Here is a 72,089-nt window from a genome sequence, read left to right as displayed (position 1 = left end):
ACCATTAACTCATGATTGTTAATTGGAACTATAGTCCAATTTATATAAACAATTATACCAAAGCACCCCTTCCTCCATGCAAGTTTAGATCCTAAAAGCAAGTAAATATGAAACTTATATTTTACAGTTTCATAAGAATGAAGATAAACAGATTTTAAAAAACCAAGAACAGCTGAAAATACTCAGCAGGCCACGTAGCATTTGTAGAGAAAGATAAAGCAATAATTCAGGTTGTTATAATTCACAAGGTCAGTAAGATAATGGCCCAAGTGGCAGTGTGATCATAGGACCATCGCAGCAGGAGGAGGAGCTAGGGGCTCGGGAGAGCGCAGAGTACTGGAAAGCAGCTGAGGAGCTGAGGTGAGTGTGCTTTAAAAGAAGCGCGGAGGGCAACTGAAGGGTTAAACAGAGTGTTGATTAGTTGATTAGAGGGAGTGAGTACGAGATAATTGGCAGGGACATATGAAAGGAGGGGTAACTGAAGAGGAGCGGCCAGTGTGTGAGTGGCTCAGGGTAGGAGTGGAGCTTTGAGGCTTTGGCGAGCAGAGGCTGAGGACGAGCTTGCTCCCAGTGAGGTAAGGCCGGTAAGTTCCTTTAAATTAATTTAATTAACTTGAGTAGGTCATGGAGGCATCAGTATGGGCAGTTGAGTGCTCCGTATGCAGTATGTGGGAAGTCAGGGCGAGTACAGTTGTCCCTGATGACTACACCTGTAAAAGGTGCATCCAGCTGCAGCTCCTGACAAACTGAGTTAGGGAACTGGAGCTGGAGCTGGATGAACTTCGGATCATTCGTGAGGCAGAGGCAGAAATAGGCAGGAGTTTCAGGGAGACAGTCACCCCTAAAAGTCAGGAGGCAGGTAGCTGGGTGACTGTCAGGAGAGGAAAGGGGAATAGACAGAAAGAGCAGAGCACCCCTGTGGCCGATCCCATCAACAATAAGTATATCATTTTGGATACCGTTGGTGGGGACGACCTACCAGGGACAAGTTGTAGTGGACGCGTCTCTGGCACCAAGGCTGGACCCTCAGCTCAGAAGGGAAGGAGGGAAAAGAGGAGAGCAGTAGTGATAGGGGATTCGATAGTTAGGGGGACAGATAAGAGGTTCTGTGGAAGAGATCAAGAACCCCGGATGGTCTGTTGCCTCCCTGCTGCAAGGGTCCGCGATATCTCAGATCGAGTTCTCAGTATTCTCAGGAGGGAGGGTGAGCAGCCAGATGTCGTGGTCCATGTAGGGACCAATGACATGGATAGGAAGGAGGAGGAGGTCCTGCAAAGAGAGTATAGGGAGTTAGGTGCAAAGTTGAAGGACAGGGCCCCTAGGGTTGCTAGTGAGGCTACAAATAGGAAGAAAATGCAGCTAAATACGTGGCTAAGGAGATGGTGCAGGAGGGAGGGCTTCATGTTCTGGACAATTGGACTTTGTTCCAGGGAAGGTGGGACCTGTTCCGACCGGACGGGTTGCACCTGAACTGGAGGGGGACTAACATCCTTGCGGGTAGATTTGCTAGTGCTGCTCCAGGGGGTTTAAACTAGATTTGCGGGGGGGGGGAACCAGAGTGTTAGAGCAGATAGTGAGGTGGAGGAGGATAAAGGTCATGCGAGGACTGCATGTGTAGGCAGAAATCAAAGGTTTGTCCATGATAGAAATGTTCTCAGGTGCATCTATTTCAATGCAAGGAGTATTGTAGGTGAGTTTAGGGTGTGGATTAGTATGTGGGGCTATGACATTATTGCTATTAGTGAGACTTGGTTGCAGGAGGGGCAGGACTGGCAGCTTAATGTTCCAGGGTTCCCTGTTTCAGACGTGACAGAGGGGGAGGGATGAAAGGGGGAGGAGTGGCATTGCTAGTCAGGGAAAATATCACAGCTGTGTGTAGACAGGACAGCCTGGAGGACTTGTCTACAGAGGCTATATGGGTGGAGCTGAGGAACGGGAAAGGTGTGGCCACACTAAAAGGGTTGTATTGTAGACTGCCCAATAGTCAGAGAGAATTGGAGGAGCAAATCCGTAAAGAGATAGCAGACCAATGTAAGAAACAGAAAGTTGTAAAAGTAGGGGATTTTAACTTTGCACATATTGACTGGGACTCCCACACTGTGAGAGGGCTAGATGGCTTGGAGTCTGTCAAATGTGTTCAGGAAAGTTTTCTAAATCAATATATGGAGGTACCTACGAGAAGAGATGCAATACTAGATCTCCTTTTAGGGAACCAGACAGTTCAGGTGACAGAAGTATGTGTAGGCGAACATTTTGGGTCCAGTGACCATAATGTCATTAGTTTCAAGTTAATTATGGATAAGGATAGGTCTGGTCCTTGAGTTGAGCTTCTGAATTGGAGAAGGGCCAATTTTATGGAAATGAGAAAGGATCTAGGAAGACTGGATTGGGATAAGTTGTTTTCTGGCAATGATGTGTTCAGTATGTGGAAGGCCTCCAAAGATGAAATTTTGAGAGTACAGAGTTTGCGTGTTCCTGCCAGGATTAAAGGCAAAGTTAACAGGCTAGGGAACCTTGGTTTTCAGGGGATATTGGTGATCTGGTTAAGAAAAAGAGAAAGTTGTATAGCAGGTACAGGCAGCAAAGAACAAATGAGGTACTTGAAGAGTAAAGAAAATGTAAGAAAATACTAAAGAAGGAAATCAGGAAGGCAAAAGGAAGACATGAGGTTGCTTTTGCAGATAATGGGAGGGTAAACCCAAAGGGTTTCTACAAGTATATTAAGAGTAAAAGGATAGTAAGGGACAAAATTGGTCCCCTAGAAGATCAGAGTGGTCGTCTATGTGTGGAGCCTCACAAAGTGGGGGAGATCTTAAACAGTTTTTTTGCATACCCCGTAACTGGGTTGCCAAACCAGCAGAAATGGATCACTCAGTTGGAGTCTGGATTACTAGAACTAAGAAAGTTTTATTAAAGAAACAAGCAACACAGTAATCGAAAGGATAATAAATGCAACAGTTCAGCAATGATAAACACACATGTGCACAGAATTAAGATAACAGCATCAATCAAGCTCTATCGTTGTCTAGGGGTAAGTGACCAATTTCAAAGTGACACAAAGCGCAGTCCAATTTAGTTCAGTTTGCAGTAATCGTTGCCATGGCGATGGACGTGGGGGGAGGGAGAGAGAGAGAACGTGAACGACTGATCATTCAGAACGGCTTCCACTCACAGACCGGCGATATGGCTCACAAGCAGCTTTCCGGCAGGTCCTTTGTGATGTCACCTGAGGTCACCGACTGTGACCCCTCCTCCAGATGCGGTCGATCCTCTGCAGTGAACCCAGCACCCAAGCGAGGGTGGACACACACCGGGTTCCCACTGATCGTACCTTTCCACCCTGTGCGTTTATGGCCCGGTACTTCCCACCGACTTGTGAGAGGCGCACCGCTTCCAGGGTCTCGTTACCTCGGATGTCGTGTGTGTGATTCCTTAGCGAGCCTGTCCCTTTTTATCCCCCTGCTGGGGTATCACCTGTCCATCACTTCAAACAGTTCAGGGTTCAAAGGGGAGAGCAGCTCTAGACAGCTCTCTCTCCCGTCCCTTCATTACACATCTCCAGATCGCCTGTCCATCACTTCATTGTTCCTTATCTCTCCCTCCCCTGAGGACAGGTGGCAGACCAACTGCTGATGCCACTGTTGCTAGCCCAGGCCAGCAAACATCTTAATTTATGTGTATTCTCGTCACACAGTATTTACTAAGGAAACTGGCATAGCGTATATGGAAGGAAGGGGAACAAGCAGTAGTGTCATGGAACATATAGAGATTAAAGAGGAGGAGGTGCTTGCTGCCTTACAGCGAATAAAGGTAGATAAATCCCCCGGGCCTGACATGACATTTCCGCGGACCTTGAGAGAGACTAGTGTAGAAATTGCAGGGGCCCTGGCAGAAATATTTTAAATGGTCTTAGCCACGGGTGTGGTGCTGGAGGATTGAAGGGTAGCTCATGTTGTTCCGTTGTTTAAAAAAGTAAACCAGGTAACTACAGGCCAGTGAGCCTGATATCAGTAGTATGTAAATTATTGTAAGGAGTTATGAGAGATCGGATATACAAGTATTTAGACAGCCAAGGGCTGATTAAGGATAGTCAGCATGGCTTTGTGTGTTCTAGATCATGTTTAACGAATCTTGTAAAGTTTTTCGAGGAGGTTACCAAGGAAGTAGATGAAGGAAAGGCTGTGAATGTTGTCTACATGGACTTTAGTAAGGCCTTTGACAAGATCCCACATGGGAGGTTAGTTCAGAAGGTTCAGACACTTGGTATCCATGGAGAAGTTGTAAACGGGATTCGAAATTGGCTGTGTGGGAGAAGACAGAGAGCGGTAGTGGATGGTTGCTTCTCAGACTGGAGCTGTGACTAGTGGTGTGCCTCAGGGATCTGTGCTGGGACCCATTGTTGTTTGTTGTCTATATCAATGACCTAGATGAAAATGTGGTAAATTGGATCTGGCAAGTTTGCTGATGACACTAAGATTGGAGACGTTGTGGACCACGAGGAAGGCTTTCCAGATCCCTTTTGCAGAGGGATCTGGACCAACTGGAAAAATGGGCGAGAAAATGGCAGATGGAATTTAATACAGACAAGTGTAAGGTGTTGCATTTTGGAAGGACAAATCAAGGTAGGATATACGCAGTAAATGGGAGGGCACTGAGGAGTGCAGAGGAACAAGGGGATCTGGGAGTTCAGATACATAACTTCCTGAAAGTGGTGTCACAGATAGACAGGGTTGTAAAGAAGGTTTTTGGCATCCTGGCGTTCATAAATCAAAGTATTGAGTATAGGAGTTCGGATGTTATGGTGAGGTTGTATAAGACATTGGTGAGGCCAAATTTGGAGTATTGTGTGCAGTTCTGGTCACCTAGCTATAGGAAGGATATCGGTAAGATCGAAAGAGTGCAGAGAAGATTTACTAGGATGTCGCCAGGTCTTCAGGAGTTGAGTTAGAGGGAAAGATTGAACAGTTTAGAACTTTATTCCTTGGACCGTAGAAGAATGAGGGGGCAAACAACAGGAATTCTGCAGATGCTGGAAATTCAAGCAACACACATCAAAGTTGCTGGTGAACACAGCAGGTCAGGCAGCATCTCTAGGAAGAGGTACAGTTGACATTTCGGGCCGAGACCCTTCGTCAGGACTAACTGAAAGAAGAGAAAGTAAGAGATTTGAAAGTAGGAGGGGGAGGGGGAGATCCAAAATGATAGGAGAAGACAGGAGGGGGAGGGATGGAGCTGAGAGCTGGAAAGTTGATTGGCAAAAGGGATACAAGGCTGGAGAAGGGAGAGGATCATGGGATGGGAGGCCAAGGAAGAAAGAAAGGGGGAGGGGAGCACCAGAGAATGGGCAAGGAGTTATAGTGAGAAGGACAGAGGAAGAAAAAAGAGAGAGAAAAAAAAATAAATAAGGGATGGGGTACGAAGGGGAGGTGGGGCATTAACAGAAGTTAGAGAAGTCAATGTTCATACCATCAGGTTGGAGGCTACCCAGACAGAATATAAGGTGTTGTTCCTCCAACCTGAGTGTGGCTTCATCTTGACAGTAGAGGCCGTGGATAGACATATCAGAATGGGAATGGGCTGTGGAATTAAAATGTATAGCCACATGCTTTCTCTGGCAGACAGAGCGTAATAAGCCAGGTGGCAGTAATTGAGCAGGTCAAGCAATATTTGTGGGGGCAATAACAAGTAATAGTTCAGGTGGACAACGTTTCGTTAAGAACTTCTGCCCTTTCTGCTTTTTGATACATTCACATGGAGTGGATGGGCAAGAAAGTAACATTGAAGGTATCAGTTTCTGCACTGACCTCAGTTACACTTTTTTTCTTCAGATTTAAAGCTACAAAACAGGCAAGATAGGTCTTTCAGGGCAGATGTAGTTAGGTCAATAGATATTTTAAAAATCAGTTTTGAAACATTAGCTTTCTTTTAGGCATAACATGAAAATACGATTAGTACTATCTCTCCAGAGTGCAACACCACCAATCTGTTTTAGTCCCAAGGCGCGTACGATAAACTTCGACCCACCACACCCTAGCCTCTCCAACACTCCCCGTGCCTACCTTTTCATTCCATTTGTGCAATTGGCTGTACCTCATTTTGCAGAGAAGAGATCCCTCCAGGTGAATACCGCTTTTGACAAGGTCCCACACAGGAGATTAGTGTGCAAACTTAAAGCACACGGTATTGGGGGTAAGGTATTGGTGTGGGTGGAGAGTTGGTTAGCAGACAGGAAGCAAAGAGTGGGAATAAATGGGACCTTTTCAGAATGGCAGGCGGTGACTAGTGGGGTACCGCAAGGCTCAGTGCTGGGACCCCAGTTGTTTACAATATATATTAATGACTTGGATAAGGGAATTAAATGCAGCATCTCCAAGTTTGCGGATGACACGAAGCTGGGTGGCAGTGTTAGCTGTGAGGAGGATGCTAAGAGGATGCAGGGTGACTTGGATAGGTTGGGTGAGTGGGCAAATTCATGGCAGATGCAATTTAATGTGGATAAATGTGAAGTTATCCACTTTGGTGGCAAAAATAGGAAAACAGATTATTATCTGAATGGTGGCCGATTAGGAAAAGGGGAGGTGCAACGAGACCTGGGTGTCATTATACACCAGTCATTGAAAGTGGGCATGCAGGTACAGCAGGCGGTGAAAAAGGCAAATGGTATGCTGGCATTTATAGCGAGAGGATTCGAGTACAGAAGCAGGGAGATACTACTGCAGTTGTACAAGGCCTTGGTGAGACCACACCTGGAGTATTGTGTGCAGTTTTGGTCCCCTAATCTGAGGAAAGACATCCTTGCCATAGAGGGAGTACAAAGAAGGTTCACCAGATTGATTCCTGGGATGGCAGGACTTTCATATGAAGAAAGACTGGATGAACTGGGCTTGTACTCGTTGGAATTTAGAAGATTGAGGGGGGATCTGATTGAAACGTATAAGATCCTAAAGGGATTGGACAGGCTAGATGCAGGAAGATTGTTCCCGATGTTGGGGAAGTCCAGAACGAGGGGCCACAGTTTGAGGATAGAGGGGAAGCCTTTTAGGACCGAGATTAGGAAAAACTTCTTCACACAGAGAGTGGTGAATCTGTGGAATTCTCTGCCACAGGAAACAGTTGAGGCCAGTTCATTGGCTATATTTAAGAGGGAGTTAGATATGGCCCTTGTGGCTACGGGGGTCAGGGGGTATGGAGGGAAGGTTGGGGCGGGGTTCTGAGTTGGATGATCAGCCATGATCATAATAAATGGCGGTGCAGGCTCGAAGGGCCGAATGGCCTACTCCTGCACCTATTTTCTATGTTTCTATGTTTCTATGTATACCTGGCACACATCAAGGGAAAACGGCAGAACTTCCGTAAAGTGATTCAAGAAATGAGTACCGCGTGTGTTTATTGGTTTCGGTGGAAAGAAAGCCTCCTTTACCACGTAGCTTGCTCCCAGAAAGTCGTAGCTTTCCTCTGTGTCTCCGATAGTGAACTGCACCTCTGCTCAAACCGGAGAGACGAGCGCCAAATGTTCGGTGAACGAAGCAAGGCTCAAGGGGGCGGAGATTTCTGGGATGGTGTAATTCATCTCCGCAAATACCACAGCTTCTTCAGATACCGTGCTGAGGTTTCCTTTCCTTATGCAAGATGGTCTTTCACAACGGTAGAGACTTCCCTCCCTCTCGCAGCCCTTGCCCTGAGGTCTAATAGTTGTCACCGTTCCCCAGGACAATGCAGACTAAGGCAAGAGGTTACTAACAAGATATAAGACACCTAACAGAGGTCTCCTCCCTCAGTCCTGGAGTGCTGCAGCAGTGTGCTTGAGTCATCAAAATTGTTCGATGCAAAAATTAAATATGTTACTCTATGGTTGGGCGGAAGAAGGAGGAGCCACCAGGAGGCAGAGAAGCTCCAAGTCCCACACCACCAGGCAATATCTCATAATCCCCATAGATGGTTCTTGACTGCACATATGCAGCCAAGGTTGTTTTCAGCACCTTAAGAGGAATCCTTGGGGTCGGCAGGTTCACTGATGGCTCTAGTTGGTTCCAGCCAACACTGTATCGCTTGATGTTGCTTCACTCATTGGCAGCAACCTCCTTCCTTGGTCACATTTGGGTACATTTCAAGCAGAGTTTGATAGCTTCCTGATTAGTAAGGGTGTCAAAGGTTACAGGGAGAAGGCAGATGAATGCGATTGAGAGCAATGATAAATCAACCACAATTGAATAGTGGAGCAGACTAATTTGGCTGAATGGCCTAATTTTGCTCCTATATTTATGGTCCTAAAGGAGAGGAGCCTGTTTTTTATTTGGTATCTTGTAACTTTGTAGACATCTAGCAGTCTCCTCTCAGCCTCCTCTGCTCAAAGGGAAACAACCCCAGTCCATCTAATCTCTCTTAGCATACAAGATTCTACAGATGCTGGAAGTTCAGAGTAATACACGCAAAATGCTGGACAAACTCAGCAGATCAGGGAGCATCTGTGGAAAAGAATAACGAGTCAACATTTTGGGCTGAAAGCCCTCATCAGGTCGCAGTGCAGATGACAATGTAGCTGATGTACGCTATGGGGCTATTTTTAAAAATACCACACCTTCTTAAAAACACATACTTTACACCTTTACAATATGGTCAAATTCACCCTGAAATTTTAGAAGGAGAAGCTAAAGACAGATGTGTCAGTATTACAGTGGAGTAAAGGGAACTACAGAGCCATGAGAGAGGATTTAAACGGAAACAACAGGAATTCTGCCGATGCTGGAAATTCAAGCAACACGCATAAAAGTTGCTGGTGAACGCAGCAGGCCAGGCAGCATCTCTTGGAAGAGGTGCAGTCGACGTTTCAGGCCGAGACCCTTCGTCAGGACTAACTCTTCCGAGACGAAGGGTCTCGGCCTGAAACGTCGACTGCACCTCTTCCAAGAGATGCTGCCTGGCCTGCTGCGTTCACCAGCACCTTTTATGTGTGTTGCCATGAGAGAGAAGTTGGTCAGAATTGAATGGAAAAAAACATTGGCAGGGATGGCGTCTGAGTAGCAACAGCTGGAATTTCTGGAAGCAATTCAGAAAGCACAGGATATATACATCTCAAAGAGGAAGTATTCAGAAGGAAAGATGACACAACCATGATTAACAGGAGAAGACAAAGTCAGCATAAAAACTAAAGAGAGGGCATATAATTGAGCAAAGATTAGTGGGAAGTTAGAAGATTGGGAAGCTTTTAAAAACCAATAGAAGGCAACTAAAAAAGTCATCAAGATGGTAAAGGTGGAATATGAAAGTAAGCTAGCAAATAATATTAAACAGGATACTGAAAGTTTCTTCAGATACATAAAGTGTAAAAGAGAGGTAAGAGTGGGTATCAGACCGCTGGAAATAGTGGAGGGAGGAGAAAATGGCAGCGCAACGCAGCGTGTGCGGCCGTTCTGAATGAATATCGTATGTGTTAGCTAGGGGGGCAGTGCACAATCCGGATTTGATGGAGACAGCCATGAGAAGCACGGAGGAACATCTGGAGTAACTTCTGAAATACCTGCTTCGCTGCCACTGCTACTGTGCGATCGAGAATCTCCGGAGGGGAAGGCCCTAAATCCTCGGCTTTGCCTATTGCCTGTTGCCGGGGCCGGGGTCAAAGCGCTCAGCAGAGATGGTGCTCGGTGTCGGAGAGCTGGTCGGAGGCTCGGAGTTTCCGGATGGACTCAGAGTCGGACTGTGGTCGGATGCTTCCGGGATGCTGTATCGGCAAGTTTGCAGCGCTGGAGGTTCACCGTCTGCGTGAGATGATGGGACTTTCGAGAGACTTTGAGACTTTTACTGTGCCATGGTCTGTTCTTATCAAATTATGGTATTGCTTTGCACTGTTGTAACTTTATGTTATAATTATGTGGTTTTTGTTAGTTTTTAAGTTGGTTTGTCATGTGTTTCTGTGATATCATTCTGCAAAAAAACATTGTATCATTTCTTAATGCATGCATTACTAAATGACAATAAAAGAGGACTGCGTGTCCTCATAATCTAAGAGGTAGTAATAGGGGACAGTGAAACAGTGGATGGATGCTGATTTCCTGCGACAGTGCTCCTTGTAGATCTGCTCATTTGCAGGCGGAGCTTTACCTGTGATGGATGGGGCTTTTCTGTTCAAGGGCATTGGTGTTTCCATATCAGGAGGAGATAAAGATGAAGCTCGAGGATGCTGATAAAGGAGAACTACCTTTCAGATGAAGCATTAAGTGGATATACCTTCTGCTCTCTCTGGAAGATGTCTTAGATGCCATGGGGCTATTTTGAAGAAGGTGTAGATAAGTTAAGTGAGTGGGCAATAATGTGGATATTAAGCAGGTGGTGTAAAATGTGGGAAGATGCAAAATTATCCAATTTGGAAGGGAGAATTAGGATGCAAATGTTTGCAAATTTCTCCAGTTGTACTGTGGAGAGCATTCTGACCAGTTGTATCTCTCCTCTGTTATGGAGGGGCCAACGCACAGGACTGGAAAATGTGCAGAGAATGGTAAACTCAGCCAGCTCCATGGTGGACACTAGCCACCCCACCATGGGGAACGGCTTCAAAAGCCAATGCCTCAAGAAGCTGGCATCCATCATTAGGGACCCTCACCAACCAGGACATGTCCTCTGCTCATTACTACTATCAGGGAGGAGGTACAAGTACAGGAGCCCAAAGACACACACTCGATGTTTCAGAAACCACCTCTTGCCCTGCGCCATCAGATTTCTGAATGGACAGAAAACCAATGGTCAATACTTCACTGGTTTCTCTCTTTTTCTACTATGTACTTTTTTGTTGTTTATTGTAACTTAGAGTATTTTATGTATTGTGCTGTACTGCTGCCATAAAACGTATATACACACAAAATAATTAAGTAAGTATTGCAAAAAAGAAGTAGAGAGGTTGTGTCCATGGGTTCAATGTTCATTCAGAAACCTCATGGCAGAGGGAAGAAGCTGCTCCTGAATCGCTGAGTGTGTGCCTTCAGGTTCCTGTACCTCCTTCCTGATGGGTAACAGTGAGAAGAGGGCATGTCCTGGGTAATGGGAGTCCTTAATAATAGGTGCTACCTTTTTGAGGGAAAAATCTTTGAAGATGTCCTGGGTGCTCTGGGGCTCACTGTCATATTTGGCGCTGGCGGATTTTAAAATTTAAATATTCTGTACTCATGCATGTTGTGTTTTGGAATGTAACACGTGAATTTAGGAGATCTGTGTGCAAAGATTTTATAAAAATCTTGTTTCTGTTTCTCTGCCGCTGGGTTTGAAGTCTTGTTTTCACTTTACTCGGTTGACTTCAACGCCGCCCCATGGGCTTTCTGCTGAGTAACGCCACAAAGTTGCTTTGAAGAAATTACCAGTAGGCTCGACAAGGGAGATGCAGTGGATGTTGTGTATTTGGATTTTCAGAAGGCCTTTGACAAGGTGCCACACATGAGGCTATTTAACAAGATAAGAGCCCACGGAATTACGGGAAAGTTACATACATGGATAGAGCGTTGGCTGATTGGCAGGAAACAGAGAGTGGGAATAAAGGGATCCTATTCTGGTTGTCTGCCGGTTACCAGTGGTGTTCCACAGGGGTCCGTGTTGGGGCCGCTTCTTTTTACATTGTACATCAATGATTTGGATTATGGAACAGATGGCTTTGTGGCTAAGTTTGCTGACAATGGGAAGGTAGGTGGAGGGGCCGGTAGTGCTGAGGAAACGCAGATTCTGCAGAGAGACTTGGATAGATTGGAAGAATGGGCAAAGAAGTGGCAAATGAAGTAAAATGTTGGAAAGTGTATGGTTATGCACTTTGGCAGATGTAATAAACGGGCAGACTATTATTTAAATGGGGAAAGAATTCAAAGTTCTGAGATGCAACGGGTCTTGGGAGTCCTCGTACAGGATACCCTTAAGGTTAACCTCCAGGTTGAGTCAGTAGTGAAGAAGGCGAATGCAATGTTAGCATTCGTTTCTAGAGGAATAGAGTATAGGAGCAGGGATGTGATGTTGAGGCTCTATAAGGCGCTGGTGAGACCTCACTTGGAGTACTGTGGGCAGTTTTGGTCTCCTTATTTAAGAAAGGATGTGCTGACGTTGGAGAGGGTACAGAGAAGATTCACTAGAATGATTCCGGGAATGAGAGGGTTAACATATGAGGAATGTTTGTCCGCTCTTGGACTGTATTCCTTGGAGTTTAGAAGAATGAGGGGGGAACCTCATAGAAACATTTCTAATGTTGAAAGGCATGGACGGAGTGGATGTGGCAAAGTTGTTTCCCATGATGGGGGAGTCTAGTACGAGAGGGCATGACTTAAGGATTGAAGGGCGCCCATTCATAACAGAAATGCGAAGAAATTTTTTTAGTCAGAGGGTGGTGAATCTATGGAATTTGTCGCCACGGGCGGCAGTGGAGGCCAGGTCATTGGGTGTATTTAAGGCAGAGATTGATAGGTATCTGAGTAGCCAGGGCATCAAAGGTTATGGTGAGAAGGCAGGGGAGTGGGACTAAACGGGAGAATGGATCAGCTCATGATAAAATAGCGGAGCAGACTCGATGGGTCGAATGGCCGACTTCTGCTCCTTTGTCCTACGGTCTTATGTCTCCAAAAGCATTTTGACTATTTTAACTGCTGACTCAGGGTGCAGTGGCAATAAAGAACTGACCCCGTCTCTAGCCAGCTGCTAGGAACTGGGCTGCGACCTATGTATCTCACATCCATGCAAACCCTTTCTCCTGTTACAACAGTCAGTACAATTGCAGAAACGTGCGGAGTGTCAGCCTGGGACTCGGATTGCAAGTGTCAGTGACCAATGAGTAACGCCGGCTTCTCTCGATTTCTCAACGTCCTGCAAGTCACTAGACACGTTTGTAAAGCAGAACGAGGTGGAAAGGATCGTGCATGAAGTCACTCTACTGTCACCAGAACGTCTAGTTCGAGACAAGTACAAAAAACACTGGGGACACACTGAAGCAATCTTGGCAACTTGTTCCTCGGGCTCTATTTAGTGCGTCAGCCTGAGGATTAATACGACTCTGATCACATTTTAAAGTACAAAACTGTACCTTATTGTATCAACCACTGATAATCTACCATATGAGAATCAGAAACACTAGATATTCTGCAGACGGTAGGAATCCAGAGCAACTCACACAAAATGCTGAAGGAACTCGGCTGGTAAGGCAGCATCTATCGAGAGGAGTAAAGCACCGATGTTTTGGGCCAAGATCCGTCCTCAGGACTGCAACGGAAGGGAGGAGAAGTCCCCTGCCCCTTACCTCCCAGTCATTGGGCAAAAAAAGATTGCACAGTACAAGATTTTTGAGCACACTGGCCATTACAAATTAGAGGGAACATTGCTTAGCTCATGGTAGTCACCCATGGTGGTAAGGTCAAAGGGGAGGGTCCAGACAAACAGCGATTCCACCAAGACCTCAACGGTAGAGCTGGCAGAAGATGATGGCATTGAAGTGGAGCGAGCTGGAGCAGTGAAGTCATTTTGCACTGCATGCCACTGGACCCTGATCCCGTTCTGACAGTGCATCAGCCTCCCCACGGTTAACAGGTGTTCTCCATTAAGGGAATACCCTTTAGGAAATAATTGTACTCGACTCGAGTGATCACACTACTTCTTGAGATTGAACAGGCCAGTAGATGGCACCAAATACATTTGAATTGCAAAGACCAATCCAACTTCCAGTAAATGAGCAAACCTGAAATAAAACTGAAAACGCTGGAAACCCTCAGCATGCCTTGCAGCATTTATGGAAAGAGATTTTAGATCAATGAAAGGTCTTTGATTTCAAACCTTAAATCCACAAGGAACATCTACAAGGAGCACTGCCTCTTGAAAGCAGCATCCATCAACAAGGACCTCCACCATCCAGGCCATGCTCCCTTCTCACTGCTGCCATCAGGAAGGAGATACAGGAGCCTCAGGTCCCACACCACCACATTCAGCAACAGTTATTATCCTTCAGCCATCAGCCTCACAGACTAGTGTGGATAACGTCACTGACCTCAACATGAATGGATCACTGAACGCAAACTATGGACTCACTTTCAAAGGCTTTGAAACTTATGTTCTCTGTATTATTTACTTACTTCTGTACTTGCAGTCAGTCTTCTTTTGCACATTGGTTTTTTGTCAGTCTTTGTGTGTAATTTTTCATTGATTCTGTTGTATTTCTTTATTTTGCTGGGAAAGTTTGCAAAAATAATAAATTCAGGCTAGTATATGGTGACATATACTGTACATACTTCAATAATAAATTTACTTTGAACTTTCAAATAGTTCCCTGACATAGATTCCACCATTTACTATTTTAACTCTAACTGCCACTTCTCCTTTACAATCAGATTGTTCATCTCAATCCTCTGATCCTCAATTTTATCTCCATTTTCTAAGACAGACTGTCCACTAAGAGGTCTATGCAGTGATTTTATTTATTTTTCTGTAGAGGTACTGCACGGTATTAGTCTATTAGTCTGACATCGGTGGTTGGAAAGATATTGGAGTCAATCCTCAAGGACGAGGTTATGAAATACCTCGAGGTGCATGACAAGATAGGCCGAAGCCAGCATGGTTTCATGAAGGGAAGATCCTGCCTCACCAACCTATTGGAATTTTTTGAGGTAATCTCAAATAAGATTGACAAGGAGAGGCTGTGGATGTTGTGTATTTGAATTTTCAAAAGGCCTTCGATAAGGTGCCGCATATGAGGCTGCTTAATAAGATGAGAGCCCATGGAATTACAGGAAAGATATTGGAATGGGTGGAGCATTGGCTGATAGGCAGAAAGCAAAGGGTGGGAATAAAGGGATCCTATTCTGATTGGTTGCCGGTTACTCATGGTGTTCCGCAGGGGTCGGTGTTGGGGCCGCTTCTTTTTACGATGTATATCGATGAGTTGGATTATGGATTAAATGGTTTTGTGGTCAAGTTTGCGGATGACACCAAGATAGGTGGAGGAGCAGGAAATGTTGAAGAAACGGGAAGGTTGCAGAGAGATTTAGTCCGTTTAGGAGAGTGGGCAAAGAAATGGCAGATGAGATACAACGTTGATAAATGTACGGTTGTACATTTCGGAAGAAGAAATAATGGGGCAGATTATTATTTAGATGGGGAGAAAATTCAAAAATCGGAAGTACAAAGGGACTTGGGGGTCCTCGTGCAGGATACCCTAAAGGTTAACCACCAAGTTTGGATCGGCGGTAAGGAAAGCAAATGCTATGTTGGCATTCATTTCAAGAGGAATAGTGTATAAGAGTAAGGAGGTGTTGATGAGGCTCTATGGGGCATTAGTGAGACCTCATTTGGAATACTGTGTGCAGTTTTGGGCCCCCTATCTTAGAAAGGATGTACTGATGTTGGAGAGAGTTCAGAGAAGATTTACGAGGTTGATTCCTGGAATGCAGGGGCTAACATATGAGGAGCGTCTGTCAGCTCTTGGATTGTATTCATTAGAGTATAGAAGAATGAGAGGGGATCTCATAGAAACGTTTCGAATGTTGAAAGGGTTGGACAGAGTAGATGTGGAAAGGTTGTTTCCCTTGGTGGATGAGTCCAGGACAAGAGGCCATAGTCTTAGAATTAGAGGGTATCCAGTTAAAACAGAGATGAGGAGAAATTTTTTTAGCCAGAGGGTCGTGGATTTGTGGAATTCATTGCCACATATGGCTGTGGAGGCCCGATCATTGAGGGTGTTTAAGGAGGAGATTGACAGGTATCTAATTAGTCAGGGTATCAAGGGATATGGGGAAAAAGCCGGAAATTGGAACTAGATGGGTGAATAGTTTAGCTCATGGGGGAGCTGTGGAGCAGACTCGATGGGCCGAATGGCCTACTTCTGCTCCTTTGTCTTGCGATCTTGTAACCATGCCTGCACTGCCCAATTACACCCATGTGACCTATTGACCAACTGACCAACTGACCAGTACCTAATATGTATAAATATATATGGAGAGTAATGTTTATGGGGCTGCACAGTAGCACAGCAGTTAGCATAATGCCTTACTGCGCCAGTGACCTGGGTTCAATTCCCGCCATTGTCTGTGAGGAGTTTTCATGTTCTCCCACTGACTCTGTGGATTTCTTCCAGTTTCATCAGCTTCCTCCAAAGACGTACAGATTAGTAGGTTAATTGGTCACATGGGTATAATTGGGTGGCTCAGGCTTGTTAGCCCTGTATCTGTAAAGTTAAAAATAAGTTGATCTTTGATCCCTCATTCCAGATTTAGATCGGAGTGAATTTTTCCCCTCATAAGGTCAGACACCTTTTCAATTCTCCTCTGTGGATGCTTATGTGAGAATGCTGTTCTTGGACTACAGTTCAGCATTCAATGCCACAATTCCCTCCAGGCTCGACAAGAAGCTCAGAGACCTCAGCCTTCATCCTGCCTTGTGCAGCTGGATCCTGGACTTCCAGGAAGAAGTCATCACTCTGACACAGTAGTGTCAAGAATACGACCTTTCCCTCAGTATCGCAAAAACAAAGGAGCTGGTTGTGGACTGCAGGAGGAATAGAGATAGGCTAATCCCTATTGACATCAATGGATCTGGGGGTTGAGAGGGTGAACAGCTTTAAATTCCTCGGCATAAACATCACCGAGGATCTCACATGGTCTGTACATACTGTCTGTGTGGTGAAAAAGGCACAACAGCGCCTCTCTCACCTCAGACAGATGAAGAAGTTTGGTATGGACCCCAAATCCTAAGAACCTTCTACAGAAGCACAACTGAGAGCATCCCGACTGGCTGTATTACTGCCTGGTATGGGAACTGTACTTCCCTCGATTGCAGGACTCTGCAGAGAGTGGTGCGGACAGCCCAGCGCATCTGTAGATGTGAACTTCCCATGATTCAGGATATTTACAAAGACAGGTGTGGGGACCCGAGTCACCCCAGCCACAAACTGTTCCAGCTGCTACCATCTGAGAGACGGTACCACAGCATAAAAGCCAGGGCCAACAGGGTCCAGGACAACTTCTTCCACCAGGCCGTCGGACTAATTAATTCACGCTGATACAATTGTATTTCTATGTTATATTGACTGTTGTACATATTATTCATGACAAATTACTATAAATTGCACGTTCCACATTCAGACGGAGATGTAATGTGAAGATTTTTACTGCTCGTGTATATGAAGGATGTAAGAGATGAAGTCAATTCAATTCAATTCAGTGGGTGCAGCATCATTGAATATATTGAAGGCAGTGACTGACAGACATTTACAGGCTGTGGAACTCCAGGGAAATGGGAAAAGGGTACTGCTGGGGTCACGGTAAGCTAAACCATGGTCTTATTGAATGGCAAAGCAAGGCTTGAGAGGCTAATTGGCCTTCTCTTCTTCTCTTGCTACTGTTGGTTGTGCTCCCTTTCTGATTCCATGAAAAAATAGTATATGGTGATATAAATGTACTTTTCAGCAACTTGAACAAACCAATGTCGCTGCTGGCGATCAAACACGGGGAGTTATCCTGTATGTGCCCTCTGATTAATCTAATAATAATGTTCCAAAAAGTCAAAGAAGTGTATTCGATCCTTTATTAGCAACTAGCAAAACATACAATCTTGAAGCGATGAAACTAAAACTAGCGACATTAAATGTACAAGAGAACTTAAGTGAAGTTAAGTCGTTAAAAGATATGACACCCAGCGGTCCCCAGCACTAAAAACTAAACATGAATACGTAACTTATTCCTTTGCCTTTACCACACACACCACCCCTACCATGAATATCTACTATAATAAATGCACAACACAGAATGAAATGCAGATAGAAAACAGATGCATAGCTCCAACAATAAATTTATCCTGAACTTTGGACTTTTGAAGTTTAGAGATACATACAGCAGAACTGGAAGCAACACAGACTTAACCACAAGGACCTAACCAAGAAATAGTTTCAAGCTCCGTGACTCATCTGCGTTTATACGGCTCAGTAGTGTAGGGGTTAGCGTAACGACATTACAGCAGCAGTCGTAAGATTGGGATTTGATCCCCGCCTGCTGCTCTGTAAGGAGATTGTACATTCTCCCCGTGATCGTGTGGGTTTCCTCCCACATTCCAAGTTAGGTTTAGTGGGTACAGGAAGTGGGATGTTATGTTGAAGTTGTATAAGACATTAGTGAAACCAAGTTTGGAGCATTGTGTGCAGTTCTGGTCACCTCCCTACAGGAAAGATATCAATAAGATTGAAAAGTGCAGAGAAAATTTACAAGGATGCTGCTGGGACTTGAGGGACTGGGTTATGGGGAAAGGTTGAATTCATTAGGATTTTATTCCCTGGAATGCAGGAGAATGAGGGGAGATTTGGTAGTGGTTACCAAAATTATGAAAGGTGTTTGTAGGGTAAATGCAAGCAGGCTTTTTCTCTTGAGATTGGATGAGAGTAGAACTAGAGGTCATCGGTTAAGGGTGAAATGTGAAATATCTAAGGGGAACCTGAGGGAGAACTTCTTCATTCAGAATGTGGGGTGAGTGTGGAATGAGCTGCCAGAGGAAATAGTGAATGCAGATTTGATTGCAACAGTTAAGAGAAGTTTGGATAGGTAGATGGATAGGAGGGGTCAGGAAGGCTATACCCAGGCATGGTTCGATGGAACTAGGCAAAGTAACATTTTGCATGGACTAGAAGGGCCGAAGGTCCTGTTTCTTTGCTCTAGTGCTCTATCGCTCTATCATTGTAACTTTTGCTACAATGTGGAGAATGGCTGTAATGAGGCCACTTAATTGAAGAAGATGTGGGCTAATATATGAATATAGAACATAGAACATCTCCTATAAGACCATAAGGCATAGGAGCAGAACTAGGCCATTTGACCCATCGAGTCTGTTCCGCCATTTGATCATGGCTGATTTATTTTCCCTCTCAACCCCATTCTCCTGTGTTCTCCTTGTAGCCTAGCAATTAACATCCTATCAGTTGGTTCAAGAGATAAAGATTTTGTTTCATTTCAGAATGTTGAATTCTGTAAACAGATATCAGGCAATTCACTCCTTCACCGTTCTTTGTCCTTTTCTGATTCAACAGCAAGAGGTGCCCACAAACAAAGGAGGCACTGCATGTGACTTAAAGGTTATAAAAACACACTTTATTGGAATTATATAAAGAATAAAATACAAAAGGAAGGAAGAATACTGAATGAAATCGAGAAGGGAACAAAATAATGTTTATCAGCCAAAGTTCAAAGTAAATATATTATCAAAGTACGACTATAGTATGTCACCATTTTCTTGCAGGCATTGACAGTAAGACAAAGTACAACAGAATCAATGAAAAACTACACAGAAACAAATACTGACAAACAATCAATGCACAAAAGAGGTCAAACTAAGCAAAAACAAAAAATATATTACTGAGAACACGAGTGGTGGAGTACCGGAAAGTGAGTCCATTCAATGAACTTATCTGTACAATCCCAGAGGGAACCACAGTTATCCAACAAGCAGCCTTCTCTCTCTACCCCAGTGCTGGTTGCAACCCAGCCTGAGGGAAGGTTCCAGTTTGCACCAAGGTGGTGCATCTTTTCATACCTTTCAAAAACTATTTACCCTCACAGGACAATATTCGAAGGTATTTGTGCCTGCAGAATCAACTTCCCCTTTCCAGAGACACGTTTTTCACCATCGTCAGTTCTCAAGGGTGTAGACTGATACTCACACTAAGTTCATAAAAACATGACTGTGGACTTGTTCCTTTGTACATTCCCATATACCAGACTAATATCGTTTTGAGTTAAACATTTTCATTTTATGTTATACATTATCAAAGTTCAAAGTAAATTTATTATCAAAGTACATCTATGTCACCATATGCTATTGAGATTTATTTTCTTGATGGCATTCACAGGAGATATAAAGAAATACGATAGAATCAGTGAAAATGACACACAAAGATGGACAAACAACAGATGTGTAAAAACAAACAAATAATATTAATATATAAGTAATAAATAATATTGATAACATGCGGTATACAGGACTTGAAACTGAGTCCACAGGTTGTGGAACCAGTTCGGTGTTGAGGTAAGTGAAGTCATCCACATTAGTTCTGGAGCCTGATGGTTAAGGGGTAATAACTGTCCCTGAACCTGGTGATGTGGGACCTGAGGCTCCTGTACCTCCTTTTTGCTGCAGCAGTGAGAAGGGAGCACGGTCTGGATGGTGTGCACCTCTGATGATGAATGTTGCTCTCTTGTGGCGGTGCTCCTTGTAGATGTGCTCAATGGTGAGGAGGGCTTTTCCTGTGATAGACTGGGCTGTATCCACTACCTTTTAATGGCTTTTCCATTCATGGGTATTGGTGTTTCTGTACCAGGCTTTCGTGCAACCGGTCAGGATACATCCCACTATGCATTTCTCTAAATTTGTTGAACTTTTAGACAACATGCTGAATCCATGCAAACTTCTAAGAAACTAGAGGCATTGCCACAATATTCATGTGTTAACTATAGAGTATTTTCATTTTAGCATATACTAAGGAGAAAGCAAATTTAATTCTTTCCTTACAATTTCTCAACTCAAAAATATGCCAGCAATGTCTGAATTAAAATAGTTAATTCCACTATACACATGGAGCCACTTACTGTGCTTTATACATAGAAAGATGAGTCAATGCTAGAACAGATACTTATAACTCTGTTCCTCGACTCTTTTAAAATATTTAGTCCCTCTAAGAAGCCCCTGAAGGCATTCAAAAGTTGGCATAAAACTCTTAGCTGGTTCTTCGTCCATATTGGGTGTCATTAGTAAACTGGGGCAACAAGTTATTTTCTTGTTGCCACCACCAGTTAATGAACAAGTGTGGATATTGCTTGATTTTTTTTACACTGAGATAATTTTAATGTTTTGTGGTTAATAAGACTGAGGATTCATTCGACAATTTGTGCGTTCTCCCATGACTATGTGGGTTTCGGATTCAGATTAATTATATTTATCACATGCACATCAAAACATACAGTGAAATTTGTAGTTTGCGTTAACATCCAACACATCTAAAGATATGCTGGGGACAGACCAAAGGTGTCCCCACACATTCTGGCACCAGCATAACATGTAGAACAACATAGAACACAACAAGCAACAACAGCAGCAAAACTAGCCAGTTCCCCTGGTTCCCTCCCACATTCCAAAGATGGACGGGTTAGGGTTAGCAAATTGTGGGCATGCTATGTTGGTGCTGGAAGCATGGTGACTCCTGTGGGCTGCCTCCAGCACATCTGCGGACTGTGTTGGCTGTTGATGCAAACAACGCATTTCGCTGTATGTTTTGATATACATTTGACAAATAAAGCTAATCTTTAAATCTTTAGCATGTGTTTAGATGTTTACAGAAAAATCATTCCATCCCCATCTCATACCATCTAATTAAGTGACGTTTCAGATAGTCGATATCAATTATATCTTGTAGAGCAAGCTGGCAATCTGTAAAACCTTAATTTGCATTGATGGTATCACAAAATAATATTCACAGGTTAATGTGTCTGTCAGCTTGGACTCCAAGGCTAGACCATTAATGGAATTTTCCCCAGACAATACAGAGATTGCACTTTCAATAAAGGCAATTGCCATCCAACTCCTACCCAGGTCTAGACCAGTTCATACAAGCTTCATTTATGATTCATGTAAGTACTGCCTAAAAATTATCATATACCCAGAGCATACGATAATCGCTGTCTATTGTGAGTCCAATGTCTGTTTCATTTTTTGCTTATGTATAGTTTTTCACAAATTCCATTGTACTTCTTTTCCTGTCAATGCCTGCAAGAAAATGAATCTGCAAATAGTGTATGCTGACATGTACACTCAGTGGCCACTTTATTAGGTACACCTGTACACCTGTTATATAATGCAAATATATAATCAACCAGTCATGTGGCAGCAACTCAATGCATAAAGGCATGCAGATGTGGACAAGGGATTCAGCTGTTGTTCAGACCAAACATCACAATGGGGAAGAAATGTGCTCTAAGTGACTTTGACAGTGGGATAGTTGTTGGTGCCAGGCTCAAAGTTGAAAGTATCTCAGAAGCTCGAAGTTGAAAGTAGATTTTTGTCAAAGTACGTAATGCCACCCTATGAAACCCTGAGATTCATTTTCCTGCGGGCATACTCAGCAAAGCTATAGAATAGTAACTATAACAGGATCAATGAAAGATCAACTGGAGTACAGAAGGCAACAAACTGTGAAAATGCAAATATAAATAAATAGCAACAAATAATGAGAACATGAAATAACTAAGTAAAGTGTCCTTAAGGTGAGATCATTGGTAGTGGGAACATCTCAATGGATGGGGAAGTGAGTGTAGTTAACCCTTTGTTCAGGAGCCTGATGGCTGTGAGTAGTCACTGTTCTTGAACCTGGTGGTTCGAGTCCTGAGACTCTTGTACCTTTGACCTGAAGGCACCTGTGAGAAAAGAGCATGGCCTAGGTGGTGAGGATCTCTGATAATGGATGCTGCTTTCTCACAACAATGTTTCATGTAGATGTGCTCAACGGTTGGGAGGGCTTTACCTGTGATGTACTGGGCCAAATTCACTACCTTTTGTAGGATTTTCCATCCAAAGGGATTGGTGTTTCCATACCAGACCATGATGCAGTCAGTCAAAACACTCTCCACTACACATGTATAGAAGTTTGTCAAAGTTTTAGATGTCATGCCATCTGCAAACTCTAAAGGAAGTAGAGGGGCTACCATGCTTTCTTTGCAATTGCAGTTATGTTCTGGGTCCAGGACAGATCCTATGAAACAGTAACTTCCATGAATTTAATCACAAACAAGAGAAAATCTGCACATTCTGGCAATCTGAGCAACATACACAAAACAGTCCTGTCGAAAGGTTTCGGCCCAAAATGTTGACTGTACTTCTAAGTTCCTCCAGCTTTTTGTGTGTGTTGCTCAGGAATTTACAGTTGTTAACTCCCTCCATCTCTGATCCTCTGATGAGGACTAGCTCATGGACTTCTGGTTTCTGTCTTTTGCAGTCTACAATCAGTTCCTTGGTCTTGCTAACATTAAGGGTGAGGTTGTTGTTATAACACCACTCAGCTAAATTTTCAATCTCCCTCCTATAAGCCGATTCGACCAACAATAGTGGTGTCATCAACAAACTTGAATATGGTATTGGAACTGTACTTAGCCACACAGTCATAAGTAGATCAGGGGTCTAACCACATAGCCTTGTGGTGCACCTGTGGAGGAGGAGGTGTTGTTGCCAATCGAACTGACTGAGGCTTACAAGTGAGGAAATCCAGGATCCAATTGCACAAGGAGGTATTGAGGCCAAGGTGTTGGACCTTGCTGATTAGTTTTGAGGGGATGATGAGATTAAATGCTGAGCTGTAGACGATAAAGAGCATCCTGATATTTACATCCTTGCTGTCCAGGTTTCCCAGAGTTGTGTGAAGATCCAATGAGCTGGCATCTGCTGCTCTGGTAAGCAAACTGGAGCAGATCCAAGTCGCCTCTCAGGCAGGAGCTGGTACGCCTCTGCTGATCTCCTGGGATTTTCACGCACAACAGTCTCCAGGGTTTACACAGAATAGTTCAGAAACGAAAAACATCCAGTGAGCTGCATTTCTGTGGGCGAAAACACCCTGTTAATCAGAGAGGTCAGTGGAGAATGGCCAGACTGGTTAAAACTGACAGGAAACCAACAGAATCTCAAATAACCACTGCGTTAAAGCAGTGGTGTGAGAAGAGCATACTGTATCTGGATGCACAACACGTCGAACCCACAACAGCAGAAGACCATGAACATACACTCAGTGGCAAATTTATTAGGTATTTTAATGATAAATTTACTTTGAACCTTGCAACAAGTGTGTACTGCCTTATGATGGGAATCTGCTGCCCAATACTGAGATAATAGGGTGGGGAAAATTGGCTGTCACAAGCCAAACAAGGGCCTGGAGTTGAGTAGATGAATAAGTAACTATGTGGGAGATCAGTGGCTTGGGCCTAGTTCATGGTCCAGAAGCAATTGATGGGTAGAATGCAGTGATATTAGTGTAAATGGGGCGATGGCCTGCACTGTCTACATGACTCACTGGAGTTTAGAAGAATGACGGATGAATCTTATCAAAACCTATTGAATAATAAATGGTCTAGATAGAGTGGACGTGGAGAGGGTGTTTCCAATAGTTGCGGGGTCTTGGACCAAAAGGCACAGCCTCAGAATACAAGGACATCCCTTTAGAACAGAGATGAGGAGGAATTTCTTTCACCACAGGGTGGTGAATCTCTGGATTTATTGCCACAAATGGCATGGAGGCCAGTTCATTTGGTATGTTTAAAGCGAAGGTTGGTAAGATCTCGTTTAGTCAGGGTGTCAAAGGGGAGAAAGCAGGAGAATGTGTTTGAGAGGGATAATAAATCAGCAATGATCGAATGCCAGAACAGACACAATGGGCAGAATGGCCTAATTCTGCTCTTACTTCTTATGGTCTTATGTGTTGAAGGACCTGTTTCTGTAATATCTGATTCTACTAATTACACTTTTGAGCAGAGGGTATACCAGCAGAATGCAAATATTGAGAACAGTCACCAGTCCAAAAAAAAATCTATTCCCAATGTATATTGTGTCTCAGTCCTGTTATGTTTTAATTCAACTAAAATCCATGCCGCCAATTCATTTCATATAAATGTCTATGGACCATTCTTTCCCTTTGTCAGTCTGATGGCTATACCCAATTGTCACTGCTTGGATGCATGCCAACATTTCTAATCCTGATTACTCAGTGACCTGTTAAAAAGTTCACACATGGGCATGGATCCAGTATCAGAACAGAACAAATTTAAGATGATAAGACCATAAGTCAAAGAAGCAGAATTAGGCCATTGAGCCCATCAAGTGTGCTCTATAATTCCATCATGGCTGATTTATAGGTCTGCAGGATCATAAGTCATAGGAGTCAAATTAGGCCATTCGGCCTATTGAGTGTGCTCCACCATTCCATCTTGGCTGATTTAGTATCCCTTTCAACCTCATTCCCCTGTTTTCTTCCCATAACCTTTGACACCCTTACTCATCAGAAACTATCAACCTCTGCTTTAAATATACCCATTGATTTGGCCTCCACAGCTGTCTCTGGTAATGAATTCCACAAATTCACCACCCTTTGGCTAAATAAAATTCTCCTCATCTCTGTTCAAAAGGATGTCCTTGTATTCCTAGGCTGTGTCATCTGCTCCATTCTGGGAAACATTCTCTCCACATCCATTCTATCCAAGCCTTTCAATGTTCGATAGATTTCAATGAGAACCCCCCCCCCCCCCGCCATTCCTCTAAACTCCAGCAAGTACCATAGTGTGACTGCAAGTTGGAATATTCTAGTAAACACAGGAATTTTACTGTATGATGGTAACTCATAGCTGTGTTTGAACATCCCACATTGCTTAGCTATTGATGTTAAAGAATTTATAAATTATACACGCTTGAAATTTACCTGCTTACAGGAAGCCACAAAGCAAGCCCGAAAGTACCCATTTTTTTTTTAAAAAGGCCAACACCCAATGCACAGAGAAAGAGAGAAGAAAAAACACAAATCATGTAAATACGGAAGTGAGCACAGCATTCTGAACCAGACTGAGTCCTTAGATCTGAATCCCCGGAGCAGCCCACAGCAGGCCCAAAGCCTCAGTCTCAGTTCATCATATTAGCAGGGCAGATCGCCACGAAGCTCACAGACATGAAGCACAGCAGCCGGGGCAGTCTCACAGTCGGAGAGAGAGGGGAGAACATCACAGGAGAGGAAGCGTAATTGGCCCAGATCTCACCTCCAGTCCCAACACCCTGCCTTTCCAGTCTATCCGGGCTGGTGTTTAAATTGTCCAAACAGCAGATCATACCTGGCATTAGGACCTGGGCCCTGCCGTAATGAAATACTCCGGGCTAAGACCAGCCTGAAGCTGTTCTCAACCTCTCCAGATCGGCTCGGGTCTTACAGTAATCCAACCTTACACCCGGTGTAGTTGGACGGACATTGAAACTCCTCTGCCTTGACTCCTCCTCTCCGAATCACTCACTCCAACTCCATCTGCGTCATTTTTGCAACACAGCAGCACAGCCCATCCCTTGAATCCACATGACCTTTGCTCGGCTATTCATTGATTGAGGTGATAGTTTACCACAATTTACTTAGAAAAGGTGCTATTAATAATGTTTTTAGTTGAATTTCTTCCCATTTGAACTACCAGTAAGCTTTCGGTCACCCTCAGTAGCGCCATCTTAAACCGGAAGATCATAGTGATCATGGTCACTATGGCACCAACCCCATATCCCTCTATTTCCTTAATATCCAAAAATTTGTAGATCTGTTGTCCTACAAATAACTTGTGGTCAGAGACCAGAACAGAGTCACTGGCTTTAAAAAGTGTGGTATTTAAATTTAAAATGTACATAATTACATTCAATTATGTTAAAATAAAAAATATGCTTAAATTAGTTAAAAATAAAAATGTTCAGAATTTTGGTATCTTATTACAACATTTAAAATTGGTTTTTAAGGTAAAATATAATTTGCATTGTAGTCTCTAGTGCAAAAAAAAAACAAATCTAATCTCACTGCAACACGCACAAAATGCTGGAGGAACTCAGCAAGTCAGGCACCATCTGTGCATGGAAGGGAATAAACAGTTGACTTCAGATGGAGACTCTTCATGAGGACTGGAAAGATGCCGGAATAAGGTGGCGGGGGAGGGAATGCGATAGGTAGACCAGGTGAGATGGAAGGTTGGTGGGTGCGAATGGGAGATGAAGCTGAAAGGGGATAGGTGGAAGAGTTAAAGGGGTGAAGGAAGAGGAATCTGATTGGAGAAGACAGTGGACCTCAGTGGAAGAAATGGGAGGAGGTGGTGGGCAAAGAAGGGGGGGGAACCAGAATGAGGAATGGAAAAAGGGGGAGGGAGAATTACTGACAAGTTCGAGAAATCAGTGTTCATGACATCAAGTTGGAGGCTACCCAGATGGCATATGAGGTGCTGCTCCTCCAGACCGAGAGTGGCCTCATCATAGCAGTAGAAAAGGCCATGGACAGGAATGTCAGAATGGAATGGGAAGTCAAGTGAATAGCCACTGGGAGATCTTACCTTTTGTGATTGATAGGGCAAAGGTGCTCAACAAAGCATCTCCCAAACTGCCTCAGGTCTCACCAATGCACAGGAAGCTGTACCGTAAGCACCAGATACAAGACGACCTCGTCAGACTCACAGGTGAAACATCACCTCTCCTGAAGGTTTGTTTGGGGCCCTGAGTGATGGTCAGAGGTGTAGGGGCAGGTGTAGTACTAGTCACGTGTAGAGAAAGTGCCAGGAGGGAGATCTGTGGTAAGTACAAGTGGATAACCGAGTCACATTAAGAGCAATCCCTTTGGAAAACAGAAAAGTGGGTGGGAGATGTGCCCTGAATGTTGGTGAGATAGGGAGGTAGTGCACTGCTGTGGCCTCTATCAATGACAACCAACATAAACTGGGAGGCCACTTTGTTGAACATGTGGACCAACCCAGTAGGAATTGACTGATTCAGCTGTAACATTTTTTTGAAAACAGTGGGTATGAGAACTAAAGCTCGTCATTTCAGTATAAATTTAATATAAGCAGCTTACTTCATGACAGAATATATAAGGTGAAATAAACTTTTCTGGTGCATAACTATGGTTAATGTTCCATCAGGCCAGACAGTGGTACTAGTTGAGATGTGCACCAGGTCCAGTCCTGAACTCTGATGTCTATACACGCTTGCATGTTCTTCCTATGACTGAGTGGGTCTCCTCCCAGATCCCATTCTAAAGGTTAAATATTGGCTGTAAATTGCCTTTCGGTAGGTGATAGATTTGGGAAGTGTAGGAAAGATGAGAAAGTGGGCATAAAAATGAAGCTCACGTAAGATCTGGGTAAACTGATGGTCACAATGAAATCCATGGATGAAGGGTCCCATTTCTACACTGTACATCACTACAACTGCATTATTGTTCCACTAATATTCACAGATAAGCACAACAAATCCACGTTCATTAATTTCACTCCCCTCATACCTTTTCCAGGTACCCAACAGCAGCCTCTATTATTGACCCAACCTTTGATTTTCTGGAATCTAATATACAGGAAATACATTCGCACAGTCTTCAAAAATGTTAAGTCCTTTTAATGGCAGTGATTTTACATATTTTCCTAATAAAAGTAGTAATTTTTGTAATGACCTTAAATGACCAATCTTTGGTTGCATCACAGCCTGGAATAGTAACACAAATACCTAAAAACAGGAGCCTTGGATCTCACACCATCAAGTTTCACGCACCTCATCTCTGAACAGACTCCACAGTCCAGGGTCTCATTTTCAAGGACTCTACATCTCACATTCTCAGTGTATTTACCTAGATTTTTTTAAAAAAAGTCTTCTGCACAACAGTTGCTTGTCAATCTTTGTGTAGTCTTTTCATTGATTCTATTTTATCATACTGTGAATGCCTGAAGGAAAATTAATCTCAAGGGGAGTATATGGTGAGTTAATTTACAACCTCCCTGCCTAATTTAGCATCAAGGTGAAAACCAATGAATCATAGAAATTTGCCTATAAACTCACTTAAATTCAAGGAAAAAGTAGATTCCAATCTAAAACATCCCAATCCAAATCTATACCTCTGGAATCTACCAATGGTAATTTAGCTTATCAGATTGAAATAACTAATTTAAGATGTCGTTATATTAGTGATCTATGCTGTTCACTGACAGCCAGATCAATTTGTTGTTTTTAAACCCGTTTCTTTCCAATTTCCTACCTGTTTCGGCATGCACTTACAAGGTTTTAGGCAAAATAACCATTATTCCTTGAAATGTGGGAGGACAGGAGACCTTATTTTATACACATCTAGCAGGCATAGATATGGCAGAAGATAACAATCTTTTCCCCAAGGTTGAGACCAAAACAAAGAGGATAGGTTTAGGGAAGATTTAAAAGGGATCAGAAGGAGGTGAGTATATGGAATGAGCTGCCAGAAAAAGTGATTAAGAAGCACTTTAGCTACATTATATAGAAGAGCAAGGTTGAACCCAGGCCACTGGCACCAGCTGGGTGAGCATGGATATGTAGACCAAAAGGTCTGTGTATGGATATATGTGTGTATATGTTTGGAATGCCTTTGGGGCAGTGGTAGAGGCAGATACATTAGGGGCATTTAAAGCACACAGATGATAGAAAACAGAGGCCTACGTGAGAGAGAACATTAGGTTGATCTTGAGTAAAACGTTTGCATATCATGGACCGAGGGGCTTGTACTGTGCTGAAATGTATCATGTTTCGTGTTTAATCGTGCTCTTTTATGCCTTGACAAGTGCGTGCTCATCTGGACATAAAATCCTGTAAAAGGAACTCTACATCGACCACTAAGACAATGTAATCCAGGTTCTCACTAGAGTGAAAAGCCCCTGTTTTTTTCTAGGTCTATTAAGAGGAAATATTTCCTATTTACTATCCTACCATTTAGATATTTAAAGATGACAACTAAAAGCATCCTCACATTAAATCCAAAGTAGTTCTAAAAGTACATATTTAACTTTGAGGACTGTTTGCAAATTGTGTCCACCCCCTCCACTATAGAACAAAGTCTTTTACTTTCAAGTGTGTGACTCTGTGTGTAAAGAAACCCATGAGCAGAGAATACACAGTACCAAGACATTATTCAGCATTTTTATTAAAGCAAGCATTCTATAATCCAAATATTCAGTTTCAGTTTTTAATGCTCAGCCATTAAACACACTGTCAACTAAACACAGTGTGGATCTGCTGAACATCTCCACAGTAATGGATTACAAAATTTTAAAGAAAGGAATGCATCAAACGTTTCTGTGCATAAAACACCTACCCCGGCCTAGAAAACTTTTCATTTTACAATTTTTTTTGTAATTTTCCCATTAAAGTCTAGGACTAGCATCGCTTATGCCAGACCTGGTAGTGACTTCATTTCATAAGCTTAGAGGTTTCCTTTCTGTTTTTGTATACATTTTCTGTTTTGCGATGTTTTAAAGTTTTTTTTAACTTTTCCAATGTTTAGATTTTTTTCTTCAGTAATGCAAGCTTCACTGTTGTCCTCTCCTGCAGAACAAAAACAAAATTTTACATTTATTGTTCCAAATATATTTCCTGCAAAAGAATGGGTAGAATAGACTTGAACTCAGCCAATAGTTCAGCAGTACATTGAGTTATTTCAGACAAAAGAAAATGGATGCACAAAAAGTACAAATGTGTACTTTTGCATATAAAAAACTACCAATTTCTTGACAGCAGCAAGTTAATTACCCACTATGATTGCACAACTCAACAATTTTTTGCAATCTGATTAGGAGAGAACATTTGTAGTCAGGATAAAGTCACAGAATCAAATAGCAACTGTTCAGTTTGACGTTCTAACTAAATTAACCTCAGCAGTGAAACAATGATATTAACTCCTTCACTCTACTACAGACACATTATCCAATGTCACTATATGGACACTTGATCAGTCTGGGTATTTCAGTTACTTGTACAGTGTTTCTTGGATTGTTTTCATATTTATATTCTGCATTTTTTATGCTGCTTCAAATCCTGAAGTAAAAATCATTTTGTTCTCCTTTGCACGTATGTACTGGAGAATGACAAAAAATCTCGAATCTTGTATGGAATCGTCATTCAGCCCATTATGTCACTGTTGTTAATGACTGTTAAATTCTGACCAAATATATTCAATTTAATGGTCATCAGCTTTTTTGAATTACGCTCCTGAATCTACAAGGGATGCTGCCTAAGCTGACAGTTTTAAACGCCAGCTCAAAACCTACTAACCTTGCTTTTAAGTAACATCATTGTCTTTTATTTCAACAAGCTCCGGGACAGCTTCTTCCACCAGGCCATCAAGCTGATTAATTCACACTGTATTTCTATGCTATATTGATTGTCCTGTTGTACATACTACTACAAATTACTATAAATTGCACATTTAAACAGAGGTGCAATGTAAAGATTTTACTCATGAAGGACGCAAGAAATAGTCAATTCAATTTACACTTTATCCCACTGTAGACCATTTGGACCTACACGTTTGTTTGCAAAGTGCTCTTTAAATAAGTTATACTATTTAGCCCAATATATCCTTACCAAACTTGGCTGTTCAACCCAATGCCATTTCCCACCCCGCACCATTTTACAGCTAATGGCAATTGTTCTTAACGTGTGCATAGTGCACAAGCCCCTCAGGGAAGCAATGCCAAACGAAGACCACAGGAGATCAAAGTAGTTTTAATAAGGGGTCATTTAAATATACCGCTCTGGAACCAATAGTCTATATCCTATAACCTAAATTTGGCTGTGCTAAACAAGCTTTAGGCTTGTTTACAACACGCAGAATCCCCGAGAAAACTACAACTCCTTAGGAAGGTCTCAAGATACAATTAGGAATTAATGTAGTGTGGCAAGAACAAGGAGTCTATTCAGTCATGATAGAGGTGATTAACCAAGACTTTAAATACAAAAAAGGTTTTTCCTTCTATCATTTAAGGCAGCTGCATTCAACGAACAATAACAGAAGCTACATAGCTTCACAACTACAACTATCCTGCTACCTTCAGCAATCTGTGGACATTTATTCATTGATAGGCGTTTACAATTTACAGCTTTCTTCCTCAAGGCTAATGATGGAACTGTTACTGCAAAAACTGTATGACGAACTGCACTCACAGTAACTGAGCACTGACAGCCGTAGTCTTTGTGAAAGGGACACTTTACCCACCTCCTGAAAATTTTAAACACCAGCAGCATTTGGCACAACTACTTTCTGAGCAGCTTCTTTTGCTTGATGGGCCTGCAGTACAGCAACAGCTTCATCAACCTGAATTACACAATAAAAATTAGTCCTTTCTGTAACAAAGCAAACGCACAGCAGTACATTTTAGCAGGATCAAATACTGAGCATATTAGAATTAGCGCTATTAATATATACAAAAGCTCAATATAGATTTGTTATATATTACACTGTACACTGAATATTTAAAATGATCAGCAGATCTGCAAAGAATGCAGCTAAAATTTGAAATGATTATCCATATCTACCTTGGAGCGCAAAGACTCTGGGGACTCCAACATATGAAGCAATTCCGAATTGTCTATCTCAAGAAGCATCCCAGTAATTTTACCCGCCAAAGTTGGGTGCATGCTCTGTATCAGTGGGAAAAGGCGTTCACCTACAAAGAAGATTTCAAGTTAGAAAAGGCTACCAAGTTAGAACAAGCTAACAACCTGCTTGTTGCACATCAAAACACACTAAAGCTAAAAATGTTTTGCTCTCCATGGAGTATTTAGAACATAAAACATTACAACACAGAACAGGCCTTATGGTTCAATGTTGGGCTGAGCTCATAACCTACCCTAAGATTAATCTAACCCTTCCCCCCTCCATTTTTTTCTATCAACCATGTACCCATTTTGCTTCACAACATTCAAATCCTTGGATTATGTTTAAAATATCCTGTTTCTACAACATATCACTGCAAGTTGCCATATCTAAATTGTTCTTTTAATGTTAAACAATTCCTTGTTCCAGACTCCACTGATAACTTTAGATCCTTACCCAGCATCTGCTTCTGTTCTTGGGGAGGGGCAGCAGCTAGCATGGAAGCAGTCAGAGGTTCCTGGCCTTGTACATGAACTGCAGGCTGAAACGGAAAAGCACACATTAAATCCAGAATATAAGTTTGGTCACAATGCCAATTTTCAACTCGACTTGATCTCAACTGTATTTTAGACTAATCTGAATCAAGGACTAGAACATGCTCTGGAATACATGCACCCATTTAATCTGGTAGCATTATTCTGCTGGCAATGGTTGCTACTTTCTAGTAATGAGATGTGTTGAGTACAACACAAAAAACAGATTGAGCAGCAACCTTACCTAACCAATGCCTACATTACCAATGTGCCCTGAGTTGAAGCCAAGACAAATGTCAATGTTGAAAATAACCTGATAAAAGAGTTCTACAGCACCAAAACTGATTCAAACCAAGCTTTTTGTCCTCTATAAACCAATTTGCTCACTTAAAGACCATCCTTCTTTGCCTTGCCTAAATGTCTCTCAAACATACTAACCATATCCAATTTCACCATTTTCTAGGCATCAACTCTGTAAAATATACTCCTTAAATCTGCTTTAAATTTTTTTCCTTTCATCTAAGATCCATTTTTCTGATCCCTTGAGGAAAGATTTTGACTGGCTACACCTCAGTAATCTCTCTGTTGGCTCAACATTTAGCTTTCTTTGCTCAAGGGAAAACAAGCCCAGCCTATCCAAATCTTCCTCCAATCCAAGCAACATCCTTGTCAATTCTTCTGCACTCTCTCCAGCATAATCACATACTTATCATGATGTGACTAGACCTCCAAGTGCGGCCTAACCAGTACTCTAAAGCTGTCTGCAAAATCTGAATAGATAATGTACCTGTTGCATAGCAACCGGAGGCTGGGTATTTAGATGTTGTTGAGGATTGCGGACTCCTGCAGCATATTTGTATTGTGTAAACGAGCGAACACCAGGAGCTGTAGCACCGGCACGAGGTCCCATTGTCTGTGTTGCTGTGTTAGCTTTAAAAAGAAATTCACAAAGTTCAAAAGTCTGAAAACAGTTGATATTTTGCTACTTGCAAATTGTTAAACTACAGTCAGGTAAAATACTTCCATACCTTAAATATTACATCATTTGCACTCCAAGTTCCACAGCTAATTTATGTAAACATTTGACTAAATTTTACTGAACAGCTCACCGAAGAAAAAGCTGACTCCATAACTGTTTTCCCACACTAGTATACAATGTGCAACCTATCTTCCTTCTGCAGTATAGGCAATGGCAATGACACGTTGGCTCTTTAGAAAAAAGTTTGCACAACTCAGGATATCCCGAAGTATTTCAGAGCCAACGAAAAGCCTCCAGTTAAGTCATGCACATCTTCCCCCTCTGGTTAGTGAATTGTCCAACCTGACAAGCTTATCAAATGCTTCCCAAATGTCCCTAACTACAGTATCACCCTTATGGCATGGTTGTCAAAGGGGAAATGCAGAGGAACCTGTCATGATTAACACTGCACAATTGCATAAACAGTAAAGTTAATGACAAAATAATCATATGTTTAATGGTAATGATTTAACAAATCTGTATAATGCCTTATCCAGAAAACTGTTTTAAGACTTTAAAATAATTAAACTGGAAAAATAAAAACCAAATGCAAATTTTACATTTATACCTTGTCATCTTCAGTTTAATCTGACACAAGTTTCATTTAGTATAAATACACTAGGCAATTGCAGCAGTTCACAAGTTTGACTCTAGAATCAAGTAAAACTTCGTTATCAGGCTCAGGATTTCCATACGTGTGCAAGAATCCCAAATTTTATGACACTTATAACAAGAAATGCCAGCAGAATTGAATAGAATTGTCAGACTTGCACGAGTTCAAAATGAATGCAGCTTTATTACCATAGTAAAAAACCAGTATTATTAATGACTAGCTGATTCTGAAGTGCTTGTGATAGTTTTGTGAAAAAATGCTAGCAGCTGTAGCAAAGTTTTAATACCTCAAAATAATTTCTACATCATTTGAAGATCAATGTGCTCCCACAAGCCTCCTCATCTTGCCATGAGGCTAAACTACCTGTGTTTTTACCAAGAAATGAAAGCAGTTGTTTTTAGATCAAAGGATACAAGAAAACAGAATTGCAGTTAAACAGTGAAACATGCCTCAACTATTAACTCCCTGGTTTTCACTAGGTTTAAAATACATTCTTATGAACAGACAACTCACCAACACGCTGAGTGCTCATGACACGTGGCACCTGAGCAGAAGTTGGTCTCATGGAGCTGATGGTTGGTGGTCGGGGACCTGTTGGACGCATGCTGCCAGGCATACTCTGGAATGCTAACAAGGAAATCCAATTTTATAGAAATCGGAAAAAAAAAATCAAAGTTAGGATGCAGAAAATCTACTCAAATAGTAACTGACAGTCACACAGAAATATTTATCTTTACTTAAAAGCATTCTACTTACGTTGTGGCCTGACACTTTGGGCAGCCCATCGAGCGCTGGGTCGAAGCTGTGCAAGCTGACCTGTTGGGTAATATGCAGCACGGTTCTGAGCCTGTGAATAATTCAGTCAAAAACGACCATTAAAATGTTGTCATTACATCACAAGCTCGTTTATGTTTATTTCATAAACAACAGACTCTTAATACAACATCATCTCTACCTTTAGTGTACAATAACTTACCTGCGGGATTGCTGCCATGAAGTACCCAGACGGTGGAGCTGGTTGATAAGGATTGATAACAGGATTTGGAACAGCTCTGACACTCGCCATTCTCTGCATGTATTGGTTTGTCAGATGAGCTTGTCGTTCTTCTTTGCGCTGAGCCAGAGCAACATACAAAGGCTTGGTGCTAACAATCCGGCCATTCATCTCTGTTACAGCCTTGGTAGCTTCCTCTGGTGAAGAGAAACAGACAAATCCAAAGCCTTTACTGCGCCCATGCTCCATCATCACCTATATAGATAAAAAGGAGATATTTCATTCTGATAAACAACCAGTTTCAATTATTACCTGAACAATACAAAATTAAGTAAGCTTGACATTCTTGTGTTTGAAACTTGTTGTCTTTAAAATTTTATCCATTCAACAATATTCCAAAAAATTAAATTCTGAAGCTTAAACAAAACTCAAAGACTTTTACATTAAGATGCCTATTTACCATTAATCTACTTCTACAATTCTGACAAAAAGTTATTCTTCCTCTGACATGGTAATGTATTAGGCACAAAGTAACAATACCTTAGCACTTGTAATTGTACCGAACGGTGAAAATTCTTTGCGCAGTCGCTCATCATCAATACCATCATCCAGATTTTTGACATAAAGATTGACCCCCTATAATTGAAAAATATCCAAGTTTAGTCTTAGCTGTATTTAAACATAAATATTCTTTAAAAACTCAAGACTATTTGAAATGACATATTCCATACAGAAGCAACAGGCAGAATTATGCAATCCCTTAATCAAGTTGAAACCTAGTCATCTTTACATATTAACCATAAATGGAGCTGGCAACTTAATGGGGAATAGATGATTTGTGAACATCTCCATTACTAGCAGCAGAGCTGAAACCTGATGATAAAAGCCAGGAAGATAAAATTGCATTTAATAGCATTGCTGATAAGGATACTCCAAAACGACCTTTGGAATGCAGAAACTGCTCTAATGTATAAAACAGCCATTTCTTTTCATTGTAACCATTGTAATAACCAGGATACTGTCAATGATTTTGACTAAAAAGGCCAAGGTAACTGCTCACTTCATGAACATTAGCAATGCAGAATCTTATTACTTCAAACATAAAGTGAAGACCCTAACCCTAATGCTTCCAAAACATGGCCTCTCTTCATCTAGTCTTCCAAAGCTTATCAGAAAGTCTGTTTACTTTTTGGTGATCAGCTCTGAACTAACTCCTGTGTGACAATGTGGAAACTGCTCAGATGTGTCATTTGATTAGAAGCAGAATAAATTCAGCGCCAGCCATTTCAATCAGTTAATTTCAAGTATTAACTAACTGGCAACAACTTGCTCACTGATGCTTAGCCCACTTTACTTCAGACCTTTTCCAAACAATCAAGTAGCACCAGGACAATCTAAGTATTGGGAAGCAGTGAAGATTGAGGTGGGGGCTGGGGGGGTGTTAAGAGGAGAAACCATTCAATTAGGCAAAATAAAATCGCTCAAGGGAATGTGCTAGACTCCAAACACCATTCACCGCTTCAAAATCAGAAATGGAAACGGTCATTGCCAAATACAGTGTTCACTATCAGTCATCAACATAGAATTCTTCAGCTCAGAAACATGCCCTTCAGCCCATCTAGTCCATGCTGAACTGATATTCTGCCTAGTCCCACTACCCACACCTGGATCACAACCCTCCCTACCACTCCTATCCATGTACTTATCCAAACTTCTCAAATGTTACAACCAAACCCACATTCACCATTTTCACTGGCAGCTCATTCAACATTTGCACCACCAAGTGAAGAAATTTCCTCTCCGATTCCCCTCAAGTATTTCATATTCCACCCTTAATCTATGACCTCCAGTTCTAGTCTCATCCAACCTCTGTTCCTCATAACTAAGCTGTGGCTGAATACAGTAGGGTCGGTTAATAAGTGCCAAGAACTTTTCCCTCAGACGAATTTCAGACAATGGTGACCACTGTTGTATAACCAACTTTTGACGTGCAATGGCATCACAAACAAATACGTCACCAACACAGCAGGCCAGTAACCACTAAGTTCTCTGGATCAGCCACTTGTCAAATTGTTTATACTGCAGCAGGTGGCTCACCACCAAACACCCCAAATCCCCTCCAAGGTGCTGAACAGGGCTCCAAAACAACCAGCAAAGTGTCATGTACAAAAAACCTATTTGATTGCCACCTCAATTAATGGACAAGTGCTGTGGTAGTTTGACATGACTCACCACAGAACATCATCCAACATGTGGAAGACTATGAGCAATATTTGCACAGGAACATCACAAAACTGCGTTTTCTGACTTGCATGTCCATCATTTCTTCATTGCCAAATCAAAATCCTTGTCAATCTCAAGTAGGATTCTAAAACATCACTTTCATTAACAAAGCAGGACAGCCCACCGAGTTCCACATGTACACTTACATCTTTCACGATTTCTAGGATATTCCCAAGATCCATAATTTATTGTCCAACCTTAATGGCCTTAAGATAGTGAGCTTACCTTGAAGCATCGTGCAGGTACTCCCAATGTCTCAAGGCAGGTAAGTACCTTCTGAAGGGGCACTATTTTTTGGCCACAATGTGAACAAAATCTATTGGGTGTTACTGTACACAGAGAACCCCAGTGGGCTCTTCTGCAATGCCAAATGTAATAACAAACACTAAAAATCAACAATTACAAAGAGTTACATTTACCAACACATTGACAGTCAAAAAAAAAGTGTGATCATCTATAACCAAACTAATTACATTCTCATTTTTCATTGCAGGTAAAGTAAAAGCACAAGACGAGCAAGTTCAGAAAAAAGGGGAAGTACCACCAATATGTACTTTAGGAAAAGCAATAAAAGAACAAGATGATCTTCAGGCAAAGTCTATGTGAAATGTTACATGCTTCTCTCCACAAATACTTCTAAGCTTGCAGAATATTTTCACTTTTAGTATTACATTCAGACCTAATTTTGATGTGATTCTTGAGCATACAATACTGGAGGAACTCAGCAGGTCAGGCAGCATCCATGGAGAGAATAAACAGTCGCCAGTTCAGGCTGAGAATCTTCATCATGTGAGTCCTGATGAAGGATCTCAGGCCAAAACAATGACTATTTATTCCCTTCCCCAGATGCTGCATGACCTGCTGAGCTCCCCTAACATCCTGAGTGCATTGCTCCAGATTTTCAGCATCTACAGAATCTCCTGTACTTAGATAAGATTACTCTTGCTTTAGGTCAATGACTTGAAACACCAACAGTTTTGCTATTTACCTGGTATCTTGTGATTCGGTCCTGTTTCATCTGTTCAAATTTGCGCTTCAGCTCTGTCTGTCGCTCGACTTTTTTCTGGGCCCGGCCAACGTAAACCTGCCTCCCATTAATTTCCTTTCCATTCATCTCATCAACAGCCTAGAAATGCATTTAACAATGCTAAAAGAGGGAAGAAGCACCCTGATGCAAAAATTAACTGCAACATTTACAGGCATGTTAGAAACCTGCATTATTGCAGGCTAAATTTCTGTGCCTGCCAAACGACCAAATGCATAATACTGCTTAAAATGCATTTCTGGAAAGCAGGATAGAAATACCGGAATACCCAAGCACGCTTTATGGCATTGATGACTAGTTCACAATACAATACCCTCCTGTAGCCAACTAGACAACTTTTCCTCCATGCTTTATTTCACAAGGGGCCAAAGCTCTTAAGAACATTATAGGTGACTGAGTTTAAATCTCTGTAAATCATGTTGAGAACTCAGAATTGCTCATCTGGACATATGCTACATCCAACAGCTGCTTACCTTTTGTGCATCTTCGTGTTTTTCAAAACTGACAAAGCCAAACCCCTTTGATCTTCCATTGTCATCTGTCATAACTTTTACACTCAGGAATGCTCCTGAAAGAAATGGAACAAAATTCAAAAATTTCAGATATGCAAAATAAATACAGCTAACAATCTGTAGTCAAATATTTAATCCACTGGAAAGGTAAACTAAGAAACTTTGAGAAAATCCGTGCCATGTGAAAAGAGCAAGGGTGAAACCTGTTGCAATTGGTGTTAAAGGATGTGCCTTTTCTCAGCTTTGACTATAAATTTGCCAAGTGGGTATAGTAGTGGTTGTCGTAACCCTATTGCAATACTGGACGCCAGGTTTAATTCCTGTAACTCTGTGGGTGGGGTTTTATATGTTATCCCCATAGCCTTGTACTCCAAAGGTGAGTATCGGTTAGTAGCTTAATTGATCACATGGGTGTATAGTTGGGAGGCCAGGGCTCATTGAACAGGTAGGGAAAGCAGCCAGTGAGTGAGTGGGCCAGTGAAGGAGTGGAGCTTTGAGGCTTCGACGAGAAGAGGCGGAGGACAAGCTTGCTCACAGTTGGTCTCTACAATGCCTCCTGAGATGGTGATGTGCCTCTCATGTGAGATGTGGCAGTCTTGGGGGAACGCCCCTCTCCTGCAGTCACATCCGCCAGAAGTGCATGTGGCTGGGCGATCTGGAAGACTGTGTAAGGAATCTGTTGCAGCAGCTGGATGACCTTCGACTCGTAAGGGAGAATGAGGCAGTCATAGATGAGAGCTACAGGGAGGTAGTCACACCTAGGCTGCCGGAAGCAGGTCGTTGGGTGACAGCCAAAGGGGGGAAAACAAAGGTGAGCAGACAGGTAGTGCAGAGCACCCTTGTAGCCATTCCCCTGAATAATAAGTTTACCGCCCTGGATACTGTTGGCGGTGACAACCGACCAGGTGTGAGCCACGGTGGCAGGGCCTCTGGCACTGAGTCTGAATCTATGGTGCAGAAGGGTGGGATGGAGAAGAGGAGAGCTGTCGTCATTGGAGACTCTAGTCAGGGGAGCAGACAGGAGATTTTGTGGACGTGAGAAGGACACCCGCATGGTTTGTTGCCTCCCGGGTGCCAGGGTCTGGGATGTCTCTGATCAGGTGCATGACATCCTGGTACGAGGGGGAAAGCAACCAGAAGTCTTGATACATGTTGGTACCAATGACATAGGCAGGAAGAGGGATGAGGTACTGAAGTGTGAGTTTTGGAAACTAGGGAGAAGGCTGAAGAACAGGACCTCAATGGTGGTGTTCTCAGGATTGCTGCCAGTGCTACGTGACAGTGGTAGTAAGAATTGGAGGAGATGGCAGATTTTTGGATCAATGGGATCTCTTCTGGGGAAGGCAGAACCTGCACCTGAACTCAAGGGGGAGCAAAACCCTTGCAGGTAGGTTTGCTAGCATGGTTCAGGAGGGTTTAAACTAATTTGCAAGGGTGATGGGACCTGGAGCGATAGAGCAGTGGAAGAAGTGCATGGAGAGAAGTGCCCTCGTTGTCCACGGGAATGGTACCGGAGGATTGGAGGAAGGCGAATGTTGTCCCCTTGTTCAGAAAAGTTAGTAGGGATAGTCCGGGTAATTATAGACCAGTGAGCCTTACGTCTGTGGTGGGAAAGCTGTTGGAAAAGATTCTTAGAGATAGGATCTATGGGCATTTAGAGAATCATGGTCTGATCAGGGACAGTCAGCATGGCTTTGTGAAGGGCAGATCGTGTCTAACAAACCTGATAAGAGTTCTTTGAGGTGACCAGGCATATAGATGAGGGTAGTGCAGTGGATGTGATCTACATGGATTTTAGTAAGGCATTTGACAAGGTTTCACACAGTAGGCTTATTCAGAATGTCAGAAGGCATGGGATCCAGGGAAGTTTGGCCAGGTGGATTCAGAATTGGCTTGCCTGCAGAAAGCAGAGGGTCATGGTGGAGGGAATACATTCAGATTGGAGGGTTGTGACTAGTGGTGTCCCACAAGGATCTGTTCTGGGACCTCTACTTTTCGAGATTTTTATTAACAGCCTGGATGTGGGGGTAGAAGGGTGGGTTGGCAAGTTTGCAGACGACACAAAGGTTGGTGGTGTTGTAGATAGTGTAGAGGATTGTCGAAGGTTGAAGGGAGACATTGATAGGATGCAGAAGTGAGCTGAGAAGTGGCAGATGGAATTCAACCCGGAGAAGTGTGAGGTGGTACACTTTGGAAGGACAAACTCCAAGGCAGAGTACAAAGTAAATGGCAGGACACTTGGCAGTGTTGAGGAGCAGAGGGATCTGGGGGTACATGTCCACAGATCCCTGAAAGTTGTCTCACAGGTAGATGGGGTAGTTAAGAAAGCTTATGGGGTGATAGCTTTCATAAGTTGAGGGATAGAGTTTAAGAGTCGCGATGTACTGATGCAGCTCTATAAAACTCTGGTTAGGCCACACTTCGGAGTACTGTGTCCACTTCTGGTCGCCTCACTGTAGGAAGGATGTGGAAGCATTGGAAAGGGTACAGAGGAGATTTACCAAGATGCTGCCTGGTTTAGAGAGTATGCATTATGATCAGAGATTAAGGGAGCTAGGGCTTTACTCTTTGGAGAGAAGGAGGATGAGAGGAGACATGATAGAGCTGTACAAGATAATAAGAGGAATAGATAGTGGCTAGCCAGCGCCTCTTCCCCAGGGCACCACTGCTCAATACAAGAGGACATGGTTTTAAGGTAAGGGGTGGGAGGTTCAAGGAGGGATATTAGAGGAAGGTTTTTTACTCAGAGAGTGGTTGGTGCGTGGAATGCACTGCCTGAGTCAGTGGTGGAGGCAGATACACTAGTGAAGTTTAAGAGACTACTAGACAGGTATATGGAGGAATTTAAGGTGGAGGGTTATATGGGAGGCAGAGTTTGAGGGTGGGCACAACATTGTGGGCCGAAGGGCCTGTAATGTGCTGTACTATTCTATGTTCTATTACAGTTCTGGATCTCTAAGTAAAATAATAAAAACTGGCCTTGAGGTAATGAAAAGTTATGTAAGGTCATTTGGAATTTTTAAAAAAAATGATAGGCCACACAATTAATAGGTGCAACTCATTTTTTTGTAAAGCACTACTGAGAGGCAGTGTGCCATGCCTATTAACCATGAAGGATTACAGAATCTGAATCAGGTTTAATATCATTGGCATATATTATGAAATTAGTTGTTTTGCAGCAACAGTACATTACAATACATAATAAGAACTATGAATTAGAATACTGAGGCAGTATTCATGGATTCAATCTGATGGTGCTGGGTGGGTGGGGGGAAGCTGCTCCTGAAATGTTGTGTCCCTTCAGGCCACTGTACCTTCTCGATGGTAGCAATAAGAGGGCATAATCTGGGCAATGAGGATCCTTATTGTTGGAAGCCACCTTTTGAAGGTGTCCTTGATGCTGGGGAGGCTAGTACCCACAGAGTTTGGCTAAGTTTACAACTTTCTGCAGCACTTTCCAATCCTGTGCAGTGGCTGCACTGTACCAGACAGTGATGCAACCAGTTAAAATGCTCTCCACAGTGCATCTGCAGAAATTGGCTTGTGTCTTTGGTGACATACCATTCATCCTCAAATGCCTAATGAAATATAGCTCCTGTTGTGCTTTGTAATTGCATCAACCGGTTGGGCCCAGGATAGATCCTCAGATGTTGACACCCAGGAACTTGAAACTGCTTATCCTTTCCACTTCTGATCCCTCAATAAGGACTTGAGTGTGTTCCCTCGACTTCCCCTTCCTAAGTTCACAATCAAGCCCTCAGTCTTACTGAGTGCAAGGTTGCTGCTGCAGCACCACTCAACTAGTTCCTGTACGCATCCTTGTCAGCATCGGAATTCTACTATCGATAGTTGTGCTGTCAGCAAATTTATAGGTAGCATCTGAGCTGTGCCTAGCCACACAGTCATAGGTCAAGAGGGTCGATCAGAGGGTGAAGCACGCATCCTTGAGATGTGCCAGTGTTGACCATCAGTGAGAAGATGTTACTTCCGCCCTGCAAAAGACTATAGTCTCCTGGTGAGGGAAGTCAAGGATCCAGTTGCCGACAGAGGTAACCCCACGTTCTCAACATTAAAAGTACATATATTATCAGAGAATGGATTACCAAACAATCTTGAGATCTGTCTTCTTGTAGGCAACCACAAAGAAACAATAGAACCCATTAAAAAAACAAGAGACTTTTAAACAGCCAACGTGCAAAAATCGTGCAAGCAATAAAAACGCAAGACACAGATCCGCAGAGTCCCTGAAAGTAAGACCACTGCTATGCAGCCAGCTCAGCACTAAAGCAAGTGCCAATATTTGCAGGTCATAGTTCCAGTCAGTTCAGCACTAATACAAGTAAACCTCAGTATCAAGCTGAATACTAGTTTGTCCTTCACCCTTGGTCTTGATCTTTTAAATCAGCCCCTAGATTTAAACTCTTCTCTAACTTCTACATTTAACTTTTTCACTCTCTGGGCCCAGGCCCCACTGCTTTAATCTGACCCCAAAGTACATCTCAGCAATGGCCACCTGAGGTGCAACTCCAGTTCGTTGAATCCTTCAGGATACCAAAAAATAAACCGGGTCATAGATGGTTCAAAAGCACAACTCTCAAAGGAAAATTATAGGCTGTAGATGGCAGTGATGCAGACCAGAGAAAGTAATTAACAGAATACATGGCAGTTTAGTTAGCTGCTTGTGAAGCGTCACTGTGTCTTGCCAGCGCCCTCTCTCCTCCAGCTCGGAGGAGGTTTACATGAGTTGTAAGCTGCAGAACCAATCCTGTCTTACATAGAACTTATCTCCTTAAAATTCTATGTAAGACAGGATTGGTTCTGCAGCTTACAACTCATGTAAATTAATCAAGTATACAGACTTAATTCTTAGCTTCATGGCATACAGTATGAATGTAACCCAGTACTGATTTTTCTGGTAGAGGTGTGGTCTAGATAACTGGCCAAGTCAGAAAATTGTGGTTTCATTCTGGTGTGCACTTCTGATGTCCTTACTTGAGGAAAGATACAATTGTCTTTAGAGGCTGTGTAGAGGAGGCTCACCAGGCTGATTCTGGAGATGAGGGTGTTACCTATGAGGATAGATTGAGTAGCCTGGGACTACATTCACTAGAATTCAGAGAAATGAATAAGAGGGGATCTTACAGAAGCAAAATTATGAAAGAGATAGGTCTGATAGATGTAGGAAAATTGTTCCCACTGGTGAGTGAGGCAAGAACTAAGGGACATAGCATCAAGAATTTGAGGAATAGGTTTAGGATAGAGATGAGGAGAAACTGCTTTTCCCAGACAGTAGTGCATCTCTGCCCAGGAAAGCAGTACAGACTATCCTCATTAAATAGACACAGATAGATAAATGCACACTAGGGAATTAAAGATTATGGGGAAAGGCAGAAAGGTGGAACTGAGTCCACAGCCAAATCAATCACGATCTTACTGAATGTCAGAGCAGACTTAATGGACCAGATGGCCGACTCCTGTTCCAATTTATGTTGATGCTCATGTATTAAAACCATACAAAAGAATCTGGAAATACAATTAAATGTTTTTAACCAATCAAGAGGAATGAGTTTGGTTGAGAAACAATCTAAACAAATCTCAAACATTTTCAAACAAAATCACTGATTTTGCATGGAAAAGCAAAGCTTTTATTTTGCCAAATTTAGTTGACAAATTTAATACAACGAAAACTCACCGAATTTGTTGAAGATTTCTTTTAGCCTTTCGTCATCCATATCTTCCCCAAAGTTCTTGATGTATACATTGGTGAATTCCTTTGCTTTGGCTCCTAGTTCAGCTTCGCGTTCTTTGCGGGATTTAAATCGACCTACAAAACTATAGAAAGCGTTAAGTTTGAGATGCTATTTCAACTTCCATAACATTCCTTAAAAATAGTGACTTTTAAGACCGATTTCCATCTAACTTAGCTCTGCATAACTTACTTCAGTACATTCAATCTTGAAACTGAATTGGGGGATTGCATTCAAACTTCGATTTCCTAACCTTGATATAATTGTGTTAAAAATGGATGAGGAACAACTATCAAAATGAAACCTGACTGAACTGCTTCCTTCAGAAGCCTGAACCTGGAAACAGCCTAATCACCATCTCCTTTTGAGCCAAGGGCTAAACCACAACTTTAGAATCAATATAGTTCAGCAACTTACCAATTCACACAGAATGATTTAACATCAAAATTGTTTTTGATAGACAAATGTTCAAATATTTTTAAAAGCACCATATGGATAATAAAACTAAAAAGTTAGGTGCTAAACAAATGTATTATTCTGAATAGAGAACATGTTACATATTTTGAGTTTCCACAAATTATTTTTCAAAAGCAGGCCTGATAAGCACATTCACCAAAAAACTTTTCAGAACTTCAACAAAAAATGCACAATTTCAACTAAAGGACATCTAACTATCCTCCTGTTCTAGCTTCATAAAATATTAACTTTACTATCTCCACGAGAAATAACTGCAATTCAGATGATCTGCCACAGGATTTCCAGAATGTAATCCTAATCTCCTCTACGCTACTCCCCCCAACACACTTTCTAAAGAAATCTCAGCTCTAGCATACAGTTGTCTTCACCAATATCTCCTTGCATTTAATAATGTTCCTACAAAGTACAATGAAGGCACTACACAAATTGTTCTGTATATTTTCTGAAAAATAGTAGAACAACCATTAAATACATATCAAAGCCGGTCACCCAAAATAGCCATTGGCTCTCTGAAATTCCCATGGGTATCTGAAGTACATGTTTCACCTCTTTTGGCTCATTCTCATTGTAAGGAATACTTTTCCATGTAATAATTAATACTATGTCAACACTACTTTCTGCAACAGATTTTTGCTCCAAGCCTAAAAACTAGTCTGTTATAAATTAGTGTATTTGAAATCCTCATACATACACTTTACGATCATTAAGAAGCATGCCATTCATTTTTTCAATGGCTCGCTCTGCCGCCTCATGGGTCTCAAAGTGAACAAATCCATAGCCCTTGGAACCATTTTCATCGCAGACAACCTAAACAGGGTGAGCAAAGTCCTTGGTCAAGAATACATACATGCCCAACAACTATTTCAAACATTTTCTAAGTAAAAATTGTCTTTATTCCCCAATGTTAACTTAATTTCTGTTACAATACAGCAACAATGCTTTTAACAGAAAAGCACCTGGGGCAATAGAGGAGGTATCAAAAGCCGAAGTCCAAGGAAGAATGCCTAATGTTTCAGAAGAGCATTCTTAAAAAGCAAAGCTAGAAAGATAGAATGAAGACAAATTCCAGATTGTGGGGTATGGAGCGAGAAAGCTACAGAAAATAATGAAGCAATCCAGGTATTATAAAAGTGAAGGTAGCAAAACAGATTTGAAAATAATTGAGGTCCCCAAGGAAAGATATGCCGCAAGTTTTCAAAAATATAGGTGCACAGTATAACGACAAACCAAACCTTGTAGCGTGAAAAAATGCACAGCCAACCAAGAGACTATTGGATTAGTTCCAACCTGGAGCTGTCAAAGACTGACTGAGTTTCAGCATAGGGAGTCACATTAAAAATGTTTACCTCAGGATTATTATGATGACTGGATGGAATAAGAGCTTTTTAATTTTAAAAAATGTTATCAAATTAGTCCTTGAATTAGATACAATTTCAGGTTGGATTCGAGTTCTAAAGATAACTGCTGAACCTCACCGGGTGTAAAGTTTTGTAAAAACTGTAGAAGTTGTATTCGTTGACCTGAAATAAGAGCATACAGGTACAGAAAGGAAAACTTACTGATAATTGCATTTGCAATGAGGGAAAGAACACAAATACTCATATGTGCATGTTACATAGAGTACCAATACACCCACATCTGGAATTCTGTTGTCTTTATGGAAAATGAGATATGTCTTAAGTAGACTAATGAGAGGACAGAGCTCGTTTTGTTTATTCTGAACAAATGTTTTGCAAAATTGTAAGGAAGTAGATCTACTGAATCACCATTGCCAAGCTTTAGAATCAGATTAATTTCTCTCCAGTTCAGAAGGATGGTACTCAATTTTGACTGAAGTAGAGGAAGCACTTCAATCATTTGTATCACACTACAAGCTGTTGCTCACAGCTTTTGACAAGGAGCACGATTCTGAAAACAGAGAACTCAAAATTTTTAAATAAAATTTCCAACACCAGTCAATTAATTTGATTATTTCTCACCTTGCAAGACAGGATGTTCCCAAAAGCTGAAAATGTGTCATACAATGCTTTGTTATCAATCGATTTATCCAAGTTCTTAATGAAGATGTTGCCAACTCCAGATTTCCGCAAAGACGGGTCACGCTGAGACCACATAATACGAACAGGCTTGCCTTTGATAACATCAAAATTCATTGTATCCAAAGCCCGCTCAGCTAAAGTAAAAAAAAATGCTTGCTTAGCACTTTGACAATTATGTTGAAATGCAGTCACTGTCAAACATAAACATGACAAATTTGGAATAAGCAACCTTCAATAAAAGCAATGTGCTCACAACCCAATATTCAATTTTAATGCCAGCTCAGGGATAGATAACTAAAAAGGCCATTAAGACGAAAGAGATTAAATATGAAGGTAAGCTAGCCAATGATACCAAAGGGCATACCAAAAGTTTTATCAGATATATAAAGAGCAAGAGGCAAAATTAAATATTGGACCATTGGAAAATAATGCTTGAGGTAATAATAGGGGACAAGGAAATGGCAGACAAACTGATTAAGTATTTTTCATCATTGTGGAAGACAGTAGCAGTCTGTCAGTGTTTGAGAGTGGGAGCCTTTTCTGATTAGCTGGAAGTGACTTGGGGTGTTCCACAGGGGTTGGTTTTAGGACTTCTTTTTATGTTGTACGTGTTTCCTCTACTTCAGTCAATGATTTGGATAACAGAGTTGATGACTTTGTGGCCAAGTTTGCCAACGATAGGAAGATAGCTAGAAGAGCAGGTAGTGTTGAGGAAGCAGAGGGGCTACAGAAGGACTTAGACAGAATAGAAGTATGGGCAAAGAAGTGGCAGATGGAATACAGAGAGAAGTGAAAGGTCATGTACTTTGGTAGAAGGAATAAAGGCGTAGACTATTTTCTCAATGAGGGAAAAAAAAAATCAAAAACCCGAGGTGCAAAGGACCTTGGGTGTCCTCATACAGGCTTCCCTAAAGGTTAACTTGCAGGGCGAATCACTGGTAAGGAAAGCAAATGCAATGTTAGCATTCACTTTGAGAGGACTAGAACATTAAAACAAGGATGCAATGCTGCAGCCTCGTAAGGCACTGGTGAGGTCTCACTTGGGAGTATTGTGGGCAGTTTTTTTGCCCCTTATTTAAAAGATGTGCTGGCATCAGAGAGGGTTCAAAGGAAGTTCACAAAAAATTATTCCAGAAATGAAAGACTTAACATATGATGAGCATTTGATGGCTCTGGGCCTGTACTCACTGGAATTTAGAATCTCATTGAAGCCCATCAAATATTGAAAGGCCTAGATAGATTGGACGCGAAGAGGATGTTTCCTATAGTGGGGGAGTCATCTCAGAATAGAAGGAATTTCTTTAGCCAGAGGGTGGTGAATCTGTGGAATTTGTTGCCACAGTCAGCTGTGGAAGTCAGGTCATTGGGTGTATTTTAGGCATTAGTTGATAAACGCTTGATAAGTTAGGTGTGAAAGGTTACGGGGAGAAGGAAGGAGGATGGGGTTGAGAGGAAAATGATTCAGCCATGATTAAATGGTGGAACAGACTATGAGCCGAAAGGCTTCATTCCACTGTCTTATGGTCTTATACCCCCCATCCTCCTTCAAAGTGTCATGGAATCCTACATTTATTTAATAAAATTAGGACTTCACTTTCAGCAAAGGATAATGAGTGTACTTTTGAGAATGCAGCGTTCCCATCTTTGCAATTAAGAATTAGTTATCCCTCGATTAGGACCAAAAGCCAGAAACTTCTCACTCAAGGGAACCGAGCTCCCAATTGACACTTCCTATGTACATGCAGCAATATCTTGGAAGAGCAGAACTGTAGGGCGTTTACTTTCTGCTTGCGTTCTCTACCTTTATTCACCATCAGAATCAGATTATCAGATTAGAAGACAGAGGGTAGTTCTCAAAGTGACTGATTCGAGCTGGAGGTCTGTAATTAGTGGTATTTCGCAGGGATCTGCGCTGGGACCTCTGCTGTTTGTGATGTATATTAATAATCAGGATGAAAGTATAGATGAGTGGGATAGTAAATTTGCAAGATTGGCAGAGTTGTGGACAGTGGTGAAGCCTGGCAAAGAAAATAGATATAGATCAGTAGTAGATGTGGACAGAAATAGGGTTTAACCCAGATAAATGTGAGGTGTTACACCTTGGTAGGGCAGTGAGATCTAGCTCCTACACAGATCAATAGGGTGGTTAAGTCGTCTCATGGAATACTTGCTTTTATTAATTGAAGCATTGAGTTCAAAAGTCAAGGGGTTACGTTACAACTTTATAGAATTCTGGTTAGGCCAGAATGTTGCATACAGTTCTGGCTGCCCCACTACACAAATGATGTTGAGGCTTTGGAAGGTACAAAAGAGGTTTACCAGGATGCTGTCAGGTTTAAAGAGCATGTACTATCATGAGAGGCTGAGGGGAGATCTGATAGAGGTTTATAAGATTATGAGGGACCTAGATATAGTAGACAAGGATTAACTATATCCCAGGGTAGAAATGTCTAATACCAGAGGGAATGCATTGGAGGGGAGAGGGGGTAGGTCCAACAGGGATATGAGGGGCAAGTATTTTTTTAACTCGGACTGTAGGGCAGGGGTCCCCAACCTTTTGCGCACTGCGAACTGGTTTAATGTTGATAATATTCTTGTGGACCTCGCGTGCGTTCAAGTTCAACGGTGGGCGTGACAGGGAATGAAGAAAGGTGCAGCTGACTCATATCAGTTCATATCGCCAAATCATATCGTTTCCTCATATCATATGTAAGGGATGCATGGAATGTGCTGCCTAGTGTGGTGGTAGAGACACAGATTAGAAGCTATTAAAAGATGTTCAGATAAGCACATGAATATGAGGAAGATGGAGGAATATTGACATGGTATAGGTAGTGCTTGAGGTGTTTTTGATTTACTTTTTAGCTGGTTTGGCACAACATTGTGGCCAGAAGGGCCCATTTCTGTGTCACACTGTTCTGCAGAAGAAACTTTTCATAAATTGTTGAATATGGGCCACCAGGCTATTTCCTGATTGTAGTAACAAGGAAAGGGTTTACCCCAAATGTGGAAGGACCTTAATGATGGATGCCACCTTCTTGAGACATCACTCCTTGATGCCCTTGGTGTGGGGTGGGGTGCTCAGGCTGCGCCGTATCTGATCAAAATGCTCTCCACTTTAAAGAAAGTATCTTTGTCGATATTCCAAATATCCTCATCCACATTAATGAACAGTACATGCTCTATTTTAACTTGCAATATAAAAAGGCTGAGTGACTAAAAGATCTTTAATACTTAATCTCAAATCCATCTCCTCAAAAGTAGTCAACTTCTGCATTGAGCTATATCAACTCCAATAAACTACTTTTGAACATTTATCATTTTGGAACTTACATTCTATAAGTGCTTTAGCAGACTTTTCATTTGATTTCCAACAAGATACACTAAAGAAAGTGCTCAAATGTTGAGCAAATAGATATTTGCCAATGTCCACCAGTAATTTGAAACATTCAGTCATCTTGAAGTACCTTTACCAAAGAGAAAAGTCAACTACTTAACTACTTGATGTCCAGTTTGCTTTTAAGCTGTCTTTCTAACAAAATGCTAATCAGGAATATTGCACTCAACAGGAATCCTAATTCATACATTGCAGCTTGATTTGCATTCTGTCCCTCATGACCTGATTCAGCAATATTTACACATCTAGCTAAACATTCAGCTCTTCTGTATTTAACCTTGGTGACTTAAGATTCACCATCTTCATCGACTTATTAGGAATCTTCTAAATACTTCATCATTATTGAAAAACGCACTATAGGAAAGTTTGACAATTCCACAACGTGAGCAGTCTTCATTAGATTTAAAATAGCTGACACTCACTATCCGAACACAAAGCTAACAGTAATAGTGGTGGGAAGAGGGATGGCAGGCTTTATCTTGCCATCTATCAAGCTTATTAAGTAAATACTAGCTAGAAAGAAATCTGATCTGTAAATATTAACCTTCCCCTCCAATATCAGCTGATCACATTTTGTAAGCGGAGTTCAGTAAAACCTTGCTGCTTACTGTTTCACTGTCCCCCTACCATACAACTTTCATTAGGGACTCAAGGCCAGGCATACTGTATACAGATAAACTGAAGATCTCTGCACCAGTCTGTAATACATCAAAATGTCCAGTTTTCAAACTATCTACCCTAAATTTATTTTCCAAAAACAATCACACCCTTCTCTTCTATCTGCCAAATTACCTTGTCAATTCAAACCACTATGAACCAATATCTAAATTTCTGCATACACACCACTTTAACCGCCTGTCAAAAATAAAACAAGACCAAATTTGAAAATTATTCCCAACTCAGCTTTCCTTCACAATAAAAATAAGAAAACGAAGATCACTGAAAGCAAAGGTCATTGCTTCCTCTCATTTTTCCACATTCACCTTTGCAGTTAAACATAGAATTCCACATCTTCTCATTTTCACCTATAACAAGGCCATCAATGATTCCTGCACTCAATGGGGCACAGTAATTCAATATAAACTGACTGCTATAGATAGACATTCAGCAAGTCAAGCAACATCAGTGGGACAAAAACATTTTAAATCAATGACCTTTCTTAAGAAAAGTTAGGAATTCAGGCTTTAACTTTGCACAGAAGTGAACTCATCTGAGAATCCAACCATATGCTGCTTTCCCACCATCTGTAGATTTTTACTTTCCAAAATTCAATCCATTTAATACTCAGAACATGCTGTTAGGTGAAAATTCAATTTAACAACAACTTGAATCGAAGATCACGTTGGTCTATCTGCTTGCTTTCTTGCTGCAGACTAACTTGATATCCACTTGCTACATGTTCTATGGCTTGAGTATACAGCATTTGTGCATGGAGAATGATGTTGCTGCAAGGGCTACTACATGAAGTCAGCATTTTTATTCCTATTGGTGAATCTAGATGAAGAAGATGGCAGTAACTGTATTCTGAAGCAATTATTACCCACTTCCTTTTCCTTCATTTCCTCTGCGCCTATCATCAAAATGGATACAAGCAGATCAGCAATTAAAAGCAAAGTCAATGCAAACAGGCTGCTTTCACTGAGCAACACACACACAAAATGCTGGTGAACGCAGCAGGCCAGGCAGCATCTATAGGAAGAAGTACAGTCGACGTTTCAGGCCGAGACTCTTCGTCAGGACTAACTGTAGGAAGAGATAGTAAGAGATTTGAAAGTGGGAGGGGCAGGGGGAGATCCAAAATGATAGAAGGCAGGAGGGGGAGGGATGGAGCTGAGAGCTGGAAAGTTGACTGGCAAAAGGGATACAAGGCTAGAGAAGGGAGAGGATCATGGGATGGGAGGCCTAGGGAGAAAGAAAGGGGGAGGGGAGCACCAGAGGAAGGAGAGCAGGCCAGGAGTTATTGAGAGAGGGACAGAGAGAAAAAAGAGAAGGAAATAAAGGAAAAAATAAAAAATAATTAAGCGATGGGGTAAGAAGGGGAGGAGAGGCATTAATGGAAGTTAGAGAAATCAATGCTCATGCCATCAGATTGGAGGCTACCCAGACAGAACATAAGGTGTTGTTCTTCCAACTTGAGTGTGGCTTCATCTTGACAGTAGAGGCGGCCGTGGATAGACACATCAGAATGGGAATGGGACGTGGAATTAAAATGAGTGCTTCCACTGAGGGTGAGACTAGAACTAAAGGTTAATGGGTCAAGGGTGGAAGGCGAAACATTTAAGGGAAACCTCTTCACAGATAGTCGTGATAAAGTGTAACAAGCTGCTAGCATAAGTGATGGATGGTTTGTTTTCAACATTTAAGAGAAGTCTAGGTAATGACGGATGAGACAGGTATGGAGGGCTATGGTCTGGGTGCAGCTCAGTGGTGTTAGGCAAAATAGTTTGGTATGGATCAACTGGGCTGAAGGGCTTGTTTCTATGCTGTGGTTTTCCAGAAATCTAATGAAATGATTACCTTTATAGAACATTATTTAGGTAGCTTTTTCCAAACTATGACACCAAAAAAGTTTGACATGTCCCTTTTGACCCCTACCATTTTTCTCAATGCACCATAAAAAGTATCCTATCTAAATGTATCTTCTCATAGTGTTACAACTGCAAGAAACTGCAGAGTTCTGAACAACTCTGCACATCATAAAAACCAGCCTCCCTTCTGTCCACTCTGTATATTCTTCTCCCCCCCTCCACCCCCCAAAATCAGGCAGCAGATACAAAAGCACGAAAGGATGGAACACCGGGTTCAAGAATAGGTCCTATCCCAGTTACAAACATACTCAATAATTCCCTAGTATGCAACTCTCCCTCACTTAAATCCAAATCACGCGCTAGTCTGTGTCGAGGTCCTCATCGACATCAACGATGGACGAACAACCAACCATCTTACAATCTATCTCACTGTGACCGTGCATCTTACCAACTGCCTGCACTCTGTTCTGTAACACTTCACTCTGCATTCTGTTGTTTGACCTTCTACTACCCCAACAGATTGTTGTAATGAATTGATCTGTACAGACAGTGTACAACTCTGCACTGCACTTCAGTACCTGAATAATAAATCAAATTTGTTCAGAAATTCAACACAATCTCCATTCCTCTTTATTAGTTCAATCTGGCCATCGTACAAATGCAGTTTCTTTGACTCATACGAATGAGGTGGTAATCAAATAAACTTGCCCTTCATGAATACTGTACATGTTGATACAGTACATCTTGAGGTCTTGTGTTGTACAAGCCCCTTCCACTCTTTCCTAGCTTAAAACAACACCTTATTCCCATCTTTCTTATGTGCACTCACAGCCTCCTCTTAAATGCAAGTATGCTATTTACTTCAACCGTTCCCTATGATTGCATGTTCCTCACTCTCATCACTTTGGAAAATACAAACACATTACCCAAATTTCTTGGGCAAGTTTGTGTCTTTTGCACATTGGGTGTTTGTCCACCATGCTGGGTGCAGTATTTTATTGATTCCATTATGGTTCTTGGATTTACTGAGTATGCCTGCAAGGAAATGAATTTCAGGCGAGGTACGTGTACTTTTATAGGTAATAAATTTACTTTCAACAAAATGCTGGAGGAACTCAGTAGGTCAGGCAGCATCTCCAAAGAGGGGAATGAACAGTTGACATTTCCAGCCGAGACCCTTCATCAGGTCTGGAAAGGGACAGAAGCCAGAATTTCTTGACTACCTTTATTACTTTTATTCATACTTTTTCTCAAGTAATAAATAGAGCATAAATAAACAAACCAAAACTTTAAAAGTTTAGACTATTAGGTCAACCCTCAACTTTCACTTCTGAAGAGATGCTAATACATTTTAATCTTTGTAAATCTGGCCTGAGCTCTTCCAAATGACCTTCTTCCTTTCCATATACAATTACGTGTTGTCTAGAAGTACTCCATTAGTAATTACTTATAAAAATAACCTTGATAGCACCCTTAGCCCCACAATCCTTTGAATATCTAGTTAGACTGCATTTTCCAAGAAATAATTTCATCTCACCACGCAAAAAGTTCTGAACTTCATCTGCCAATATACACATTCTGTAAGTTTTATTGTCCTCTCCCCCAACAACCTGAGGAATATTTCTGGCTACTCTGACAAAGGTGGTGAAAAATTGGAAAATGAGTTTGCATTGGATATCTGATTAATGTAAGGTTTCAACAGTGGACATAATTTTATAAATTTGGGGTAATAAGCAAACTTTGTGGTTAATGAACAAATGATTGACAACTCACTGCCTAGTACTTCCTGTAATCTATGGGTCGGTAAGGGATCTCCACAAGTGCAACTCAGGACAACACAGGGTACAGAGGAAAAACGATCAGGCATAACGATCTGCATTTCTCTGTACAGTGCAGCAAGTTATACAGAACAAGCCGCTGGTCAGATTAGTGTAAGAAAGGAGGGCAGGGCAGAGCGCACAAACAGTCTGCTTCTCTGCGATAGGAACTGTCGAAGCCTACATCCACTAGGGCGAGTTTTAATTCCCTCTCCACCCCACCCGAAGAAAAGGTTCAATCAGCTTATGAACAGGAGGTGGTTGGGCACGTGGGCTCGGCCCTTGAGTCACGAGTTGATTTTCAAAGAACCCGAAAGCCTTTTACCAACTGCCCCGGCCACGTAGATCACGACAGACCCGCGGCTGCAGGCCGCAGCAAAACATTTTTTCCACAGTGCCCCCTCTATACAATCCAGTCCAACCAGGAGCTACCGAAACCCAACCGCGTGGCGGCAGCCCAAAGGGCCTCAAGACCGACGGGGGGGGGGGGGGGGTCCGGCCCCCGGGCTGTCAGAGCCCAGGCGCCGGCGTGTGCGGCCCTGCTTTCACGTGGTGGTGGTGGTGGTGCCGACGACACCTCGGTCCGTAGGCCCTGGCGGAAGCGAGCGAGCGACCCACCCGCCGTCAGTCCTCCCCCCCCCCCACCCACTCCCCCAACATCCCCGTACATGGCTCACCGTCGGCCGGCTGCTGGAAGTTGACGTAGGCGTAGCCAAGCGAGCGGCGGGTGATCATGTCCCTGCAGACGCGGATGGAGAGGATGGGCCCGGCCGGCGAGAACTTCTCGTAGAGCATCGCCTCGGTCACGTCGGGGTGCAGGTCGCCCACGTAGAGCGAGGCCATGGGGTAGCTGGGCGCGCTGGGGTTCATCGCGGCCGAGGGCGTGCGAGCGTGCGTGTGTGTGTGTGTGTGTTGTTACGGGGGGTGAAGGGAGACGACTGGCCGGTCACTCGAGCTCGATGGCGGTGCGGGCGGGCCCGGCAGACGGCGCTCCTCTTTTTCCCAAAAAAAAGCGTGCGTGTGTTTAAAAGAATGAACGGATTACCGAAATTAAACAAAAAAATGATGAGGTTGGAGGAAGGAAACGAGGGCGGCGGCTCACGGCAGACGGAGACGGCGTCGAGCGGCGGCGGGGTCCCGGGAGGAGGTGGCGGCGCCTGCGGCTGGGCTGGACACGGTGCTCGCTGACGACTCCGAGCCGATCCTCGCGGGTTCTTTTCCTTATCGAGCGGTCGTTTCTTTTTTAATTCTTGTTTTTTTTCCTCTCGGGTTCAGAGACGTTGAGAATCTTCTCGTTGATTTCTTTTTTTTAAACCTTTTTTTTGTTTAAAAACCCCGCCCGCCTATTTTTTTTTGGAATTTTCTTTTTAAATTTTTTTGGTTAAGATTTTTCAGATTTTTAAATTTTTTTTCTTTTTTTTAAACCATTTATAAAGAGAGAGAGAACAGAAAAGTGTGCTGACGAGAGAGCTCAGATGGAGCCTGGTGCACACAGACACACACACACACAGCCGGGGATCGGAGGGTCAAACGGGGGAACTCGCCGATATTTATAGGCGCGCTGGCGTCACTTCCGGCGGCGCACGCCGCCCTCGCTCGCTCCCACCCACCCACTAACTCACGATGCGGCGTACCAGCGAGTGCACAGGCGCGGACGTCATAATTGCGCATCGGAGCGCTCCCTCCGCGCTGTGCGTGCGTATGTAGGGGTGGTGGGAAGGAGGGAAATAGTGCGAACTTGACTTGAAAGTAATCCCGTCGCTGAATGATCGCGAGATGTTGAGATGGAAGGTGATTGGGTCTGGGTGACGTTGCATGCGTACGTGTGTTATAGGGACACATTTTCCCTAGAGCCAAGATTTCAAGTGTAGCTAACTTTTATATATAGCACTTCCTTATTGGACGTCCAACATCCAGCATGTGGTCAGGTACATATCTGTAAAAGCTAAACGACAAGAGTACTTATTAAGATTTCTCATTAAATTTAATTGTTATGTATACTCTTTATAGTTTATATTACTATGTATTGCAATGTACTGCTTCTGCAAATCAACAAATTTCACAACGTATGCTGGTGATATTAAACCTGATTGTGAGAAGAAGGACTACTTACAAAGATCACATTCAGATTCAAGATTCAAAGTACATTTATTATCAAAGTTGGTATGCAGTATACAACCCTGAAATTCGCCTTCCCCACAGACAGTCTGAAACTTAGAAAAACCATGGAACCAACCCATTCAAAGAAAAACATCAAACGTTAAACCCAACCTCCCCCTTGCGCGCAAAAAAAACTATAACACAAAATCGAAAGGCATATTTCAGTAGTTTCAGCTCAGTCGTCATTCATCTTGTGCATCCGTTAGTCTTGCGAGACCATGGACCTGCGCCTGGAAAGTCCTCACTCTCCAGGGTGCAGGCCTGGCAAGGTTGTATGGAAGACCAGCAGTTGCCCATGCTGCAAGTCTCCCCTCTCCACGACACTGATGTTGTCCAAGGGAAGGGCATTAGGGCCCATACAGCTTGGCACCAGTGTTGTCGCAGAGCAATGTGTGATTAAGTGCCTTGCTCAAAGACACAACACGCAGCCTTGGCTGGGGCTCGAACTCACGACCTTCAGATCGCTAGTTGAATGCTTTAACCACTTGGCCACATGCCCACCTCCCTGCCAAATGTAGTGACAAAATAGAGCAGCCAAAACTAGAACTAGAAACTAGAACAGATCATAAAACTGAATGGGAGTTGAAATCTGCAATCCGCACGGATAAACCTTGCCCCAGCACCGTCCGCTGACAGAATCAAGGGAGAGATCTTCGAAACATACAATGAAGTGTATCCTTTGCGCTAACAGCCAACACAACCAAGGGTGTGTAAGTATAGCCACACATGCTGGAGCCAGCCTAGCATTCCCATAATGCTCTGAAAAACGCAGAACATCACAAGTGACAGAAACATCAGGAAGACAAGCCTCTTATGATTATCTGTGCTGGCAAGAATAGGCCTAACCTCATTGTCACCGAATATTTCATTCAGCTGGATATTGTCATAACCATCAGTCCCTCAAAGGAAAATTTAGTGGATAAGTACCTTTGACCATAAATTGATCAAGCACTGGTCTTCATGGAGGCCCTGCAAGAGAAGACAAGGGATCCTTTTGGACTGTACCCAAGCAGACTGTCAAAGTCAATTGGCAGAACATCTCCTCACAATTACTCTCAGATAAGCATTGTGGGTGGTGAAAAGGGCCCTCAAAGTCAGATCCTTCATGCACTGCCTCAGTCCTGCCTCACACTACCCTTCAGCTGAGGTGCAGATGAGATAGTCATCCGCTCCCCATGGACTGTAAATTTGACAAGAGGATTGGAAATGGATGCAACGTCTCTGTCAAAATTGACCCTAACGGCTGCACAACATAGGTCATAGTGCTCTGCAGGCCGTTTCCAGGATTGCAACAGAAAGCTGGTTGGAGTTCAGGCCCTCCACATTGAGTTCAGCCTTCACATTCAGTGGATCATCTTCTGTAACTTTTACCACCTTCAAAGTGATTCCCCCACTGTCACATCAAAGTCAAAGTAAATTTATCATAAAATACCTATACATCATCGTATACTACTCTAAGATACATTTTCTTGCAGACATTTACAAGAAAACAAAGCAAAACAATGGAATTTGTGAAAAACTATGCATACAAAGAGACTGACAAACAACTGGTGTGAAAGAAGATAAATTGTGCGAATTAAATAAACAATACTGAGAACTTATAGAGTGCTTGAAAGTAAATCTCTAGGTTGTGGAATCAGTTCAGTTTTAAGATGAGAGAAGTTGCCCACGTTGGTTCAAGATGGTTGTAGGGTAAAAAACTGGCTTGCATTTACCCTATCTACATAGACACGTATGCCTCATAATTTTGTTGTTGTTGTTCGTCCATCGTACGTCGATGAGGACCTCGACACCATAATGATGGTGTCGAGACTAGCGCGTGATTTGGATTTAAGTGAGGGAGAGTTGCACAGCATCAGCCTCACTCTCTCTTCCCAATTCCCATCTGGATCCAGTGGCAAGACAGAGTGGAGACGGCTGGAGATGGGACAAGGTGCAGTGGATGACCAGGACGTCTTCCGTGTCTTGTCCTGCTCTACACGTTCCACGACGCTTGCAGAGACCGCCTTCTTGACCGTCGGACCTTCTATTGGTCTCGTCCGCTCAATCCGCCGGAGACTGTCTTCACATGCTGGGATAGACAACTCCCTATCTCACCGAGGGTTTGAGACCCGTCGGCTACCCTCACCTGGTTTAGCCGGCTTGTCGAAGCCGTTGCCTGGTGTGTGGCCGCTGTTGCATGGAAACAGCTACGGGGAGCCACAGGTGAGAGCTGGGTGCCAGGTGGGGACCAAAGGTGGACTAACCGCCTTGAAAAGGACGCGACATGTTACCCCACCAGAGGTGCTACCCCTCCCTGACACCCCATACACCCCAATTTTGTACACCTCTATCAAATCTCCCCTCAGTCTTCTACATTCCAAGGAATAAAGCCGTATTCGATCTTTCCTTTTAACTCGGGTCCTTCCAGTCCCAGCAACATAGTTGTAAATTTCCTTTGTACTTTTTCAAACGTATTTGCATCTTTCCTGTAGGTAGGTGACCAAAACTGCACACAATACTCTAATTTAGGCCTTACCAATGCTTTATACAACTTCAACATAACATCCCATCTCCTGTACTCAGTACTTTGATTTATAAAGGCCAATGAGCCAGAAGCTTTCTTTACGACCCTGTCTACCTGTGATGCCACTTTCAATGAATAATGGACTTGCATTCAAAGATCCCTTTGTTCTACCACACTTATCAGTGCCCTATCATTCACTGTGTAAGATCTACCCTGGATGGTCCTACCAAAGTGCAACAACTCACAGTTGTCTGCATTAAATCCCATCTGTCATTTTCCAGTGGATCAAGATACTGCTGCAAGCTCTGATAGTCTTCCTCACTGTCCACTGCACCCTCAATCTTGGTGTCATCCACAAATTTGCTGATCCAGTTAACCATATTATCATTCAGATCATTGCGATAGATGACAAATAACATTGGACCCAGCACTGATCCCTGAAGCACACCACTAGTCACAGGCTCCAGTCAGAGAGGCAACCATCTACTACCACTCTCTGGCTTCTCCCACAAAGCCAATGTTTAATCCAATTTATTACCTCATCTTGAATGCTGAGCAACTGAACCTTCTTGACCAACCTCCCAGTGGCGACCTTGTCAAATGCCTTTCCAAAGTCCATGTGCACAACATCCACTGCCTTGCCTTCATCCAGTTTCCTGGTAACTTCCTCAAAAAAAACACTATTAAGACTGGTTAGGCATGACCTATCACGCATGAAGCCATGCTGATTATCCCTAATCAGTCTATGTCTGTACAAATACCTATATATCCAGTCCCTTTGAATAACTTCAAATAACTTCTCCACTACTGATGTCAGAATCACTGGCCTATAATCTCCTGGTTTACTTTTAGAGCCTTTCCTAAACAGGAACAACATTAGCTATCTTCCAGTACCTCACCTGTGGCTAAGGATGATTTAAATATCTCTGCGAGGACCCCTGCAATTTCTGCACTTGATTCCCACTGGGTCTGAGCGAACAGTCTGTCCAGCCCTGGGGATTTATCCACTCTAATTTTCCTCAAGACAACAAACACCTTATCATCTGTAATCTGTATCGGGTCCATGACCTCACTACTGCTTTGCCTCACTTCTATAGACTGCGTCTGTCTCCTGCGTAAATACAGATAAAAAATCTAATTAAGATCTCCCACATCTCTTTGGGCTCCAAGGATAGATTACCATTCTGATATTCAAGAGGACCAGTGTTGACCTTTGCAATCTTTTTGCTCCTAACATATCTGTAGGATCCCTCAGGAGTCTCCTTCACCTTGTCTACCAGGGCAACCTTATGCCTTCTCTTGGCCCTCCTGATTTCTTTCCAGTGTTCTCTTGTGTTTATTATATTCCACAGGTACCTAATTTGTTCCTACCTGTCTATACCTGCTACACACCTCCTTTTTTTTTCTTAATGAGGGCCTCGAAATCTCTTGAAAACCTTTCTTAGATAAGGGACCCAAAACTGCTCACAATATTCCCACCATGGTCTGACCAATGCCTCAGCATTACATTCTTGTTTTTATGTTCTCGGCCTCTCGAGGTGAATTCTAGCTTTCCTTACCACTGAGTCAACCGTCAAGTTAACCTGACAGCTAGCCGAACGTCCACACTAGGTGGCCACTTTATTAGGTATATTTACATGCCTGCTCATTAACACAGATCTCTAATCAGCCAATCATGTGGCAGCAAATCAATGCAAAAAAGCATACAGACAAATCAAGAGGTTCAATTGTTATTCATAAGAATGGGGAAGAGGAAATGTGATCCAAGTGACTTTGGCCGTGGAATGATTGTTGGTGGTTTGAGTATCTTAGAAAATGCTGATCTCCTGGAATTTTCATGCACAACAGTCTAGAGTTTACCGAGAACAAAAAATATCCAGTGAGTGGTAGTTCTGTTGACGAAAATGCCTTATTAATGAGGGAGGTCAGAGGAGAAGGTCAAACTGGTTCAAGCTGACAGAAAGACGACAGTAATTCAAATAACCACACCTTATAGTAGTGGTGTGCAGGAGAGCACCTCTGAATGCACAGCACCTCAAACATTGAGTGGATGGGCTACAACAGCAGAAGAACATGAGCAAACACTCAGTGGCCACTTTATTAGGTACAGGAGGTACTTGATAAAGTGGCCTCAAGGACTTAATAAAGTGGCCACTGTGTGTAAGTTTCTCAAATCCAAAGATGGTTATTCATCGAATACTATCTGATATTATATTAATGTTATTATTTGTATGAGTGTACGTGAAGCAAAGTTATATTGTTTTTTACTGTCTCCTCTGAGAAGTTTTTCAATTTATTTAGTTAGTAAAATAGAAATGGAACAGGTATTACTAAAATTACAAATATGGGTATGGGTTTCAGATTGGATCTCCAATCAATCTTGTTCTATAATAAAAACAGATGTGAAATAACCACATACAGGAAACATGTTTATTATGTCAAATTCAGAGCTATGAGAATTACTTTAAAAACTTACATCCTTACTTCTGCCAAAATTCCTAGGAATGAAATGCCATCATAGAGCTTGGAATCTAAATAGCTGAAGTCATGGTTTCCATTAGTTGAGAAATTATAACTCAGGATCGGCAGGATAGTTCAGATTTTTTAGAGAGTTATAAGTCAGTGACTTTAAGCTCCTTGGCGTTATCACATCAGATGATCTGTGCTAGGACCAGCATGTAAATGCCATCACAAAGAAGACACAACAACCTCTACTTTCTTAGAAGTTTGCATAGAGTCAGCGTGTCACCTAAAACTTTGACAGACTTCTATAGATGCACAGAGGAGAGCATCCTAACTGGTTGCATCACAGCCTGGTATGGAAAAATCAATGCCCAGGAATTGAAAAGTCTACAGAAAGTGGGGGATGCAGCCTAGTCCATCACAGGCAAAACCCTCCCCACCATTGAGCACATCTACATGGAGTGCTGCCACAAGATAGCAACATCCACAATCCAGGCCATGCTCTCTTCTTGCTAGTACCATTGGGCAGAAGGTAAAGGTCCCACACCACTATGTTCAGCAAATAGTTATTACCCCATACAACCACTAGACTCCTGAACCAGTACAGGTAACTTCAATCAGCACAAATTTGAACTGATACCACAACCCACACAGTCAACTTACAAGGATTTTACAGCTCATGTTCTCAGTAATATTATTTTATGAACATTTTGTCTTCTTTTGCACATCGGTTGTTTGTCAGTCTTTGGTTACGTATAGTTTTCAGAAGTTCTATTGTATTTCTTTATTTTCCTGAAAATGCTTGCAAGTAAGTGAATCTCAAAGTAGTGTATGGTGACATATGTATAGGTAATCTGATGATAAGTTTACTTGAGGTTGTGTGAAGTTACAGGGAAAGTGGAGAATGACGACAGAGATCATCAAAAACAAGGAGAACAATTTTAAGCATGAGTTGTTTCTGGACCAGAAGCCAATGTAGGGTTGGAAACCACAGGGTGACTGATGAATTGACCTTGACTGGAAGTGATGATGATAAAGCTAGTCATGTCTTCAACATACATGTGAAGTTAATTTTGTCTTGAAAAAATGGTGCAACATTCAGTACGGGAAGCAGAGTTTATATGTCCGTTAATCGGACTGTCCATTTGCATGGGGTACTCCACTTTAGACATGAATTAGTTTCATTTGTCACATGTACATCAAAACATCAAAACATACAGTGAAATGTGTCAATTACATCAAATCAAATCAGCAAGCATTGTGCTGGGCCTCCCGCAAGTGTGGCCACACTTGCGTGCCCATAACTCACTAACCCTAACCCTAACCATACATCTTCGTAATGTGATGGGGAACCAGAACATCCAGGGGAAATCTACGCAGTCACAGGGAGAACATATTAATCTTTACGGACAGCAGCGGGTATCGAAGTCTGAACGGTGATCACAGGTGCTGTAAAGCATTGCACTAACTGCTACACTACTATGCTTTCCCCTTTGTCACTTGCTGGCCTTATGCTGTATATAGAGTATAGCTAACCCAGCTTTGTAATTGACAATTGGAACTCAGAGTTAGAAGAAGGAACATGTTGAAGATACCTAACAGATCGAGGATCATCTTTATTTCTTGAAGGAACCATTGAGTCATTAATTGCCAATTGCATTTTGTGTGATGTTCTCAACAAGTTAAAGTAAAAATAAGAAATCCTGCAGCTTGGGCTGTTTGTACAATGCATTACTCTAACATAGCAAAGTGAAACGAGAAACATGGAAAGTATGCAAGAGGTTTCCATGTCGATTGCCAGCATTATGCTTCAAGGTAATTTCTGGGTGGGACTTGTCAGAGGCAGAGCTTGTTCTGCCAGAGGAGAGTTCCAGGAAGGGTTTCGACCTGTGCCTGGAACTCGCCAAAAGGTGGAAAGCACCAAGGTGAGTTTTGATTAATCCAGAGATAAGTGGAAAACCAATAGTATTCACCACTGATGAAAAGAATTGTGGCCTGGCCTTCTCTGTGTGTCAGGTGAATCTGAGCCCTATTTGTCCTGGAGGCATTTCTTCTTCTTCTTGGGCCCTTAGCTCCCACTGGTGCAGAGGCCATCATTGATGACCTCCCATTTCCATCGTCCAAAGTCAATAGTCTGGTTGGAGTTCATCAATGTTTCTGTAATCCACTGTACAGGAGATTGGCCTATACAGCTTCACCAGAGCCTTACCCGTTTCTACCTCTCACAACCTAGGGCTGGACATTTAGTTGAGAACTATTCAATGACTTGATTCCTGTATTTCAGGTGTTCGGTTTGGGGTTATTACTGAGGAAAATGGACATTGCATAGTACAACAGTTTGTAAATTGTAAATTGATTTATTATTGTTACAGTGAAAAACTTGTCTTACATGCTGTACGTACAGATCAATTCATTAGAATCAGAATCAGAAACATTACATCAGTGCGTCGAGGTAGTACAAGATAAAACAATAATAGAATGCAGAGTGAAGAGAAAGCGCACGACAGATGAGAAGGTGCTAGGTCATAGTCAGGTAGCTTCAGGTCAAGGATCCATTTTATCGTACTAGGAACCATCTCATAGTCTTATAACAGTGGGATAGAAACTCTCTTTGAGCCTCGTGGTATGTGCTTACAGGCTTTTATAGCTCCTACCCAATTGGAGGGGGGAGAAGAGAGAATGACTGGGATGGGTGGGATCCTTGGTGATGCTGGCTGCTTTGCTGAGACAATGAAAAGTTAGTGGAGGCTGGTTTCTGTGATGTGACAAGTTAAGTCCACAACCCTCTGCAGTTTCTTGCAGTCGTGGGAAGACCAGTTGCCATACCAAGCTGTGATATATTCAGGTAGGATGGGGCATCGATAAAAATTGGTGAGGGTCAAAGGGGACATGGCCGGCTGGTGGCGTAGTGGCATCAGCGCCGGACTTCAGAGCGAAGGCTCCCGAGTTTGAATCCAGCCGGCTCCCCAGGCGTGCTTTCCATCCGTGCTGGGTTGAGCATCGAGCTAGCAACTCGACCTCGTAAAAAAGAAATTGCCTGCTACAGAAACATCAACAGCAAAAAGTTGATGGCCTGTGCTCTCTCGTGAGTTCAAAAAAGGCAATTTCCTTCCAAAGGGTACATGCCAAATGTATTTAGCCTCCTGGGGAAGTAGAAGTGTTGGTGAGCTTCCTTGTCAATGGCATTCACATGGTTGGGCCAGTTCAGGCTATTGTTGATGTTCACTTCTAGGAACTTGAAACTCACAGCCTCTTGACTTCAGCATTGTTGATGTAAGCAGGAGCACCGCCCTCCCTGATTTGGTTTGCTGACACTGAGAGGAAGATTATTGTCATGACACCATATAGCTAGACTCTCTGTCTCCTTCCTTTACACTGACTCATCACTTGAGTTACAGCCCAATACAGTGGTATCATCTGCAATTTTGCAGGTGGATTTAGAGGAGAATTAATGCCTGCAAGAAACCGAATCTCAAATTAATATATGAGCACTTTGATAATAAATGTACTTTGAAGTTTGAAACTGGCCACATGGTCTTGAGTGTTTGTGGAGTAGAGCAGGAGGCTGGCAATGCAGCCTTGTAGGACACCAGCGTTTAAAGATTAGTTTTATTTCTCACCTGTATATTGAAACATGCAGTGAAATAACCTGTTTGCCTTGAGGACATCCTGAGGGCAGCCAGCAAGTGTCATCATCTTTCCGAAAGCAATGTAGTATGCCCACAACTTACTAACCCTAACCCGCCAGTGAGGATAATTATGGCAGGGGTGTTGTCAGCAGTACTTAGTGATTGCGGTCTTTTGGTCAGGAAGTCAGGGATCCATTTGCAGAGGGAGGTGTTGAATTCCGGGTTTTTGGAGCTCGGAGATAAGTTTCATAGGAACTGGGGTATTGAAGGTGGAGCTGCAATCAATGAACAATTGTCTTTACTGTCCACATTCTCCAGTGATGAGTGTAGGGCCAGGGACATAGAGTAGAGTCAGGTCTATGTTGTCACAGGCCTGTTTTTGGTGGTAAGGGAAATGCAGTGGGTTGAGGTTGCTTGTGAGGCTGGAATTAATACGTGCCATGACCAACCTCTCAAAGCCCTTCATAATGATGTATGTCAGGGCCGCTAGGTGGTAGTTATTAATGCACATAACCTTGTTCAAAGTAAATTATTATCAAGGTACATATATGTCACCATATAAAAATCTGAGATTAATTTTCTTGCAGGCATACTCAATAAATCCTTAGTAGAATAATAACCATAATAGAATCAATAAAAGACCGCACCAACTTGGCCGTTCAACTGGTGTGGAAAAGAGAACAAAATGTGCAAATACAAGAAGAAAATAATAATAATATTAATAAATAAATGAGTAATAAATATCAAGAACATTGGATGAAGGGTCCTTGAAAGTGAATCCATGAGTTGTGGGAACATTTCAATGATGGGGCAGTGAAGTTGAATGAAGTTACCTTCTCTAGTTCAAGAGCCTGATGGTTGAGGGGTAATTACTGGTCCTGATCCTGTTGGTGTGAGGCCTGAGGCTCCTGTACCTTCTTCATGATAGAAGCAGTGAGAGGAGATCATGACCTAGGTGGTGGGGTCCCTGATGATGGATGCTGCTTTCCTCTGACAATGCTCCATGTAAGTGTGCTCAATGGTGGTGAGGGCTTTACCTATGATGGACTGGGTCGTATCCATTTCTTTTTGTGGGATTTTCCATTCAAAGGCATTGGTGTTTCCATAGCAGGTATTGATGCAGCCAGTCAATATACTTTCCACTACCCATCTACTGAAGTTTGTCGAAATTTTACTTGTCATGTCAAATCTTCGCAAATTCCTAAGGAAATAGAGGTGCTGTCGTGCTTTCTTCATAATTAAACTTACATGCTGAGCCCAGGACAGGTCCTCTGAAATGATAACACTGAGGAATTTAAAGTTGCCGACCTTCTCCACTTCTGATCCCCCGATGAGGACAGGTTTATGGACCTCTGGTTTCCTCCTCCCGAAGTCAAAAATCAGCTTCTTGGTGTTACTGACATTGAGTGAGAGGTTGTTGGTATGGCACCACTCAGCCAGATTTTCAATCTCTCCCCTATATGCTGATTCATCACCACCTTTGATTCAGCCAACAGCAGTGGTGTCATCAGCAAACTTAAATATGGCGTTGGAGCTGTGCTTCGCCACACAGTCATAGGTCTAAAGTGAGTAGAGTGGGGGCTAAGCACACAGCCTTGTGGTGCACCTGTGCTGATGGTTATTTTTCTTAGATATCGAGATAAGGGTGGTCTTCCTAAAGCAGGTGAGAACCTCAGGTTGAAGCAGGGAATGGTTAACAATATCTGCAAGTACCCTCGCTAGCTGATCTGTGCAGGATCTGAGGATGTGGCCAGGGATACCATCGGGACCAGATGATTTCTGTGGGTTCACTCTGCAGGAGGTTGATCCTACATCCACAGTGTTATCCTGATTGGAAAGGCCAAATCAAGTCACAGGGCCCGGATCTGAGAGCAAGGGATGACCCAAGGTTTGGACGATATAAACGCCGGGCCAGATTGAAAAGGTCAGGGTGTCAGCGCTGGAGGAGAGGGATGGGCCAGTATTCAGTTCCCTGCTCCATGAGGTTTACTCGTTTCTGCGATAAACTGAGGCTCTGGCCTGCAATTAACAGGCTTCTGGATCGGCTGCAGCAATGGCTGGCTTTGGGCTCACTTTCATGAACCTCGGTTCTGAATGTTTTTTTGCTTACTTTTATTGTTTGTACGATTTGCTTATTTTCTGTACATTGGATGCCTAATGGTTTTTTTTTTAATTAAAATCGGTTCTTTTGAGTTTCTTTGTTTTGCGGCTGCCTGTAAGAAGCCCAATCGCAAGGATATATATTAGTATACATACTTTGATAATAATTATACTTTGAACTTTGTTGGTACAGGTGTATTGGAGGCTGTTAGTGTGGGTGGTGACATCCAAGTTCAAGTTTAATATTATTTGACTGTAGAAACATATACAACCAAATGAAAATGTTCCTCTGAACAATACCTAGATCACACACAGCACAGAGAACAAAATACTACCACAAACAAGTTTATAAAATATAATCCAAAATACACATGAAGTGCACAGCACAGGTAAACAATGAACAGTAGACATCTTGCTGTCCTAATGACAAGACCTCAGTGGTGACAGGGTATTCATTGATCTCACAGCCCAGGGGAAGAAGCTGTTACCCAGTCTGGCAGCCCAAGTCCTGATGCTTCTGCACCTCCTTCCTGACAGTAGTTGGTCAAAGAGATTGTGGGATGGATGGTGGGGATCCTTGGCAATGATTTGGGCCCTTTGTCTACAACGCTCCAGGTAAATGTCACACATAGGGGTGAGGGAGATCACGGTGGTCCTCTTGGCAGTTTTTAACTATCCTCTGTAGGGTCTTGCAGTCTGATGTCTTGCAGCTTCCCTGCTACAAGAGATGCAGCCAGACAGGACCCTCTCGAGGGTGCTCCCATAGAAAGTTGTCAGAAGGAGATCAGGGAATCTTGCACGCCTCAATATCCTCAGAAAATGTGAACACTGCTGTGCCTTTGACAAATAAGAAGCTGTTGCAGGTCCAAGTTAGATCATCGGTTATGTGCTCACCAAGGAACTTCGTGCTCTTCACTCTCTCTACAGCAGAGCCATCGATGTGCAATGGAGAGCAGTCAACCTGCACCTTGCTGAAGTCCACAATTATCTCTTTTGTTTTGTGCACATTGAGGTTCAGGCTGATGCTCTCACACCATTTTGACAAGCCCCTCTTCCTCCCCTCTGTATGCTGACTCATCATTGTTGCTGGAGAGGCCAGCCAGTGTTGTATCATCAGTGAACTTGATGATGCTGTTTGAGATGGATCTGGCAGTGCAGTTGTGAGTCAGCAGTGTGAACAGCAGTGAGCTGAGCACATGGCCAAAGACGACACCAGTGCTCAGCATGCTGGAGTTTGAGATATTGCACCCAACTTAGAGTGACTGTATCTTTCCAGCAAGTCCTCCAAGATCCAGGTACAGAAAGTGATTTTGAGCCAGAACAAGGACATTTGTCAGGTAATGCAATGGGTGACAGATGACACATGACACATGTTCATAATGACACGTTGTTCATAATAGAAACTGTTCTATATAATCCAGAAACACCATCATTGAGTAGTTGTGTTCACTATAAGAGCTGGTGTCTGACATAATGACATCAGTGTAAGGCAACTGTTTTTGGTTTTGTTCATAATGGAGGTAAAGGCCTGTGGCTTTTGTTAAGCACATAAAATGACTCACATATTTTACTGACAAAGTCCTACATTGGTCACCTTGATGCTGTTGGACAGTTGCAGAGTTACTCAATGACACATTGACCAATGTGGTAGCTTTGAAGCCACCAGAGCTTTGGGAGCAGCACACTACTGCATGGTTTGTACAGACAAAAGCCCAGTTCACGCTGCAAGAAATCACCGCGGACAGTACCAAATTTTGCTACGTTGTAGCATTGCTAAGCAGTTCCGCTGCACCTACAGTATTGAGTCTACTAGAAAACCTGCCTGCACCTGGTAAATATGTCACTCTGAAAACTCACCTATTATAGAATTTTGAACTGTCTGAGTCTGAGCGTGGCAAACAGGTGCTCACCTTGCCCAGCCTGGGTGATGCCAGAACTTTAGAACTAATGGACCACTTGCTACTGTCACAGTAGGGACTGGTAACATACCCAAATGCAAGACACAGACACTGAAGTACAAGGAACAGGACTTGACTAGAGTAGGGATGTGACAGGATTCAGACCAGGAGCAGGGACAAGAACACAGACTTGGGCTAGGGAAAGCAGGACCAGGACTAGAAACCATGGACTAGGAGACAAGGCTTCGACTGCAAGCCTGAGACTGGACAAGGACTCAGAAGCTGGGTCTTGCCTTGGGCTCAGACTCCAGAACCAGGCAAGAACATGACATGGCTTCAGGACAGGATGTGGCTAGGTCTAGAGGCCTGAGCTTAGACACAGGCTGGGGTCTTTGCTCTTGAGGCTGAGGACTTCAGGCTTGGGCTCCTGGAGCTTGGCTTGGGATCCTCAAGGCTTGGGCTCCTGGAGCTTCTCCTGGGCAGGACACAGATACTTTTCCCTACAGAGGCAATAGACAATAGGTGGAGTAGGCCATTCAGCCCTTTGAGCTAGCACCACCATTCACTGTGATCATGGCTGATCATCCACAATCAGTATCCAGTTCCTGCCTTATCCCCATAACCTTTGATTCCACTATCTTTAAGAGCTCTACCCATCTCTTTCTTGAAAGCACCCAGAGACTTAGTCTCCACAGCCTTCTGGGGCAGAGCATTCCATATATCCACCACTCTCTGGGTGAAAAAGTTTTTCCTCAACTCCATTCTAAATGGCCTATCCCTTATTCTTAACCTGTGGCCTCTGGTTCTGGACTCACCCATCAGCAGGAACATGCTTCCTGCCTCCAGCATTTCCAATCCCTTAATAATCTTATATGTTTTAATAAGATCCCCTCTCAGCCTTCTAAATTCCAGAGTATACAAGCCCAGTCACTCCAATCTTTCAACATATGACAGTCCCATCATCCCAGAAATTAACCTTTTAGACCTACACTGCACTCCCTCAATAGCAGGCAGGGACAGGGAGGGACAGACCCAACCACAGGGTAACAGCAAACAGCCTGCATCACCAACAGAAGCAAGGGACAGAACCAACCACAGGGTAACAGCAATTACAGCCTGGCTTACCCAACAGAGGCAAGGACAGGAAAGGAGCTCAATCCAGGGTGGCTGAGTCTCAGGGCAGCCAGCAACCTTGGCTGGCTACAGAAACAGCCAAATCCATACCACAATGACTGCTCCAACAAGTGGCAACAAGGCTTCATGAAGCAGTGGTCCTCCAGCCAGGCCTAGAGATCACAAATGGTTTCACTAGCCTTCCATCAACAGATTACTCCAAGGAAGACTGACAAGACAGACCAGCAGCCCACACACAACCCCAAGGCTACTTATATTCCAAGCCCAAATATGGGAATCAGGTGCCTATGATTAACTCAACCAAATGAGGAACAGCTGGAAGACCCGGAGCCCTGAGTCTACGGACTGGACCGTGAACTGGAATGCGGACTTTACGGACCAGACCATGACAGCTACCTCTCCTGGGCAATCACCATCTTTGTTTTATTTTTAAAGAGCTGTTCATGCAGCAAATGCCTGATCAAGTTTGCATAGTCCTGGTGAATACACCCATAAAGGACTATAGGGAACTTGAGAAAATAGCTGATAGTTCAGCCAGGCAGAGGTGCATCCCACTTCCTCCTTTCTCTGTCTCAGTAATCCCTGTCAGCAGAACCTCCATCAGACTCATGCCATTGGCTCTGAACCAGAAAATGCCGTGTCTATGTTTTTGGCCCTCCAAGAGGACCACAACCTTATCGTGGTTTGGAGACTTGCGTGCCTCAATGACTTGGAGACCGATGTTGGCTGGAGTTGGCTTTCTGCTTTGGCTCTTGGTCGGATCACCCACGCCAAATAAGTCAAAGGGTAGAGGTCAGACTAAGAGTTATGCACCGGTCCTCCAGGTTCGGAGGTTCAGCTCAGGGCGAACAACTCTGATAAAAACCGGTAAAACAAATTTTTTTACGGAAACAGAGATAAAGAATCCTTTTACATCAGAGTGTGGTTGCATTCCTGAGTCTCCACCCAGGACTTGCATAACTGATGGCAGTGAAAACTGAGGGGAAGCTACTGACATGATGAAGGAAGTCCTGAATACCACCAGAGATGGAGAACCTTCATTGCTGCCCTGAATGCCAGTGGTGTAATGGG

The 72,089-nt window shown here is 42.7% G+C and overlaps 1 protein-coding gene across 2 annotated transcripts; it reads right to left on the bottom strand.

Moving 5' to 3' along the window:
* Positions 1-29,658: 29,658 nt before the first annotated feature.
* Positions 29,659-56,675, bottom strand: pabpc1b (poly A binding protein, cytoplasmic 1 b). Of its 2 annotated transcripts, XM_072262233.1 has the most exons (15): positions 55,806-56,675; positions 47,327-47,520; positions 46,039-46,154; positions 44,816-44,955; positions 39,085-39,179; positions 38,555-38,692; positions 35,824-35,919; positions 35,266-35,538; positions 35,046-35,136; positions 34,803-34,916; positions 33,446-33,588; positions 32,582-32,666; positions 32,065-32,195; positions 31,745-31,843; positions 29,659-30,075 (listed from the first exon to the last, which is right to left on the bottom strand). In XM_072262233.1, exons 1-14 carry the CDS (start codon positions 55,996-55,998, stop codon positions 31,757-31,759), a joined length of 1,896 nt encoding a protein of 631 aa, XP_072118334.1. In that variant the 5' UTR covers positions 55,999-56,675; the 3' UTR covers positions 29,659-30,075; positions 31,745-31,756. The 2 variants fall into 2 exon arrangements, with proteins under 2 accessions (XP_072118334.1, XP_072118340.1); XM_072262239.1 differs by lacking the exons at positions 47,327-47,520; positions 55,806-56,675 and adding an exon at positions 46,823-46,897.
* Between the last annotated feature and the right edge of the window lie 15,414 nt (positions 56,676-72,089).

This window comes from Mobula birostris, chromosome 1 (assembly GCF_030028105.1).
Source record: "Mobula birostris isolate sMobBir1 chromosome 1, sMobBir1.hap1, whole genome shotgun sequence".
NCBI classification, from domain to species: Eukaryota; Metazoa; Chordata; class Chondrichthyes; order Myliobatiformes; family Myliobatidae; genus Mobula; species Mobula birostris.
The sequence above is the reverse complement of the archived record's forward strand: the minus strand, read 5'-3'. Positions and strand labels throughout refer to the sequence as shown.

Excerpts from the sequence above, each read along its gene's own strand:
- pabpc1b (XM_072262233.1), bottom strand. The coding sequence starts at position 55,998 with ATGAACCCCAGCGCGCCCAGCTACCCCATGGCCTCGCTCTACGTGGGC. Across the intron at positions 35,920-38,554 it reads ACCGAATCACAAGATACCAG|GGGGTCAATCTTTATGTCAA; the intron begins GTAAATAGCAAA and ends TTTCAATTATAG. Across the intron at positions 33,589-34,802 it reads CATGAGCACTCAGCGTGTTG|CTAACACAGCAACACAGACA; the intron begins GTGAGTTGTCTG and ends TTCTTTTTAAAG.